Source organism: Malus sylvestris, chromosome 10 (assembly GCF_916048215.2).
Source record: "Malus sylvestris chromosome 10, drMalSylv7.2, whole genome shotgun sequence".
Taxonomy (NCBI): domain Eukaryota; kingdom Viridiplantae; phylum Streptophyta; class Magnoliopsida; order Rosales; family Rosaceae; genus Malus; species Malus sylvestris.
Genome location: NC_062269.1, coordinates 17,390,895 through 17,451,842, shown reverse-complemented (window position 1 = coordinate 17,451,842; position 60,948 = coordinate 17,390,895). Strand labels below are relative to the sequence as shown.

General features: G+C 38.2%; 4 protein-coding genes and 1 long non-coding RNA gene across 5 annotated transcripts; 3 read left to right on the top strand and 2 right to left on the bottom strand.

The window, feature by feature from the left end:
• Positions 1–471: 471 nt before the first annotated feature.
• On the bottom strand, positions 472–1,986 carry LOC126586895 (uncharacterized). Its single transcript, XR_007610925.1, has 3 exons — positions 1,366–1,986; positions 1,162–1,273; positions 472–919 (listed from the first exon to the last, which is right to left on the bottom strand). It is a non-coding gene; the product is annotated as an uncharacterized LOC126586895 (long non-coding RNA).
• Positions 1,987–2,639: 653 nt separating this feature from the next.
• LOC126586893 (receptor protein kinase-like protein At4g34220) lies at positions 2,640–6,211 on the top strand. Its single transcript, XM_050251857.1, has 3 exons — positions 2,640–4,064; positions 4,566–5,024; positions 5,466–6,211. Exons 1-3 carry the CDS (start codon positions 2,858–2,860, stop codon positions 6,146–6,148), a joined length of 2,349 nt encoding a protein of 782 aa, XP_050107814.1. The 5' UTR covers positions 2,640–2,857; the 3' UTR covers positions 6,149–6,211.
• Positions 6,212–13,440: 7,229 nt separating this feature from the next.
• On the top strand, positions 13,441–15,446 carry LOC126586894 (probable carbohydrate esterase At4g34215). Its single transcript, XM_050251858.1, has 2 exons — positions 13,441–14,162; positions 14,814–15,446. Exons 1-2 carry the CDS (start codon positions 13,620–13,622, stop codon positions 15,036–15,038), a joined length of 768 nt encoding a protein of 255 aa, XP_050107815.1. The 5' UTR covers positions 13,441–13,619; the 3' UTR covers positions 15,039–15,446.
• An 11,494-nt stretch (positions 15,447–26,940) lies between these two features.
• Positions 26,941–29,695, top strand: LOC126585925 (D-3-phosphoglycerate dehydrogenase 1, chloroplastic-like). Its single transcript, XM_050250501.1, has 5 exons — positions 26,941–27,643; positions 27,719–28,095; positions 28,188–28,298; positions 28,387–28,482; positions 28,811–29,695. Exons 1-5 carry the CDS (start codon positions 27,103–27,105, stop codon positions 29,480–29,482), a joined length of 1,797 nt encoding a protein of 598 aa, XP_050106458.1. The 5' UTR covers positions 26,941–27,102; the 3' UTR covers positions 29,483–29,695.
• Positions 29,696–29,706: 11 nt separating this feature from the next.
• On the bottom strand, positions 29,707–34,595 carry LOC126585926 (sodium/proton antiporter 1-like). Its single transcript, XM_050250502.1, has 10 exons — positions 34,112–34,595; positions 33,476–33,652; positions 33,209–33,337; positions 32,938–33,114; positions 32,512–32,618; positions 31,601–31,721; positions 30,999–31,060; positions 30,590–30,892; positions 30,087–30,381; positions 29,707–29,981 (listed from the first exon to the last, which is right to left on the bottom strand). Exons 1-10 carry the CDS (start codon positions 34,358–34,360, stop codon positions 29,862–29,864), a joined length of 1,740 nt encoding a protein of 579 aa, XP_050106459.1. The 5' UTR covers positions 34,361–34,595; the 3' UTR covers positions 29,707–29,861.
• Positions 34,596–60,948: the final 26,353 nt, after the last annotated feature.

The window sequence follows — 60,948 nt, the reverse complement described above, 5'->3', positions numbered from 1 at the left end:
TAAATCAACAATACTATAACAGAGTTATAACCCAATATATGCCAAGATATGATGTATCAAATGCCATAATAATATAATCATGTGATAATCAAGTATAGCTAAGTGCTCATCCATTTAAGCTGACACACGAGTTCGAACAAATAATTTCTGACACGAACAGGACTGAGTGTAATCAATATATTCTAGTATTACGATCACGTGAAGACTGGTGTAGAAGCACATCACATACAAGTTGGATTGCCTAATGCAATCTACCCAACAAGACTGGCACCTAACTTGGATCCAAGGCTAGCGAACGGTGCGATGTGAACATACTCGTGAATAACTGGCCCTGGCCCTGGGGCGAGTACTAACACCAAGGTGCAACAAGATGAGCATGTATACAAGTATGTATGAATGTCATGACATTAATATCTCAACCATATAGCAGCATTTATCACAATTCAATCACAATAATGATACTAGGTAATATAGGCGTAAAATGAAGTAAATACGCATTTATGGAAACTATAATATGTATAGGTATAAAAACAGACTGCCCACTCACAAGTATGTTGCTGGGTCATAGCCCTCGAGCTTAACTTGGCCTCATAAATCATCGGGATAAGTTTCCCCTATATGTGAAACAACTAAAATAAAACTAATTAAAGCACATAATGGAAACCTAAATAAAACCCCCATAGTTTGCTCAAACGTAGGGTTTAAATATATGAAATCGATCTACTCGACGTCACGGACACACACGTGTCGACCATATGCTGGCCAGAGGTCGGATGCACAGTCACACGCCGCCCAAAGGGGTTGTACAAACAGGTCATGCGCCTGCGAGTATAAGCGTACTCGCCTTCCTCGCGAATTTCTGCAGTTTTGCAGATTTTTGGGCCAACTTCCAGAGCTCGATTTTCAACCAAAAACACTTCTACAAAAGCCAAATTAAAGTTAGGAATGTGATGTATCGATCCCAATTCATAGAAAATTCAAATACGGTTCGTGCTATTCAGAAATTTGGCCTGAAAGTGGCCAAATGACCACGGTTGCAGATTTCCAGAAAACTGGAAATTTCTTCCTAACTTTTAGAGTTGATTTCGAACTCGCTACTTAATCGAACGTAGTGATTCAAAAGCCATTTTGAAGTTAGGAATGTAGAGAACAAGTTTGTACCTAATAGGAGTTCACTTGTGGTCAAGGTTGATCGGAAAAATGGGTTGAAAGTGACCAAATGGTCACGGTCTTGACTGGAATAAAAAACGTGCAGATTTTCTTCTCGAGTTTTCTGGGTAAAACCAAACGTTCAAAACACAAACAAAGGTTCAATATCAACCCATAGAATTGAAATGAAGGTTCTAAGGGTTTCTCGAGGCTTACCTAAGCCGTGAATGGCCTGAAAATCGTTATATCGAACTTGCCGAGTTGAACCTTCCGAGTTGGATGACCAAAACTTAGTCAACACGTGAACCAGGGGTATGGTTGAGTTCCTGGGATCGAGATGAGAATGATAGTGTAATTTGTTTGTCACGTTTACAGGTGTGAAGAGAGTTGATGAGCTTGTAGAGAAGAAGGGAGAGCTTGGCGAGGGAGAGAAGGAAGAGAGAGAGATGTCCTTTTTTTTTTCTTTCCTTTTTCTGATTGGTGACAGAAAGGAGGGAGAGCATGGGATGATTGGTTGCTAGAGTGTAGGGATAGATGGGATTGGTTGAATAAATAATGAAGGGGATGCACGGGTAGGATAAAAAGGGAATCCAAAGGATGGGATTTCAGATTTCCTACAGTAAAAGGAAATCGAAATCTATCCGAAGTAGATATTTTTACACTTTTAAATCTATACTGACTCGTATTAGCATGCACAATTTAAATGCGATACAAGGAAATAAATAATTTAAGGGAAATAAACGCGTCCACGTCACTTGCCAACAAGGGCATAATCGTCAACACATACTAGGGGATAAATTACATAGGAAAATTAGGGACGGGTAGTCACAATCCCTTTCCCCTTTGACATTCTCATTTTATACAAGTCATTCCCAGTTTCTTTTTCCATTTTCCTTTCTTATTTTCAAAAAAAAGGACCAATTGATAGTTTCACCATAGCAGTCCACCCTTTCAGGGCCCAAAAAGACTCGCGGATGCATTTCAACCTCCCCTGACCACCATTGTGTGATTCACCAGTGCCACGAATCAAACCCAAAATGTGCTATATGAAATGCAGACCTAGAATTCATCCTCAACTACTAGACAATCCGTGGTGGTTAAAAGTGCCAAGGCAGTCCAATTAGATCAAATTTCCATGTGAATACCCAAACATGATGGTAGAATTTAAAAGCTCATTTAGATGTGTTTTTAAAATAGCTAAAAGCGCTTTTGATGAAAATGTTTTTGGAACTAATTTTTAGTAAAAATGCAAGTAAATCCTGAAAAAAACACTTAAAATACTTCTTGTAAGAAGCACATAATTGGTGCTTCTTGTTGAAAGCACTTAAAAGTACATTTGGTATTCAAAAAGCGCTTTCAACAATTTTAAAAGCATATCCAAACGAGCCCAAACTCATGTGTAAAATACAGTATGGGCTCCATCTCACTTGCTTGTCTTCCGCCCTACATGAAACAAGATTCCCTCTTAGCTTTCCTCTCCTACCAAACTCTCCCTCAGAGTTGGCAGAAAGAAAGAAGAACAGAATCAAAACCATCTTTTCTCTTTTTCTCTAAACCCCAAACTTCTCGGTTTCCTTAATCCCTTTAAGATTTGTTGACCAAAACAACAACCTGCAGTTGGCCACCATCTCTCTCTCTCAACCCTTTTTCTACCTCCATAAACCATTAAACCCCGCATGCTCATCTTCACCCAGCTCAAGAAACAATCATGACCTGGTGGAGGGTTGCTTCCATTTTTCTTCCTCTTCGTCTTCTTCTTCTTCTTCTTCTTCCCTCAGCATTTGCTCTCAACTCAGATGGGGTTCTGCTGCTTTCCTTCAAGTACTCAATCATCAGCGACCCGCTCTCAGTCCTTGACAACTGGAACTACGAAGACGAAACCCCATGTTCCTGGATTGGCGTCACGTGCACCCATCTGGGAAACCCAGGTACCCCAGACATGTTCAGAGTCACCAGCTTAGTCCTCCCCAACAGCCACCTGGTGGGTTCAATCTCACCCGAGCTGGGTTCACTCCAACACCTCCAGAGACTCGATCTTTCCAACAATTTCTTCAATGGGTCTCTGCCTGTCACCCTCTTCAATGCCTCAGAGCTTCAGGTCCTCTCCCTCTCCAACAATTTCATCTCCGGCGACCTGCCGGATGAGTTCGTCTCGGGCCTCAAAAGCCTCCAGTTTCTCAACGTCTCCGGCAATGACTTGGCCGGAGACATCCCAGAAAATCTCACCTCTTTACAAAACCTCACCATAATTTCTCTGAGGAGTAATTACTTTACCGGAAATCTCCCAGCTGGGTTTAATTCCGTTGAGGTTTTAGATCTCTCCTCCAACCTCCTCAACGGGACTCTGCCTCTCGACTTCGGCGGCGAAAACCTGCGCTACTTGAACCTCTCCTACAACAAAATCTCTGGAAAAATTCCTGTTGGTTTCGTGAAAAGGGTTTCGGAGAACTCCACCATTGATCTCTCCTTCAACAATTTGACCGGACCGATTCCCGACTCGCCGGCTCTGCTCAGTCAGAAAACAAAGCAGTTTGCAGGAAACAGTGAGCTTTGTGGGAAGCCATTGAAGACCCTCTGTCCCATTCCTTCTACTCTGTCCACACCGCCGAATATGGCAACTAGTACCAGTTCTTCTCCGGCGATTGCTGCCATTCCCAGAACGTTTGATAACGGCCCAGAAACGAACATTTCTGGGGGAGCAAATGGGACTCGGAATCAATCGCAGACCGGGCTGAAACCCGGCACGATCGCCGGCATTGTGGTTGGAGACTTGGCCGGAATAGCTGTACTTGGATTAGTCATTCTCTATGTCTACCACGTTAGGAAGAGAAAAAGTCTCAACTCAAGAGGCAGTAGTGCCAAAGACCCGGAAATGAAACCAAAAGTTGTCACAAAACAAGACCCAGATAAAAAAGGTATGCACTAAGTTTTGGAATTGATTGCAGTGACATTTTAAAGATGTTGTACCTATATGATGACGTGAGTTCAAATCCTGTCGGTGGTTAATCTAACCTCTAATATAATAAAATTTATTCTTGACCAAAAAATAAAAAGTTTTGGAATTGATATTAGATTACAATTTTATTTAGTACATTTTATTATTTCTCTCAATATTGATATCTTGTCTATTTTCGTTAAAGCGTAATTCTCCTTTCATTTATGAAAGTTAAGCCTAGGAAAACAAAAACATGAGTAGAAAAAGCACTGCAAAAATCACTTCCCATCACATCAATGTTTACGATATTAGATTCGATTTAGTGCATTAATTTCATTCAAAGTTTTTATATCATTCTCTTGGTATCAATTTTTTGCACTTTTTTGTATTTTCAAACTCTTGATATTGTGTGTAGTTCTGTATTTTCATACTATCGATATTTCTGTGGACACCGATAATTAATACCTTTGACACAATGCAGCAAAATCCGCAGCATGGTCATGCATAACAATAAAAGGGGAAGAGAAATCAGAGGCAACAAGCTCAGACAGTGACCATGATGATAAAAATGGACCAGTAGGTGGTCTGCACAATCCGAACGGGGAGGCTCAGAAAAGCGGCGTCTTGGTGACGGTAGAAGGTGGGGACCAACCGGAGCTTGAGCTCGAGACACTGCTGAAAGCATCAGCTTATATATTGGGAGCCAGTGGCCCAAGCATTGTGTACAAGGCAGTGCTGGAGGACAAGACTGAGCTTGCTGTGAGGAGGATAGGAGAGTGTAGGGTTTTGAAGATGAGGGATTTCGAGAGCCTAGTGCGGGCCATTGCGAAGGTGAGGCATCCGAATCTGGTTAGGGTTCGTGGGTTTTACTGGGGAGACGATGAGAAGCTTGTTATCTATGACTATGTCTCCAATGGCAGCCTTGCCACCACCAACACCAGTAAGCTCTCTTTCCTCTCCCTTTTTGGCGTATGTTAGTTAAATTATGTGTGCTTAATAACTGCATGTGAACCATGGAAAATTGGAAAATCATTTTCCTGCTAGAAAAAGTTGAAACAGTAGAGCCCAGAGAATCCATGTCCACATTGGTACTTGACATTGACAAACCCTACTCCTCTGCGTCTGCTAGTCTGGCTTATAGCAAGATAGCGATGCTTCTTCCCCCAAAATAGTAAAACTAGAGGGACCATATTATCTAGATAACGCGGCAATTGCTCGCATGTTACATTCAAATTGAAAAGTCTTTCGTATTTGTAGTCAATAGTACAATTGTTCTATGTTTTCGGTGCGGAACTTTTGTGTTAATTAGTGTGTTCCTTATCCCTCATGAATTTCTTGTACTAGTGTGGTTGATCTCAAACATGTTTGAATTTTTTTGTAGGAAGATCAGGGTCATCGCCGTGTCATCTACCTCTCGAAACTCGGATGAAGATAGCAAGAGGGGTTGCAAGGGGGCTGGCGTACATCCATGAGAAGAAACATGTGCATGGAAATATCAAACCTAGCAACATTCTTTTAAATTCTGATATGGAACCTATAATTAGCGATTTCGGCCTTGATAAGCTGGTGTTAGGTAACACGATTGGTCAAAAAGCTAGTGGTTCAGCCCGGGGGTACTTTGGAAGCCTAAAATCCATGGCCACTCGCGAAGGTACACATGATGTGCTCCCAATTGGTGGCAGCCCCAGCGCAATGCCATCCGCGGGAGCGGGGAGCGCATCTTCGCCGTATCAAGCACCGGAGTCCCTAAAGAACTTGAAGCCAAACCCCAAGTGGGATGTGTATTCTTTTGGTATAGTTTTGCTTGAGCTTCTCACGGGAAGGATACCTTCGGAACGAGAATTGGTTGCCCAATGGACACCGGGTACGCGGACGGAGGAGAAAATTCGAATTTTAATAATGGTTGACTTGGCGATTAGGGCTGAGGTGGAGGGCAGGGAAGATGCCTTGCTGGCTTGTTTGAAATTAGGGTTTAGTTGTGCTAGTTTTAGCCCACAAAAAAGACCAACCATGAAAGAAGCCTTCCAAATCCTAGACAAAAGTAGTTCCACTTCTTCAAACTAATGTATGTTGAGGTCCCACAAAAGTGGCTTTGTTTATGTTAAGCATGCATTTGCTTTTATTTTATTTTTATTTTGTTGAGTTGAACGTTGCGTAAAAGCCATAAGAAATGTTCATATAGTTTAATAATTTATGCCACTTAGTATTACAATATAGTAGTATTATTCTTTATTTATAAGTGAAAGATCTTAGATTTGATTATCGTTAAAAGCAAATTTGAACCACATTATTACTAGATATTATGAGGCTTAGCCTATTCTCCACTTCTTAATGTAGATATTGTTTGTTAAAAAAAATATAACAATTAGGTTAGTCAAGAAGCTACAAGTTCACATAATTGTAAAGGCGTAGCTTGTGTCTATTTGCTGATAAGTGTTAGGTTTCCGTTGAAATATCGGTTTGTGTTGTAATCAAAACGGTTGAATGAGCAGGATTTTAAATTGATGGATGAGAGAACTGTTAAAATAATTTTTAGATATTGTTGAGGGATAATATTATGACTTTTTAATCATAATATTATTTCTTAATAATGTATTAAATTACCTTGACTTTTTCTTATGCGAGATGAGGTAAATGGAATGCAAACTATGTCTCTGATATGGAAGCAGTACAATTCATTTGCGATGTTTGCATGCGAGCGTGTGGATTGGATATGGCGTCTGACTAGAGTGGTCTTATCATGTGATATGGATAAGGCAAATGATTGGATGGGATAATATCATGCAATTTATGCAAAGGAGTTAAGAAGAATAAATTTGATTTAGAAATTTAGTATTTCGCACTACCCTTATACAAATGTAAATGGAGATAAAGATGAAATTACATAGTCAAAATAAAAAATTATTTAAAATTTTTTATTTAAAATTAAACACAAACAGTATCTGACTAAAACTGATCAGATGATGTACGTTAAACGGATATGATATGAGGATACTCACAAAGAGGACCATCCTCATCGTGTTTTCTTAAACTAATCAAGTTGTTTTCAATGGATTTGGATCCCATTTGGATCTAAATTATGGAGATCCTAGAGATTCTCACATCTTAACCGTTCATCGTGCATCGTGTGGTTAGAAATTATTTTGAATTTTAAATATAAAATTAAACACAAATAGTACCTAATGAAAACTGATTGCACGATATACAATGAACGACTAGGATGTGAAGTTCTCTAAAATCCTCACAAAGAGGATCCTCATCTGTTTCAGTCTCTACTGTCACTACACACTCTGTTTAATTACAAATTCCAAATCAGTGAGCTTAATAAACTTCACGTGAACCATTGAAAATTGGAAAATCTTTTTCCTGCTTGAAAAAGCTGAAACAGTAGAGCCCAGAGAATCCGTATACTTGGAGAAAATTTTCGTTGTGAAGAGAATACAAGTGGTATATTACGTGTTATTATATAAGTGGTGGAAAGTTTTGAATACATCGATATTTTTATACTTAGAAGAGGAATGGTTCGGCCAAGCCTTTAAGTTATTAATTTTTTAATATACATATTTTATCATTTGTATAATAAACACGTGATTTAGCACATTGTATTCTGATCAAATTAAAAAATCTCTCATGTACTTAATATTGACAAGCCATACTCCTCTGCCTTTGCTAGCTAGTCTGGCTTATAGCAAGACAGCGATGCTTCTTCCCCAAAAAAGTAAAATTAGAGGGACCACATTATCTAGATAATGCACCAATTACGCGCATATATTACGTAGACCTGGCTTCTCTGCCCTTTCAGTTCAAATACACTCTTATTCTCTTCTATTTTGTACGATCACGGTTAAGCTATAACAACATTTTATATTGATTTTTTTATAGAGATAATAAAACAAAAAATAATAGTGATATAAAATGTTAATGTAAATTAACCGTAAACGTACAAATAAGAAGAGATGGAAATGTATTGGGAATTGGGAGGACAAAGAAGCCAGATCCATATTACATTCACACCGAAAAGATTTTCGTATTTGTAGTACAATTGTTATATATTTTCGGTGCGGAACTTTTGCTTAATTAGTGTGGGGGTTTGAGTATGAGGTGATATCCGCATGGAAGTTTAGATGATGATGCATTCTGGAATTTCATTGGTGCATGAAAATTTGTACTACGAAGGTCCACGTGGACTTTTGTTTAGGCATTTAAAAAAGATAGGAAAACTAATGAAAAATGGCTTGAAAACTTTGAGTTTTAATGATAAGGACAAAATAAAGGGTAAAGTGAATAATACCAGGATTGACTTTTTAGTGTAAAAATATGGTTTTTCGTTAAAGTGAACAGTACCAGGTGCTTTTCGTTAAAGTTCCCTTTTAAAGATTAGGTATAATATTTGGAACCAGGATCCTCTCTTGAGCAGTTCCCTAGGGATCCCGCAACCTTGTCCGTTCATTTTATATCGTGCGGTTAATTTTCGTTAAGTACTATGCATATTTGAATTTTAAAATTTAAATTTTAAATAATTTCTTACCGCACGATATACAATGAACGGATATGATTGCGGGATCCCTAGGGAACTGCTCAGGAGAGGATCCTGGTCCCAATATTTGGAATAGATTGGTGCTGCAAAAATCAGAAAAGGGTATGACACTGCGCCAACAAATTCCGACTTTGGCTGATTAAGGCGGAGGAATGTTTACCAAGAGGATTTTTAGTAGGATTCTTTTCGCTTTTATTTTCATTATTTTTTTATTCTCTCCCTTTTATTCTCATTCTCTTCCCTATTAAAAAATTAACACAAAATTTTGATGTGGAAAGAAGGAGAGGGGAGAGAATCCTACTTCTTTTATCACGTTAGAGTGGAATTGGGATACTTTATTTCATGGCTGAGCAATTTGAGTTCTCTAAATGCAAGACGCTTTGCAATGTGAAAAAGACCTTCAACTCCACACACAAATGCCACTTTACACAAACCTCTCTCTCATACTTTCAGAAATAAACGGTATTGGAGCTATAGAATCAGGAGCAGCATCCTTAGTCTGGAGTAACAACATTGCTTCAAATTCAGCCCAACACTGCTTCAAATTCGACACAACACCACTTCATACTTGGCTATCTAAGTATCAGCAACTAAAGAGTCCTTGGTCTTCTCATTAAAAGAGGTCATCTTATCAACCTTCTTAGCGAAGTGGGGTGTTACTAGATTACTTGAGTGTTTGGCACATTGAAAGCCGGACCTTATGTGAACTTCACAATGACTAGCAACGTTGTCTTCAGGGTTTAGAACCCAAGGCCAAGACATACGTGTTCCTTATCGCTCAGATATAAGAGTCAGAAGCGCGCTCTACACCACCACCACATTAATTCTACCAAAAGTTGGCATGCTTGCATTCATCAGAAGAACGTAATTATCTTCTAGTTACTCGGTCTATGCCCCACGTAAGCTTGGTAGGTTTTAGAGTCAACAAATTCACAATGCAATTTGTAAACGTGGTACAAATAATTTTTCGTATATTGTTCTCTTCTCATTCTATATGAATGGATTTGACGGATTCCTGGTTTATTTTTTTATTTTTTTATGTTTACTTTTTAATTTAACTAGTATATGCCCACACACAAAGTGTGTATGAAATTTTTTATTTTTGTTTTTAAAATTGCAGGAGAGAGAGGAAGAGAGTGAGAAAGAAGGTGGGAGTGGGGGGAGAGGGAGAGAGGTTTAATTTATTTATTATTTTTTTAATTTTTTAAAATTAGTAAACAATAAAATTTTGTTTTGTAAATTTACGTTATTGCCCTTATTTAATTTTTTGTGATAGAAGACTAAATAGTATTTTCACTATTTTTTAACTGACAAACAAAGTTATATTAAGAGTTTTTATCACCAACGGTCCCTGAGATTGACCAAATTCATCATTTTGGTCCATAACTTTCGAAATCAATCAATGTTGTCCCTAACATTCACTACCGCACATTAATTTGGTCATTCCATTTATATTCCGTCAATTATTACGTTAGTTTGTATGTGGGACCCACAAATTCAATAAAATGGTGACATATTAATTACAGAAAAGAATGATTTTTATCACAAATGGTTCATGACATTGATCAAACTCCTCATTTTGGTTCATGAGTTTCAAAAATCAATAAATTTGGTCCTTGACTTTCACTACCGCACATCAATTTAGTCATTCCGTTAAAATTTCGTCAATGTTTTATGCAAGTGTGACAATATTGACACACCCCGACCGGAATCGAGGCATACTGGCCGTCACGTGAGGGTGACGTAGCCATGTGCACAGTGTGGAAGCAATTAAGATAAGAAATATACGACTAAATTAAAACTGAAAGCTACTAATGTGCACTATTAAACAGGAAGTGCTAGGAGTGAAATACAAGTGTAAATTCTCCTATTCAGAGCATAGAAAGTCTAGGTGCAGTCCAGTAGGACAAGTACTAATTATACAGTACCATAAGATGTCCTACAATTATTTTAATAGGTCAGAACCGTCGGAATCCTTGTACGCCACCAACAACAGTCTACCTAAAAACTGGAGGGGCGCAAAACAGAAAATGTGAGTGGGCAAAAACAAATGTTTTACAAAACCATTTCATTTCTCAACAGTTTTAACCTCTCGCTGTAAAACATGTATAAATTTTCCCAGAAGTAGAATATAAACATATGCATAAATATATATGAAAATATATCAATTCAAATCATGCTTCACATATTCATAATCATAAGTATGACATGCCAATATATAACAGAGTAAGTAATTCAAGAGAGAATAAATTCATGGAGATATATCATGTTAGCCAGAACCCCTATGGAAGTCTGTACGGCTGAATTCATAACTCAATAGTCAAATCTAGCCGGAGTCACTACGAGGACCTATACGGCACTCTACTGAACTCGAGTTGGAACCAATGAGAAGGTCTGTATGACAATATTGGGTGTAATATAATTATGCTCAATACTAATTTCTCATAATAGCTGGGCGATAAATTGTTAGTCACCTACGAGTCGGAACCACCTATGATGGTCTGTACGACAAAACTGTACACCTAAATTGGATCCAATGTGAGCATATGGTGCGGGAGGTGACATCAATAACAGGCCTGTGCCATATCTCTAGCTAAATCATAACCACTCTAGGTGCAGGTTTATGAGCTCAATGTTTCTCAATCACATATCACATCATCGATGATTCACATAACCAAACATAACTCACTTGGTACTTACCTGAGCGTCCACAGCACCACAATTATATATTATGCATCATATACTAGCAATTACAAAATATAAATCTATATGCATGACATTCAAGGCATATTTTCATTTAAATGCATTTTCTGAGAAAATATCAAGTATATAAGGGTATACTGAAAATCAAAAGCCCACTCACTAGTATGTCGAAGGGTCGTAGCCCCCGAGTCACCCTTGACTGTGCTCGTCCTCGGGATAAGTCTCACCTATATGCGAATTAACTGAATAAACGTTAATTTAAAGCACCTAACCAAAACTAACTAATAACTTCTCATACAATGCTCAAATGGGATGTTTGAATATACCAACGTGATTTACACAACTCCACGAACATCCCCATATTTTTAGAAAAATTTTCCGACCACCCACGTGCAGGCCAAGGCACAGCCAGATGCGCCGCCCACGTGCAGGCATGTGCTTGGCACACTGACAGTGGCAGTAACGGCGTTAGGGAATATTCCGTTAAAATCTGGAATATTCCGTCTAAAAATTAACGGCGTTACCTTACACCATTAGCATATTCCGTTCAAACTGACGGAATATGCTCCTTCTTCCCCGACGAGTCACTTGATGCCGGAAACTGTTCGCCGATTTCTGGAAAAACTTCTAACCCTAATTTCTACCTCATTTCAACACCAAACTTTATGAAATTTGAATCATTTTAAAGACGAATCAAACCATACCTGAGTCGAGCCCTGAAATCGCCAGAAACCCGTCGGAAAAAGCTTTTATATTCCGGCCAAACTTAAAACTCGTCGCTCTTGTTATTCTGACGTCCAAAATTTTCCAATGAACCACTCCTAGCCTCGTAAGGACCTCCGTAAGCTACCTATAAGCTTGAAATCCCCCAAAACATGAGATTTTACGTTTGCATGAATAGTACCTCAAATCGGAGGTTATGGTTTCTCAGGCTTTTCAAGGTTTCAAGTACTAAAAATGACATATTCGAACTCAGGGACATGCAAGGAATTTGAATCTTACCTTCTTGACGTCGATCCATGCTTGAAGTGTGAGTTTGGCGTTCGTTCGTACGTGAGGGAAGGAGAGAGAGAGAGTGAGTCCGAGGGAGAGAGCACGGGAGAGAAGAGAGAATGAGAGTTTGTGTGTGTGTGTGGTCCACGTGGGTCACCAACCAAAACCACAAAAATTCCTTTCTAATTTCTTCCAAAAATTAGGGAAAAAATGCAAGTTTGAATCCCCATCTACATGCATAACACACCACAACGTTCACATCCAAGGGTAAAATATTCAATTCACGTCATCGATAATTTACTTCTGGACGAGCTGTGACAATATGGTCCCATTAATTCAATCATATGGCGCAACATGGATTAACTATAATTTTTTTTAAAGATTTAAAACTAAAAGTAAAATAAGAAATTAAAAACTAAAACTAAAAGAAAAAAAAAGGCATCATCGTTTTCATCTAGGTATGCTAAAAAAGAAAAGGAAGGCATCATGACACCATTAAAGCTCTTGACCTCCCAAAACTCACTCCTCATTATCTTTAGTTAGTTATGATCGTATCAAATTTGAATTGAATTTGGATTCGATTTTATCGAATTTAGATTGAATTTTATTTCCCAATTAGAATTGTGGGATGCAAGAGAAATGCCAGCATGGAATACGTCACTCTAAAAAAATAGTTTCTTATAGTTAATTCACTTGACGCCATATGATTGGAATGGTGAGACCACATCAGCACACTAACAAAAAAATATTGACGAAATTTTAATAGAAATGACTCAATTGATGTGTGATAGTGAAAGTTAAGAACCACATTTATCGATTTTTGAAACTCAAGGACCAGAATGAGGAGTTTGATCAATGTCAGAGACTATTTGTGGTAAAAATCCTTCTTTAGTGTAATCCAGGTGTCACAATTTTATTGGATTTGTTTGTCCCACATACAAACTAATAGAATAATTGACGGAATCTAAACGGAATGACCAAATTGATGTGTGATAGTGAATGTTAGAGACGTTATTGATTGATTTTAAAAGTGAAAAACCAAAATAATGAGTTTGATCAACATTAAGAACCATTTGTGATAAAAATCCTTCTGTTAATGCGTAATATGTAGTTTAGATACTTGTACAATGTTCCTGCTTATTGAACTACCAAGTATTCAATTCAATGGATGTTTTCTTTCGTGTTTTTTAATTCATAGATAAACCCCCTTTATTTACTACCTTGACATTTTGGACCAACTCCAAGACAAATACGGTTCATCTGCCCTCAGATTACAACGAACCAAACACCGACCGAGCCAGGATGGACTCCCTAACCCCCGACGCCAAACAGATCTTCATCTTATCCGGCCAGAGCAACATGGCCGGCCGCGGCGGCGTCTTCAGGGACCACCACCACCACAATCGCCAGCAATGGGACGGCGTCGTTCCGTCGGAGTGCCAGCCCCACCCTTCCATCCACCGCCTCGACGCGCATCTTCGGTGGGTGCCCGCGCGTGAGCCGCTACACGCCGACATTGACGCCAAGAAGGTTTGCGGCGTGGGCCCGGGGATGGCGTTCGCGAACAAGGTGAGGGAGTGTGCGGGGGAGGTGGGGCTCGTGCCGTGCGCGGTGGGCGGGACGGCGATCAAGGAGTGGGCGCGTGGGGAGCACTTGTACGAGAGTATGGTGAAGCGGGCGAGGGAGAGCGTGAAAGGCGGGGGTGAGATGAAAGGGTTGTTGTGGTACCAAGGGGAGAGTGACACGTCGACGCAGCATGATGCGGATGCGTACGAGGGGAACATGGTGAAGCTAATTGAGAATGTGCGCCAGGATCTTGATTTGCCTTGGCTTCCAATTATCCAGGTTGGAGAGCTTGTAAATTATTCTTCAGTCTTTTGCATTGATGGCCATTTTATAAGCATATCATTTAGTTACTAACCATTGTATTTCAAACGCAATAGTTTTGATTTTGTCCGTAATTCCAACGAAATTAGCACATGAGCATCTGATTTATATTTCATTCCATCCCCTCTGCCAAAAGTTGATGTGGTTCCTCAAAATTCTATGCCAAATAATTATTTTAGTTTTTTTTTCATTTAATTTTGAGCTACCCTTCCCTAGCCTTGCATTAAATGCTTGGTATAAGTGTATCTATTTATATTTCCTTTAGCATTTACTATGATTTGAAAAATTAATATATTAAAATATAAAATAACATATTAGATCATCAAATTGAAATTTGGTGTTCATTATTTGACCTCTCCTTTGAATATGCTACAAACTCACATGGTAAATTATTATTTTCTACGCTAATGGGAGGGGTTGGGCTTAGCCTCACACTATGCTAATAATAATGTGGTTCAAATTTGAACTTTGGCGAGAATCGAATCTAAACCTCTCACTAACCAGTGAAGAGGAATACTATTAGACCTTAATACTAAGTAGTATATATTGCGATTGATACGTTTTTTATTTTAGAGACGGTTAAAAATGATATTAATACTTTGTTTACAGGTAGCTATTGTGTCCGGAGACAACAAGTATATGGAGAAAGTGAGGGAGGCCCAATTGGGAATGGAAATCCCAAACGTCGTGTGCGTGGATGCCAAGGGGTTGGAGCTCAAAGATGATCATCTGCATCTCACCACCAAATCCCAGGTTCAGTTGGGTCACATGTTGGCTGATGCATACCTCCAGCATTTTGGACCCTCAGAACCCAATTCTCATGCTTCCCTTTGAAGTACACTATCTAATTTCACGGCGTTACTTCTTTTAAGGTGCGTTTGGACCAGGAACTTTGAACCTAATTATTGATACGGTGTTTGTTGGTGTATGACTAATGACTACGTCTTTGGTGGGATTGTGTTTTCATTTGGTCGTATGGTTTGGGGACGAGGCATTTCAATGAACTGAATGCCGCTTTTGGGATTTGATCCAATGGGCCTAACATGCCTTGCCCTAATGCACTAGATCTTTGTGTTGATGAAAAATAAACCCTAATCACGTTACGATGTGTTGACTTTTTATCTCTCTTTTTCACGTGGTTGAAACCGAGGTGGGGTAATCTCTAATTAATTGATGACGGGTTTTTGGACTCTGTTAATTTGATTGAAACCTTTTATATGTTGATTCTGTTTATTAAGTTAATTTTATTGTCGCTGACTTCAAAGTTTGATCCCCCTCATGAAGTCTACATAGAAAATTATATATTATGATTAAGACAGACTATTTGAGTATATTATGTTAAGTTGCTAATCATATATGATTTTTACCTCTTAATTTTATAATTAGACAACATAGGGTTAGGTTACACCATACTATAGCAGATTTTCGTGTTTTACCACCTTATAAATAGAGTAATCTCCGATTTTCATGCAATGTAATAACGCTATTTATATATGATTTGTAAGCAAAAGGAGTAACAAATGGATTGAGTAAAAGGACCTAAGATATAGTTTCAATGACGTCATCCATGCAATAGATGTTGAGCTAGGATTTGGATCCCATCCGGATCTTCTTAGGGATACTTTGTACGGTCAGAAATCATTTTGAATTTTTTTTATTAAAATTAAACACAAACAGGATCTAACGAAAGTTGGCCGTACAATGTACAATGAATGGATAGGATGTGAGGAAAGAAGATCCGGAGAGGATCCTCCGTTGAGCTATTACCGTCACCCGTGTTAACGCTCAAAATTTGTAGGTTAACAAATTAAAATATTGAACCCTTGGTGGGTTTGGGATATGGGCTGAAATGAAATGAACACAAAGATGTAAGTGGTTCACCCCTTAAAATTGGGCTACTTCCACTATTTTACTTGGATTTAATTGATTACAAGACTAAAATAGCGCTTGGCTAATACATGAACTCTTTCTCTCTTTTTTTAATCAGACCCCCATACAGATGGTCCTCACCCTTTTATATATGCCCTCAATGAACCTCCCAGCCTTGGGTCTCCCCAACTTGGCATTTAATATGTCACCTATGTAGACTAGGCCTCTGACACCCTTTGACCTATCAAGCCAACATTCGGCAATGAAATGACATGTGTAAAGCCAAAATGGTGCACTATGTCAAAATGATGCATGCCGAGCATCCCGCTCGCCCTTGGTTATCCAACCCTGCTTGTATGAGCGTCGTTCCGACTATCTTTACGTTTCATCTTAGGACAAGTTTCCAATACAGCCGTCAGTCTGCTCATGTGCCTCCCACCGGTCGAAAACTCTTTATATGTCTTGGTCGAGTTGAGCTTACAGGAAATTGGCTTCAGCACTCGGGAGCGCTCTCTTCTAAGCCCCTAAGGCTTTGGGCTTCTTGATCTTTTTAGGGCTTCTCATGACTTCTTTTTAGGTCTGCACAATTAAATGGGCCTAAAAAATCCAACATTAACAACCCGTCCCATAGGTCGTTTAAATTACTACAATCAGTATATTAGTGACCATTTGAATGGTTTTGTTAGGCACATGTTTAATTTAGAGGGTTGCAAACTAGGACGTTGATCTCGCATCCGAGAAAGTGCGAAAAAGTAGTTCAAGAACTTGGATATAATAATAAAATCCGAAAGGGGCTAAATTTGGTGCATCTAGTCATCCTTTTTCTTCAATCTAATATACCACCGCTGGCATGCCTTACCAAATTTCTGAACTAATTATATGCTGCTGTTTCTTTTGTTTTCATTAAATCATATATTGCTTCAAGTTTTGGAGGCAAGGATGACTATCCCAATTGAAATTATTAAATTCATTTGGCCGGTTCATTTAGAGATCACAATGTAGAAAGCGAAAGGCTAAAAAGCGTGAAAGGAAGTCTATCGATGGAATTAGACCTGTAAACGGGTCGGGTTTATTGGGTTTGGGTCGGGTTCAATCCGACCCGTTAAGTTAACGGGTCACCCGAACCCAACCCGTTAAGCTAACGGGTCACCCGAACCCGACCCGTTAAGCTAACGGGTCACCCGTTTCACCCGTTTCACCCGTTAACAATTATTATTATTATTTTTTTTGCATAAAGTTTATTTTTTGTTATTAAGACTTTACTAAAATTACTAAAATATCCTCAACTAACGGGTGCTAACGGGTGTTAATGGGTCCTAACGGGTCTAACGGATTGACCCAAAGTGACCCGTTATTTAACGGGTTGTTAACGGGTTCACCCGTTAGCGACCTGACCCGTTAAGCATCCACCCAAATACAAATATTAAAGGGTTGGGTCGGGTCGGGTTAACGGGTTGGGTCCAAAATGCCAGGCCTAGGTGGAACCACATTAATCAAACGTACGATGGTTTTGTGAAGAGGATGAGGATGAACGTCCGATTGAATGAGGATGAACCTCCGATTGAGAACTTGTTACAAACAGCTGAATTCATGACCTTGAAAAAGTGCTTCTTCTTCCGAAATTTGGAGGACCTACCCAACGAGATGTCGTCGGAGACACCGCCTCTAGGTTGTGCTTTTGATGACGGCTTGTTCATCATCCGCTAACACTCGTTTTATCCGTTACTGTTTGAACCCGATTTTATCCTATCGGTCCGTTGTATTGAAGTCGTTGGATGACTTCGGAGAGGAAAGAAACTTTGTTGTAAATTGAAATTACTATTATAGTAATTACTTTGGAAATATCTTTGGCGTTTATAGAGTTGACTTGTGCATGGTATTCTATTAAAATTAATTATTAGTCGATCCAATTGGTTTGGGATAAAGGAAGATAAGGACTGAATTCGTATTCCATAGCCGAAAACCATGCATGCAGGTTGTATTTTGGATAATAGAGGGATTTGTTGATCATCATCATAATGGGATAAAGCTACAAGTGGGATTTGATAAACATGATTGGTGATGAGTATCACCAAGTAGTAATCCTGATGTTGCACACATTCCAAGTGGTGCACGTGGGTTTGGAGATAAAAGGACTGGATTCATGCATGTACGTAGGGGATTAGGAGACCATTTTCCATGCAATTCATGCATGTAGAATCGTAGATGATCTGGTGAATGGGTGATAAGATATGGCACGTGGTGCTAGGAATTTGAAGTTGGCAACAATTCTAAATACGAGCCTTATCAGAAGACTAGTGTATCTGGTCTGGATACAAGGAAAATGCAGTTGCCAACTATTCCAGGATATCAAGATGATGACAAAGGCTTATGTGATAGCTATCTTAGAGGAGTGATTTGCTTTAGGCTGGAATTGCATGGGTTAGCTACTTCACTGCTGTAAATATGAGGCACTGTGCAACGTGCAAGAGCCCCTCCAAATCAACATATAACTGCCTTGCGCAAACAACTTCTCAAAGACCTTGAGATTCTTATTTTTTTTCTTTTTCCCGCCAACACACTTTCAGTTTGGATAAATAGCACCGTGGAGGCAACCAGAAACATCTTCGTCATTAGTTTGGATAAACAGCATTAGAGCCATAGAACCAGCCGAGGAGGAGCACCTTCAGTTTGGATAAATAACACTGCTTCGAGACCGACTGGTTATATATCCAAGTCTCGATCAACAAGGATTTCCAAGTCCTTGTTGGAAGAAGTCATCTCATTAGCCTTCTCGGCGAAGTGAGGTGTTACCGGGTTACTACATTGAAAGCCGAATTTGATATTGAACTTCGCAGAACTAGCAGCTTTATCTTCAGGCGTCTAGAACCCAAAGGCTGAGATGTGTTCCTTCCTCAGCCGCAACCGCGAGATTAAGAAGTCAACAGTATGCCCAACGCCACATCAACATTCATTTTACTCCCCGGCTAAGCTCGGCGGACAAGTTGGCACGCCCCGCATTTAACTGAAGAATGTAGTTAGCTTATTAATTACTCGACCTGCGCGCCACGTAGGCTAAGTAATTTTTAGGATCAACAGTTACATAAGGCAAGTACATTGCATATAAACACTTCATGAACAAGGAAGATGAAGAGAATCTCAAGTGGATTCAAATATTCAACAAATATGACGTGTACTACAAGGGAGCCTTACATTGATTTCTTTTAAGTTTTAATTGAAGCAAAAATGAATTTTTATTCAAACACCTACTCTTTCACTCACCAAGACAACAACATACCAACCTAAGAATCATGTAACATGCACCATATGTCCCCACCAATGCACAGTTTGATTTTTGTTATAAAAGCGGTGTGAATGCCCACTGAAAAGGTAGTATGGACGAAGATTTTGGAAGATAATTAATGTTTACTATTCACTTGATGACTTTGGTTCCCATTAATATATTAAAATAACTCATGTGATGCGTTTGTTAGGTCTTGACTTTTGCCTATAAAAGATTGAAGAATACAGGAAAGTAGTGAGGTGAGAAACATACGAAGGAAAGGAAAAGAGAAAAGAAGGAAGAGATACAAAAAAGGGAAAGAAAGAAGAGAGATGCAACAAAAAATACCAGTGAGCCAGGCTAGAGAGAAAAGAGAAACTAGTGAGAGTTGTTTATGTTCTAGTACTACATCACGTGAAGTTGGCGCTAAGCGCATCACATACGAGTCCAATCATCTAACCTAGGGACAAGCTGGCAACTCTGGATCCAAAGCGAACTCAAAAAGTGCATGTGAACATACACGTGAAGCTGGTCCTTGGCCAGGACAGTACAAATAACTAAGAGACATTGTGCAAATATGTAATAATGAGCAGATAATATGCAAGGATGTCATGCCACAAGTTTAATACTCACAAATAATATTATAAACGTAAAGTGTACAAAATGTCTATTTGTAAAGCTAAACATGGCATGTCACATCATAGTACATTAAAGCAGTCGTCAGGGAAAACCACATATACATATATTTACATAAAAATGAAAAGACCCACTCACAGTTATTTGCGAGGTCGTAGCCGTTCTATCTAGGAAATGCAGGGTTGCCAATAGTAATCGCACATAAACATAATATAGAGACTCATTAGTAAAACTCAATTAAAACATTTGAATTTGGAAAACGGAGTGCGAAAATGGAACCAACGTGCCGAAACACCTTAGAAGGGGTCTTGGGAAAATTAAAAAAAAAAAAATCAACGCTAGACAACTGTGACGGTCAAGGGTTAAAGTTAACGGAATATTACATAAGTAACAAAAATAGATGCAACATCAAAAGGTCATAACGACCAAGAAGGACCAAGCAAGAACTAAACGAACTGAATAATTCAAATAGAGAATGGGGGTAGACTTGCCACCCGCGAGAAAGCACTCCCATAATTCAAGAAAATAGGGCGATGTGCACTTTGAATGTCACTTGTGTGGCGATCAGTCGAGTCGGTGTATAACCTCTTCAACTCGTATGGTAGTTTAATTCAATCCGATAGGCAGGAAATTAGACTTTCCCCCATATCAATGTTCACAACGTCTCGCTACCATGATAGCTTTAGAGATATCCAATCACCAAATGTAAAGACTCAATTAATAGGGTGTTCGTCAAAGGATTGAAGAACTGCAGATCTTTGCATCTTTTGTATTTGGTCGGTTTTCTCAAATTGTATGTCCGTCTAAGAATGACACACAATGATGTAGGGTAGACGAGCACCTAAGGTTGACATGAATGCCTTCCAATACTTGGAAGTGAAACTGGGATCACGGTCAGAAATGATCCTAATCGGGATGCCAAAGAATTTGACAAATTCTAAAATGAGGGATTCTACCAAGTGGTCTAGAGGGAAGTCTTCGTGGACCTGTAGAAGATGCGTTGACTTAGTGAGTCAGTCGACAATCACTAAAACATCATTATAGTATTCATGTGTACAAGGTGACTCGTACAAAAAGTCCATAGTGATATCCTTCAATTTCCATTCGGATACAAAAAGTGACTGCAACAACTCGAACAATTTCTTTCTTTCTACATTGACTTGCTGAAAGATCAGATTTTTGCTTACTGACGACACAATCTCCATTTTCATCTCAAGTAAAAAATATACAGGTTGAACTTGGAAATTAGCTAAGGAGGTATCTTGATGATTTGTAAGTAACGTCACATCAGCACTCATGAGTTCTAACTGAAATGGGATATTTAGGTTAAGGTGCATTTAGTTAAAAGGTTCTTCTAGCGAAGGTGTCAGCTACTAAGTTTGTACGACCGAGTTAGAAACTTATTCACATTCAACGTCTCAAACTAAATTGACTCTTCTTGGTCAACTTGTGAGGAAAAACAATATAGCCAAAAAATCGTTAACAACTCGCCAAAAGTAATTGAAAAGACCAAGGAAATCTCGTATTTCACAAAACTTTGTGAGAATTTTCAATTTTCTACAACTGCAATCTTTTTAGGAATGACAAGAATGACATCTATTGAGATTATGTGTCTCAAGAGAAACTTAATCTAAACAGAAATGGCAATTGTTAAATTCATTGTAAAGCTAATTCTCTCTGAAATCGATCAGGACTGATTGTCGATGTTTAGAAAGTTTGACTTTGTTGTTGGAGTAAACAAGGATGTTATCGATAATCCTATCATGAATTTGTCGGGATATGGGCGGAATGCCCGATCTGTCAGGTTTATGAACGATATTGGAGCGTTCGTCAACCCTCATGACATCACAAAGAATTCATAATGTCCATGTCAAGTCTTGAGTCTTGGACCTTTGTGATCTTCAGCTAATCGTAACCAGACTTCAGATTAAACTCGAAGAAAGCTTGGGCTTTATAGAGTTGGTCGGAAAGACCATAAATTCGAGACATGGATCAACGATTTTTAATTGTCACAAATTGAATTCCTGGTAAACAGTGTGCAATCTTAAGGTTTGGTATTTCATCTTTATGAATGGGATAAGAGGTCTCTATGGTGAAGGTTTAAGGAAAACAAGTGTTATACCTGGAAGTACATCGAAAGAGTACTCCACCTCTCAATTTGGTGGTATCCTATGTAGATCTTGGAAACTGACGTCAAGAATGTACATCCTCAAATCGTACCATACTGCCTTTTTTCTCTATAACACCTGCTAATAGACCTCACAACTTTTCTCAATATTTGTTTCACCTTTGTGGTGAGGATTAACTCATGCTTTAGTTTCTGATGTTTGACACCACAGGGACAATTGGTCATCGGAAAATGACAACTTTCAGTAAGTGCTCCACCTGGGTATGTTTGTGATGTAGTCAATCCATTCTTAAGATCACGTGAAGTCCACAATTTCTAACAAAGTAAGATTAACCAGTGTCATTGGATTGGTAATGAGAACGGTGCATTCACTGCATTAGGGATTAACTGGTGTCATTGGATTGGTAAAGGGAATGATGCATTCACTACATCAGGGCTATATGTAAAAACTTTGTCTCATGACGAGTAAACAAGAGTGATATGACTGAATGGTGGTGCTCAGATCAATCAAGACCCTAGCGAAAGTGTCCTAATAATGTACTCATGATTAGGTCGGGATCGTTTTGGTCATTTAGGAGGGTGATATGGTTGACATTGCCATGGGTTTACTGTTCTCCTACATGGAGGGTGATTTGATTCCTTTGGCCCTAATTGCCTCTATTAGCGTTTTTGATGGTTTTGCTGTTACCTAACACTTATCTAGTATTTTAATACTATTTGCCTCTATGAGAATGTGAACCAGCATCCTGGAAATGAGGTATGATACCCTTATATTGCATTGTGTTTTCAATATAAAGAAATCATACCGCTTGGATACTAGTTGACAGTTCCTAGATACCTGACGTTGCCATTCTGGTGGCAAATAGTGTAACCTAGGTTGGCTACTACCTACGACATGTTCGGATGAGTAAGTACGGTTTCTAGGAAGGCTGCTCCTGTAAAATCATTTTGTCATTTCTAGGGATACTAACTATAACTTATGGTATTGCTAACCATAGGTATAACAATTTGTACTCCCATGCCCATACACACCTTAGTGACGGATACTACATTGGAAGTGATTTTGGAAACTATTATTTGTGAAGCTGCCCTAAGCTCAGGAATGAGAATTGTGTTAACCAACTTTAGAATGGGGTTTACTGGAATTCGATTTTTCTTTTGAAGGTCCAGGATTACAACTACTACATTTGAAAGATTAGTGCTGTTAGGGACCAAAAGTGACTATCCCACAGATACTCTTCTGTTGAGTGCTAGCACTTTTAACACTAACATTGTCATTCCAGATATTTTTGGAAACTTCGAGGCGAAGTAAAACCTCAAGGAAATAACTAAGAGACACCGTGCGAACATCTAATAATGAGTAGATAAGATGCAAGGATGTCATGCCACAAATTTATGCTCACAAATAATATTATAAACATAAAGTATACGAAAGGTCTATTTGTAAAGTTAAACATGGCATCTCACAACATAGTATATGAAAGCAATGTTGGAGAAAACCACATATACATATAACGTGAAAACGAAAAGACCCACTCATAGTTACTTGCGAGGTTGTAGCCATTTGAACTAGGAAAGGCGGGGTCGCCAATAGTAATCGCACCTAAACATAAAATATAGACCCATTAGTGAAATTCAATTAAATAGTTGGAATTTGAAAAAAAAAAGAGTGTGGAAAAGGAACCAGTGCATCGAAATACCGTAGGAGGGTCCCGGGTGAATTTTGAAAAAAAAGTCAACACCGGTCAATTTTAACTGTCAAGGTTAAAGTTAACGGAATATTACAGAAGCAGCAAAAATAGCTGCACCATCACAAGGCCATAACCACTAAGAAGGACCAAGCAAGAACCAAACAAACTAAATAATTCAAACAGAAAATGGGGGTGGACATGCCACCTGCAAGAAAGCACTCCCATAATTCAAGCGAAGAGTGTGATGTGCACTTTGATGCCACCAAACACCAACGCATGTCACCAAAGACAAGCCGTGAAGACACCCATTGAGTCGAGAACCAGAAGGCGGTGGTTGATGAATCATAATGAAAATCAACTTTGGTTAGGTGGAGGACAACATAACAAAGTGGTGAAAGGGGATATGTAAGATTGAGAAATGGAGGAATAAATAGGATGTTGGTTGGGGGAAGGAAACAAGGGAAAAGTTGTAGATCTTGGGCTAAATAGGAGTGAAGAGATGGGACAGAAATGGAACAAAGTGAAGGAAGGGGCATGAAGTGAAATCTAAGATAAGCTTACAGAATAAATTGAGACAAAACTCAAGGAAAACTGAGACAAACTAAGAAGAAAATTGAAATACGAGAGAGAAAAAAAAAGGAAAAAGAGAAGGACGGAAAGAGGAAAAAAATAAGGTTGCCACCCGCACCAAAGCCAAAGGCTAGGTCCAGTGTCTAGGACTATTTCTTGTGTTTGTGTTTGTAGAGAGAGTTGCTCAAGAAAATAATATTTTTTTATCTTAAAAATGTGGAAATAAAATTTATGTCTCCAAAAATGCTAACGGACTATCTCAAAGTGAGACTCTTCATGTACTCTCTTCATCTTATAGTTTAACATCAATTTCCTTACTAACATTATAAAACATTGCTCCAAAAATATGAGATGACAGAGAATCCATGAAAATTGAAAAATCTCATAGTTTCTTTACTATTTCTATTGAGAGACTTCCCTTAGCATTATCCTTTATCTTGTGTCCTTTTAAACAATAAATATGGTTGTCAAGTCCTACTAAGAAGGAATTGGATCCCATCCGGTTTGTGGAGATTCTAGAGATCCTCAATTTTAGCTAATTATCGTGTATCGTGAGGTCATGAATCATTTGACTTTTTTATTTAAAATTAAACACAAATAGTATCTGACGAAAACTGACCGTACAATGTACGTTGAACGGTTAGAATGTGAGGACCCTAAGGCCATCTCCAACTGAAGGAGGGCCAGATGGCTCGTTTTAGCCCTATGGACCTCCAACAAATTAATATTTTAATAAACAGTGTAGGACCATATTTCTTACCATTTTCAACCGAGGACCAAAGGGCCATATAGCTCGTTTTAGCTCTGTCACAAACAACCATCTCCTCTGTCACAAACAACCATCTCCAACCGAAGGGCCATAGGGCCAAACATAATTTATTATTTAAATTTAAAAACTACAACTAAAATTAAAAAAGAAAACTTAAATTTAAAAACTACAACAACTTAAATTTAAAGTCCAAAATCAACATCATCTTCATCATCCGCCATTGTAGGAGTATAGTCGGAGGTAAACAACTGCCGTTAGGCCATAATTTCCCCCTTTTTTTTTCTTTTTAATTTTTTTTAATTTTTTTATATTATCAAAATAGGCCATACTCATTGGAGTGTAATCTGAAGTGTTCATTTGCATATTCCTATCATCCATCTCTTCTTGTATTTGTTTAGCCTGTTCTTCATGCCTTTATGTGGCAAAGACATTTTGCTTCGCCATTAATCGCAATGAGGCTGCCACTTCCTGTTGAGTGGTGTAATCATCCGTTGCCTTGCCTTTTTCCTTCAATCGAAGTCGGATTTTCTACCCTTGTTTCTTGAATGGTAGGAGATCCATCTTCATCCACATCTACAATTGAGGATGCAATTCCGAACATCGACGTAGGAGCAACTCTATGTTAAGGTGGATCTTCAAATAACACTCACCCTTTACAAATTTCCCAATAACCGTGATGCTGAAAGGGTTTCGAGCTGCCCTCCAAATACAATTCCTCCACTTGATGTACCTATAAAATATAATTACACAAATTAAAGGAAATTAATTTATGAAATTAAATGTAATATAATTAAATATAATTACAAAAAGTAAAGGAAATTAATTTATGAAATTAAATATAATATAATTAAATATTTAAAATAAATTGTGAAAACACTTACTTCATCGTAGTAATTGGTGCCGCTTTCATGTTCACTTGCGGCTGCTAACAGTGCTTGATGCCATTTATTCAAACTTGGATGAAGAAGTTTCTTCCATCTTGAAGAACAACTCTCATGGTTTCGGGTATTCGGTGGAGTAGTGCCTTCAAAGAACTCATAATATTTTTTTGACAAACGAGTCCGAATACCTTCACTTGTTTGAGAACTCCCCCTCACACTATCTTCCGAGACCCATCTATTTGCCTTGCAAAGAGCTTCATCTTCTTTTCAGGTCCAAGCCCTATCTTTCATTGCAGATGAGGCCATTTGACAATTATTGAAAAAATTGAAGGAAAAATTATTGGAAGAGGTAAGAAATTATGAGAATTGAAATCGTGAAAATTATGTGAGAAATGGGGTAGGAATGACTTCAATATTTATAGGAAAAAAAATGAGAATTTATAAAAAAATTTTGGACAAAAAAAAAATCAAATCCAACGGTAACTGACGTCAACTAGCCGTTGCTAGTTGGCATCACGCTGACGTCAGCTAGCCATTGTGTTTAAATTCTGGCCTGGTTCGGGGCTGGCTGGTTGGCTGGTTTGAGCCGGTCGGTTAGCCCTTTGGCCATTTTTTGTTCAGTGGGGCTCACGAGCCATTTGGCCTGACCCTCGGTTTGAGATATTTTAGGGTTATTTTATGCTCTCTGACATTCTAGATCCTTGGGTTGAAGATGAACATCCCGTAAAATGGATCCGAAGAATATCCTCTTCCTACCAAGAAATTAAAATGTGGCCGGGGTTGGTATTTCACCAAAAGCCAACCCTCCCCTACTCTGGCTCCCTACACGCTCTCCCACTCATCCCGACTTTCCCGCTCGATAAACTAGCGCGTGAAAGTCCCCGCCTGTCTGTAACGACAAAGCTCCGAAACCCTGTGTCTGAGGGCTAACCCCTCTCTTTCTCTCTCTCTCTCAATCTCACTCTCTCTCCTCCCCACCCCACTTGACACACCTCTACGTACAAAAACACCCAGATCAGAAAAAAACATACATACAAACACCACCGCCGCCGCCAGCACCACCTGTAGCATCACCGCCAGCACCGCCCAAATATGGCCACGTCAGCATCGCAAACCCTCCGCTCCCCATTTTTACGGAACCCCGCCCTCTCTCTCTCCTCCAAGCCCTCCCTCTCCGCCTTCTCAGTTACTCCCGCCTCGCGCCGCCGGGCCCCTCCGCGGCTGGTCGTGGTGCTGTCTGCTGCGAACCTCGACGCCAAGCCCACCGTTCTCGTCTCCGAGAAGCTCGGAGAGCCCGGAATCAACCTCCTCAAGCAGTTCGCCAATGTCGACTGCTCCTACAATCTCAGTCCCGAGGAGCTCTGCACCAAGATCTCGCTCTGCGACGCGTTGATCGTGCGGAGCGGGACCAAGGTCACCCGCGAGGTGTTCGAGTCCTCCGGCGGGAGGTTGAAGGTTGTGGGAAGAGCCGGCGTCGGCATCGACAACGTGGATCTAGCTGCGGCGACTGAGTTCGGGTGCTTGGTGGTGAACGCCCCCACGGCCAACACTGTTGCGGCCGCCGAGCACGGGATTGCTCTCTTGACCGCCATGGCTCGCAACGTCGCTCAGGCCGACGCGTCTGTGAAAGCTGGTGAGTTATTCTGTTAGTTGTAATTCATTGGGGCTTTTCGTCGAACAGTTGTGATTCAATTTCGTTGTGTTGCAGGGAAATGGGAGAGGAACAAGTATGTGGGTGTTTCCCTTGTTGGGAAGACCTTAGCCGTGATGGGGTTCGGGAAAGTTGGATCTGAAGTGGCTCGGCGTGCCAAGGGGCTCGGTATGCACGTGATTGCCCACGACCCATATGCTCCGGCGGATCGTGCCCGTGCCATTGGTGTGGAGCTTGTGAGCTTCGATGAGGCTTTGGCCACCTCCGATTTCATATCTTTGCACATGCCTCTTACTCCCGCCACCGCGAAGGTTCTCAATGATGACACTTTTGCCAAGATGAAGAAGGGGGTACGAATTGTGAACGTCGCTCGTGGTGGTGTCATTGATGAGGATGCACTCGTCAGGGCGCTCGATGCCGGAATCGTTGCTCAGGTTAGGTTCTTACCCTTTACATATTCAAATACCATATGCATTTTAGCATTGTGCTGAAAGTTAATAATGTCATTGATTTTTTTCGTCTGTAGGCTGCTCTCGATGTGTTCACGGTGGAGCCACCGCCACAGGGCAACAAGTTGGTGTTGCACGAGAGAGTTACCGCCACTCCTCACCTCGGTGCGAGTACCATGGAAGCACAGGTAGCGTTTTGCTGGTTTGCGTCAATATCTTATTTCCTAGTTTTTGTTTTCACCTGGGTGTCTTATGATTTTTGAATTTGATGTACAGGAAGGCGTGGCTGTTGAAATTGCTGAAGCCGTCGTTGGAGCCTTGAAAGGAGAGCTTGCTGCTACCGCAGTCAATGCACCAATGGTTCCTGCTGAGGTATCATCGCAATTGCCCAATATACTCGTCTCTTTCATTTTCTAAGAAGTCTCTGGATAGATTGTTTACTGTCTGCTCTGGAAATGTTACAATTGAACTGGATCTGCAAAGCTACTTGTTATGTTTTGAGTGTTATAAATTTTTCAAGTTTCACGTACCAAATCTAAAATGTTCACAACGCGTTAGTGCATATAATATCAAGATTGAATTCTTCTGGCAACAACAACAACAACAACAAAGCCTTTTCCCACTAAGTGGGGTCGGCTAAGATTGAATTCTTCTGGCGCTTGCAATAATTTACAATTTCTCTTACCATTCTCGATTGTAGGTTTTGACAGAACTGAAGCCATATGTTGTACTTGCTGAGAAGCTAGGGAGACTGGCAGTCCAGTTAGTGGCGGGAGGTAGTGGCGTGAAAACTGTCAAGGTCTCGTATGCTTCAGCTAGGGCTCCTGATGACCTTGACACTAGGTTGCTCCGAGCCATGATTACGAAGGGTCTCATTGAGCCCATATCCAGTGTTTTCGTGAATCTGGTTAATGCAGATTTCACTGCCAAACAGAGAGGACTTAGGATAACAGAAGAGCGAACCATTCTTGATGGTTCGCCTGAGAATCCACTTGACTCAATCCAAGTTCAGATTGCCAACGTGGAATCCAAATTTGCCAGTGCGATATCAGAGAGCGGAGAGATCAAGGTGGAGGGTAGGGTTAAGGATGGGGTTCCTCACTTGACCAAGGTTGGGTCATTCGAAGTTGATGTGAGCTTGGAAGGTAGCATCATCCTCTGCAGACAGGTTGATCAGCCAGGTATGATAGGACAGGTTGGGAGCATTTTGGGAGAGGAGAATGTGAATGTCAGTTTCATGAGCGTCGGAAGGATTGCCCCGCGAAAGCAGGCTGTGATGGCAATCGGGGTGGATGACCAACCCAGCAAGCAATCTTTGAAAAGGATTGGGGATGTTCAAGCCATTGAAGAGTTCGTTTTCCTCAAGTTGTAGACTGCCTTTTCCTTTTGTTTTGCTTCTCGTTAGGTGGCGTGGCTACATCTTACCTGCCCGATTTTGGAAATCCGTATGATTTGTGGTAGATTTAGGTGAGAACGAAGAATAATTCAGTTTGCGACGATTATGTGTGTACCCTGTATTGCTTTCATACCACATTTGAGTTGGGATTGTTTATTTCTTTGCAAGGAAATAGTGTCTTCCCTAAAAGCTCATACAAATCTCGTTGAACCATTGCCGCACGAATTTTTTTTTTATATAAATTGTAAGTGAGAGAATCATCTCTCTATTGCTCATTCACCGTTCACAGTCACTAGCAATCTAATGTGAATAACACTCATGTCGAAGTATGGACTGCATCATCAGAAGTTCCAATTCATGAACCAGAAATGAAAGGAACCTGAGCTACTGTCGTCGGTAGGGAGATGTGGAGGTTTTGAACTGCTAAATAGGCAGCGATACCAGCGGCATAACCGGCAAAAGCAAAACCACTCACCTGCAGAGGACGGACAACGAATTTTTTCGTGACCACCAAAAGGAGGATGAAACTTCAAAGATGTTATGTTTAAACGGTATTTGAAACCAGTTGACTCGTTGATACCTTCCGCAAGTACCAGAAGAAGTCCACCTTTTCCATCCCCATAAAAGCAACCCCAGCTGCAGAGCCAATAACTAACATGGAGCCACCAGTACCAGCACAATATGCAACCAGCTGCCAAAACTCAGAATCCTTGGGAAAGGAAGTGAGGTCGTACATTCCCATAGTTGCAGCGACCAGTGGAACATTGTCTATAATTGCCGATACTACTCCTATTGAACTTGCAATCAGTTCAATATTGGGAATGTGAGAATCCAGGTAATTAGCTAATTCCCGAAGAATTCCTGCTGCCTCCAGGCTAGAGTACAAGAGAAGTTAAAATGCAGAAAGTGAGATTTATGCCATCTGTAGCCACTTTTGCATAGTCTGTAGAAAGCCAAGAGGTAGGATGCCAAGCCATGCGATATATATGATTGACTCAAAACTTTGCTACTGCTGCTAATTATATGATAATGATTTTTGCAATTGCAAGAAAAAGAAGTCGAGTACAGTTTCAGTGTATTCACCTGCTAACCGACAATAGGATGCCAAGGAAGAACAGTGCTCCTTGAGTGTCAATCCTTGACAAAGCCTGTGGCACTTTTAACTTCTGTCTTTCCGATTCACCATAATGTATAGCATCAGTCAGAATCCAAAGGACTCCGAGTCCCAGAAGCATACCCATGTAAGGAGGCAACCCGGTTAGGGCCTTGAACACTGGAACAAAAACCAAAGCTCCAATACCTACAGAGAAAACAAGCTGTCCCCGAGGTGCCATCTGTTCAGATGCCATGACAATGGACGCGTCTGGTCCTTTCCCGCTTACTTCACTGAATGGAAGAAAAACTCATATCATTCATCTACGATTCACTGAGTTTAATACAAACTTTCACGTCTCAATTCCCTGTCTTTGGTTTAACAACACAAAAGAAGTACCTAGTCAGGGACATTAGCGCCAGAGGAACAGCAAGAGAAACGGATGCAGGTATAAACAAGGTCTGAAGCAAGAAAAACGTATTCATTTTAGGTCAGAGTATTGATAAAATAATTACTTCAAGGATGATCATTCTACATAATCAAGTGCCAGATATCCAGATGGTAAAACTTAGCACTCAGGAACAGAAACTCTAAATGAAAAAGTGGTTTACAAAACTTCTCCATACAAAATAGTATGCTTATATCCATTCTCATTACATGCCTCTAAAGAATTCAGGTGAACAAAATATCATAACATTTCAATAACAAAATCAAGTATATATTGTCATACTGAAGATCGGTGGAAGGCAAATAAAAAACCATTATAACTATCATCCTTGCAGTACAACCTTTCCAAATTTAAGATAGGACCAACATACAGCATAAGCTAAACCATGATTGGTTGCATAAAACTCCAGTTTTGCTTTGGAAAATACAATAACACGCATCAGGCATAAAGCCCTAGTAAATAGATAATAGGACAACATGAAAATAAAAAAATAAAAAAGAAAAAGAAAAGAAATTTGATATATGAATACTTATGTCAGAGTGAAGAGAAAGACCTTCATTGTCTCCAATGTGGATATCTGACCGTGTATCCACAGCATAGTAGTGGTAACATCACCAATGGGAGTCCACGCACCACCAGCATTTGCTGCTATGACAACAACAGCTCCTAAAAGCCTGTCAATAAAATACAATTCGGTGAATGAAGCAGAAATTAAGCATCTGTTTGGGCTCCATTATTGTACAGTGCACAGGAAATATAGTACAACTTTATACATGGCCAAATGAGGTAGGAACTATGAACACGCTAAAGTGGTGCTTAAAGAGACTATATTCGGAAACAAACACAGTTTTAGTTATTATCCTATTTCTAATTGGCTTCCTAAGTAACATACACAGAAAGTGGTATAATAAGTTTCTTTTAAATGCTAATCACAAGTTGTTAAAGATATAATAGAACTGATAGTTTTAGAATGAGCAGGATGATAGTAATTCTGGGCTAGAATAACAAGTGGCGAGATTGCAGGTAAGGGAATAAATAGGGCAATTATTTTCTACTAGTTTCCTTATGCATCGGTGCAAGAGATGTACTCCTTTGACAGGGTCAAGGTATAGCCTCTTCCAATGTGTATAACTAGTTATTTGCAGGATCTCATCTCCTTTATGTTGCTTCGGAAATCTGGGAAGCAATGTCTTCATTCAAAGAAATATTTCAAACAAAAACCTCAACAGATATATGATTCAGCTTAATATGATTTTTCTTGGACTGTACTCTAATGACCTTGAAACATTGACCATTCATATCTAGTATTCTCCTACACATCACCAGGAAAGATTAAATGCTAAAAGTTGGAACTATTAAAAGAAAAAATCACATTTGCCTAAATGCCCAAAAGTAACTTAACGTTGGATGATATTATAGCTGAAACAGTATTAAGCAATCTTCAAATAGATGGTCAGAACATACTTGCGAAATTCTGACTGAGGAACTAGCTTTCGCAATAAAGAAACCATGACAATGGTGGACGTCAGGTTGTCAAGAATTGAACTAAGGAAAAAAGTCACAAAACCCACCTGAAAATTCAACATTTACTCATTATATGCAATTTGATTGACACAAAGTAATGTAAACAGTAAAAGGACAACCCTGTCACAAAAAGTGAAGTTTAATTTGGGATTTGGCCATAGTTTCTATTGAACACTCTTATCTGTTTGGATGTTAGCAGACATACAAATCTCTTATACCACAGCCAATCCAGCGAAATATGGTATGTTCCAAGAAGTTGTTGATTGAATAATCAAGAATGAGTCAGCTAGAGCAAGTCCAATATCTCAAATGTGCATTAGAAAATAATAATAGACATTCGCATGACAGAAGAAGCAAAGAACTCACCACCCAAAGGAGCGTCCTTGGCTTTCGAGTGGTTATATTGTCAGTAACCAGCTTAAATCCTTGATGTGAATCAACTATCTCTACAATTGTCATTGCACCAAGCAAGAAAAACACTATTTCACTGACTTCAGCAGATGCATGTTGTAATTCTGAGACAGCTATATCAGTTGAAGGAGCCTACAAAAGTATCAAAATTAGGTTTGGGAGAAGGAAATATGTACAAGATATTGCAAATGCGGTTGCACTTTCAAGTAGTAAATATAAATCTTACCCCAATACTTCTTACTACCCACAAGCTCACAGCCATTAACAAACCTACTCCACTTTTGTTGAAGGCCAGAGATTCTTCAAAAATTATGCCCACATATCCTATTCCAAACAGCAATGCCATGGCAACGTCCTGTATCACAAGTTCTGTATTATCAACTTAGTGTTGTAAAGCATCTTTTTTAAATGTGTACAATTATATGCTGAAAAAGCACTTAGGAAATCATGGGAAAGGCACATTCAAACAATCACGCTGCAAATAAAATGTTACCTGATTAGCAGCAACCCAGGAATGGTTAATTGCCACTGCCCCTGTTCCAGCTGCAGCAAATACTGCAATAGCTTTCAGCAAATCAGTTTTTGGCCGGTAACTGGCTTCAAATTCTTGTGAGCTCGTTTCGTCAACTGAACATAAAGGATCACATGATCCAGAACTTGGGTTCAACTCCTGATATCATGCTAAAAGGTGATTCAGAAATTGAGAAAACCAACACCAAACAAGAGCAAGATGCCATACTAGAGGCCCTCAAAACTTTTGAGTTTCGACAATTTAGTTTACAAAGCAGCAAGTAATTGGCAATCCAAGAGAAACCCGTCTTATCCTATTAGGCAATTCCATACCCATGAACTAATTATATGTGCAGGTGCCACTGATACATTTCAATTCTAACCTCAGAGGGATTAATTAAACTATATGCAGTAAGGAGATTCAAAATATCAACAAATTATCAAAGGGGCTTTCAAAGTTACCAATTTTCACAAATTTATCCGAGTATGTTGAACTTTTCACGAATTACCCAATTAAAATTTACACATACTTTGCCAAAATGAACCAACCAAATTGCAAAACAAGCAAAACTAACAACTGGGTACTGTTAAAAAAGGAAGCTTTTCGCCAAAGAAGAACCTGCAACTCTCTATCGGAGCTGGATTTAATTTTCTGCTGCTGAGCTGAAGGAGAAGAAGATGAAGAACTCGAATCTCGTGCTTTGTCCTCAGCTCTGGCCAGCAAGCCATTGCCGAGCAATCTGGAACCTCGAATTCCACGCAGAGAAGGAAATAAGCTGCGGGTCTTAGAGACAAAGGGGAGGGAGCGCTTCTTGAAATGGTGGTGGTGGGATGGAGGCAAGTGGGCCCCAATCGAGAGGGAAGCCATTGGAGCCGCCGGCGAGCTAGGGTTGCAGAAGATGAAGACGATGAGGGTAGTGGGTAGTGGGTTCGGATCACTGAGGCAGTCTGCAGAGGTTCTTGTTTGTGAGTGTTAGGGCCAGTTGCATGGAAATGGAAAGGTACTTAGAGCAGCTCCAGCGGGATAAGTTGCTCAAGGGACAGTGGGCGGAACAGGGCTTGATTGCTCGAGGGAGGAAGCCCAGCGTTGGCTGGCGAGGGAGCCCGAGCAGGCCCGAGGGAGAGGCCCGTGGATTCGTGCCGGCCCGAGCGCCTGAGGTGGGTTTGACGCCTTTTTTATAAAAAATTTCGGTCTGGGCGATGCCTCCGGCCTCATCTCCACCTCCATCCGCTTCGCCCTCGACTGCCCCCTCAACTATGCTCGATCCTACCTCGCCGAACTTCTCCCCCTCTGCGTCCGCCGCATCGTCTACCTTGACTTCGACCTCATCCTCGTCGACGACATTGCCAAGCTCTCTGCCACTCCCCTCCTGGCCGCCCCGGAGTATTGCAACGCCAACTTCACCTCCTACTTCACCTCTGCCTTCTGGTCCGACCCCTCCCTCTCCCTCACATTCGCTGACCGCCACGCCTACTACTTTAACATTGGTGTGCTGCTCTGCTGTGTGTCGGAAGTGCAGAAAAAAAAAATGGTAGAAGTTTCTAGGAAGACATTTCAAAAGGAAGAGATAAATTAATAATATAATATTAATTTATACAAAATAAATAATATAATATTAATTATAAATAAAAATAAAAAAAATATTTTATTACCTATTGATGGAGATGCAAAAGGCGATTGATGCGATGAAAGTTAAGCACTCAAATTAAACCCTCTTGTTGTCAAATTGTAGTATAAATGCAAGTAAGGATCGTTCTAAACCGGGCATTAGGAGGGCTTGCTAAAACCTCTAAACTGACTTAAAAACATATAAACAAAGTTAAAAACACTAAACTAGACTCAAAGAACTTAAAACAAACTCAAAGGACTCAAAACAAGCTAAAAACGCTCAAATCTGCCTAAAAACACAAACCGGGCAGATTTGGACTCTAACACACTTTTGGGACACCTAAAAACACAAATCAAAACAGATTTTGACTAATAAAACACTTTAAAGTAAAGGGGGTTTTGGTTTTGACGAATTTGAAAACAAAACAAGTAAATTAAAGAACTAATGAAATTTGCACGAATTTGAGTAAATTGAATGGATGGAAGGCTAGCTAGGAGGTTCTTCTCCACACATGACATACTTGCACATAAACCAATTTTCAGTTGTTCTTTCGATAAATCATGAAACTCAACACCCCAGGTTAATTAAGTCCGCTTAAATTAACCTTCAAGTTCTCCTTAAGTTATTGAATTGGATGGGAAAGCGCATACAACAATTCAAGCATTCTTCAAAAGTCCTTTACGTGAACAGCACAATAAAGATACAATCAAAGATCATTAAGCATTATGAAAACTATAAGTATTGATGAGGCATTCGTTACTATGATGAGCATGAAACTCCTGCCAAGAATTCATTTAACGCGATCGTTTATAAGCGACCTCCACTACTTGTGAATATAAGTTTGTAACTATTAGGTGAAACTCCCTTATACTCTAGCATCATATTCATGCATGCAAACTAAGTGTGCGCTCTTAATAAACATACACGAATAAGTTATCAATCAAGCAGTTAAACAAATTGAATTCACAACTTATGAAATCACAACTGAAGGTAATCAAATCATATTGCAAGCATGAACATGGTTTCGAATTCCCCCTAACTAAAGGGGGTTTGGCTCCTCATACTCATAAAGCAAAGATAAACAAATTTAGATATTGAAAACAAAGAATGAAAACACCTAAAAACGCTCCAACAATCCAACTTGAATGGCAAGCAGGTCCAAGGGTCCTCATTCTTCTCTTTGTTGCGGCACAAGGTGTGGTATTATGGATGAGTGGTAAATTATGGTGGTGGATGGATATAGGTGAGTTATGGTGATGGGTGGATGGGTGGATTGTGTTCTCTCGGCCAAGGAATGAAAGTGTAAGTGTATGGAGTTGTGAGATGTGAATGTAGTGTCTTTTGATAGATCTTTTCTCCACCAAATTATGGTGAAGGGTGGATGTATTTATAGGCTAGGGAGAGGAGTGTTTGGTAATGAGTAGTGTTTGATAATGAGTGGATGTAATGGGTGTAGTGGGTGAGTGTACTGGGTGTAGTGGATGAGTGTTTGGTAATGAGTGGATGTAATGGGTGTAGTGGATGGATGTTTGGAGAATGGATGTGTTGGGTGAAATGAGTGTGCTAAAATGGTTATTTATAGGGAGAGGATGATGCGCAAACTTCAAATTTCGTCCATTCCTTTTGCTCCAAGCATATGCCATCCATTCCATGCCCAAAATGCTCCAAAATGCACTTCTTTGCCACATTAACCCTTTGGACCTACAAACACACGAAAATAGCTTAAAATACTAAAATAACTACGAACTAACAACATAAATGCCAAGAAACAAGCTAACTAAGTCGCATAAATATGCTCCTATCAAATTCCCCCACACTTAGCTTTTGCTAGTCCTCAAGCAAAACAAAACAAACAAAACAAAACAAAACAAAACCTAGACCTTCCAACAATTGCCTCAGGGATTTTTAATGAAGCATGACATGTTAAAAATCATCATTCCCACATATTTTGGTCATCCTTACACTTGAGCACATACTTATAGTCACCACTTACTAGTTCACAATTAACCAATTAAAACGATGTTTTGAATGTAGTAACATGCCTTAGAGAATTTACTCAATTCCTTACAAGATACTCTCTATTTTCACACACATTTTCTGACTACACACCCTACACTAGTTATATGTGAGAAGATTGATGTAAACATGAAAACGAACACTCACATATATGTATAACAAAGAGGGCAATTTTCTAGAGTTATTCAGCATGTTTAGATATGATCTCATGAATGGAATGCTACTACTTAGATGCAAGAACCAGTGACACCATATGCTCAAACCAATTCCAAACTCCACATATTGAAACGCATAACACTCAAGATAAAGTTAAGGGTTGTAACGGGGTTTAAGGGTAATGGCTAACAAAGAAAGGATAAGGATAACAAACGTTATGAAAGCAATAGCAAGCAAAGTAATGAAATAGACACTTGGAATTCACTTAATAATGCAGAAATTAACTTTTAAACACAAAGGGAAGATTCAAGCAACACTTAGGGCTGAATTCAATGTTTTGGACCCTTTCTTCAACAAACAACACTTTAGAGCTCTTTTTTCACATATTTTTCAACTCTTTTTCACTCTTTTCACAACTTTTCTTCTTTTCATTCTATTTTCCACGAATGTTTCTTTTTTTCCTTTTCTTTTCTACCCGTGCCTTATTAAGGACTTTGGCACACACACACAACAAGAATCACTTCCCCCACATTTGTTTTCTGCAATACATTAATAAAAAGGAATTCATTTTGAGTCATGCTTTACTATGCTTCAAGAACAAGGGTATGGATGGTTCTAATCTAGGCTAGGTGAGGACAGCGTGGGTTAACAAAGAACATAGGCTACACAAGGCTCAACGGGGTTAAACTTAAACATATAATGAAGTAGGATACACGACAGTTTGGCTTTGGTGGTGGTCACTACACAACTTCATCTTGAATATGTGTTATGCAAATCAATAGCATGCTTTGAATGAAATGGGCATGAGTTCTAGCATTTGGAACTAAATGATGAAACGCCTTCTAAGTAGTAACCAAGCAAAGAATAATGAGATCATGCAACGACTTTAGAAAACAAGAATGCACAGATTATTAACTTTCCAAATAAACGTTTTAGGCTCAAGTCTCACAAGGTTGTAACGTTAATTTGAGTTCCTTCTTTCAAGCATGTTACAAAACTAATTTTTCTTTTATGATTGCATGTGAATTCATAAATTTAAACCACAACCAAGCATACACCAAAGAGTAAATCAAATTGTCATCCATGTTTATAACTTTCTTTAACAGTCCTGTAATTAAAAACCAAATCCTCATCATTATGTTGGAAGGTACCCTAAGACACAAATAAACATACAAAAACAACTCTTTTTGGGTTTTTCAAAACAATTTTTCAAAATTTTATGAGATTTTTGGATTTTTATGTCAAAACACACTGAAACACTCCAAAACAGCTTAAAAATACTTAAAACAGCAAGGAACAACACTAGAAGTAATGGGTGATAAACTCCTATGAATTTCATGCAAAACAATGGTTACCCCTACACTTAAATCAAACATTGTCCTCAATGTTTCAAGCATAAACTCACACAAAAACAAGCAAATAAACAAACAACGAATAAACATGACAAGTATAGCAAAGTAAAAAAAAAAACAGACAGAGTAGAGTTTAAGAACGCAAATTTGGTTTTGGAGATAGATGATCTTGTTGACTTTCCATATCTTTGATTTTGAACTGGTTTGGAATTCTGAGCAAGGAATATCAGAGTTCCTTGGTTTCAAATCAGACTCCTTATGCTGGGTTGATTTGATTGTGCAGTCTGCATTCTTCTCTGCTTGTTTCTTCTGCACGGCAGACAGGCACGAGGTAGAGGTGTTGGTCTGTTTCTTTCTTCAATCTTTCCAAGTGCCCACCTCTTGCTTTCTTTCTCCTTGTCCCTAGCTGAGGATGAATTGGCAAATTGTCTCCACATGCTTCGAGGTATCATTTTCACTTCCCTTATCTGTTCCCCAGGCAGATGTGGTAGACGAAGAGGAAACATAAAATGATGAAGATGAGTACTCGAGAGCAAGGCTAGGTAAGCAATCAGGAAGGGGTTCCAGGCAATCGGTTCCAGATCGAAAGATTGATACCAAGTGCTGGCTGATTGCTCTCTTTCTCCTTGTCCCAAAACAACGACAAGGAGAAGGACAATGAGAAAGCATGATATGAGATACTCTTGCTTTCAACCTTCATGATATGAAATACTTTTGCTTTGGATGAGTTGTTTGCAGAGGTACCCCAAGGAATAAGGAACACTGAGTGACTCGAGAGGGTTTGTTGGAAAGGCATTCTCAGAGAAGAAGAATGGTTATGTATGTTTGCCTTGCAATGGAGGGTGAGGGGTGACATTTATAGGAATTAATAACCGGTACTATTCTTTCACTCTTGTCAGCAACCGTTGGATGATTTAATAGTAAACTTCACGTGCTTTCTACTTCACAAGAGATCTTCGATAGATTGCCCATAATTTCCACAAGGCTGAGTGTGCATGTGACAGGCGCTGACACGTCTGGAAAAACAAGTGCCTTTTCAATATCTGGAATCGGCGCTTCGACAAACTACCCGTGATTTCTGCAAAGCTGACTCTGCATGTGACAGATGTTGACATGTCTGGAAAAGCGCTTCAACAAACTGCCTGTGATTTCCGCAAAGCTGACTCTACATGTGACAGATGCTGACACGTCTGGAAAAGCAGATGCCTCTCCGATATCTGGAATCGGCGCTTCGACAAACTGCCCGTGATTTCCGCAAAGCTGACTCTGCATGTGACAGATGCTGACATGTCTGGAAAAGCAGATGCCTCTCCGATTTCTGAGCTTGCCTCTTCGATCTCTGAAATCCCGTCGAGTGTAGAGGTTGCATGTGACAAGTGCGGACAAATCTGGAAAAGAAGATTGGTCGTGGTTTCTGAGCAAGCCCAGCTTTTGAGAAAGCTAGCGCCTCTTTGATTTTTGAGTTTGCCTCTTCGATTTCTGAGCTCGCCTCTTCGATCTCTGAAATCCCATCGAGTGCTGATTTTTATAGAGGTACGCAGGACGTTCAAAGCACACTTGAATTTCTGCTTGTAAAAACTCACTTCTTGCATTTCTACGATATTGACTTGTCCAACCTCTTCTTTCTTTAACACCTCTGAAAATGTCTGGCCCCTCCGACCGTCATTTTGACTTGAACCTTGGTGAAGAGGCAGTCCCACCTTCTCCAGACAACATATGGTGCCCATCCTTCATATCCCCTACTGGTCCCCTTACCGTTGGGGATTCGGTGATGAAGAATGATATGACAGCTGCGGTGGTGGCCAGGAACCTTGTCACTCATAAAGATAACAAACTACTTACCAAACGGTATGATGAGTTGGTTGTTAAGGATTCTCTGGCTCTCAGTGTGCAGTGCGCAGGTTCCATGTCTAATATGGCCCAACGCCTATTTGCCCGAACCCGTCAAGTTGAATCATTGGCGGCTAAAGTGATGAGTCTCAAGCAGGAGATTAGAGGGCTTAAGCATGAGAATAAACAGTTGCACAGGCTCGCACATAATTATGCTACAAACATGAAGAGGAAGATTGACCAGATGCAGGAATCTGATGGTCAGATTTTACTTGATCATTAGAGGTTTGTGGGTTTGTTCCAACAGCATTTGCCTTTGTCTTCTGGGGCTGTACCGCGTCATGAAGCTCCAAATGATCAACCTCCAATGCCTCCTCCTTCTGGGGCTCCGCCGACTGCTGAGGCTCCACCAACTACTAAGACTTCTCCTAAGCAGCCTTTATGAAGGCTCCCTCTTGTATTTATCTGCTTAATGTTCCTTTCCTTTTTTATGAATGTAAAAATACCTTGCATAACTGTCAGTGTTTCAAAAATAAACCCACACAAAAAACAATTAAACAAGCAACAGATAAAAATGACAATCATGGCAAAATAAAACTACAGAAAAGGGAAGGTTTTTAGAAACGCAAAACTAATTGTAGAGTAATTCAAAAATCTTCCTTATTTGAATACATGGGTTGCCTTCCAAGAAGCGTTTGCTTTAACGTCTTCCAGCCAGACGATACCTCCATTTAAGCTTGTACAGGGCCCACGGCATGGAGGGGTACATTCTCCACGACATGCTCCTCAAAGTGCTCACACATTAAATCCTTGAACGGAACGGGATAGTAGTCATTCCTGATTTTGGTGTGTTGCTTCCAACAATCGATGTACCCTTCCCTACTACCTTGCATTCGATTAGGTACCTGCACCATAAAAGGTAATAACCTATTAGTTGAAATGGGAATTGAAATTGGGTTAGGTGACGTACCAATGTGCTGCAATGAAGTGGCAGCACTATCAACAAATGTACAAGGATTGCTCTCGGTCAGAATTGGAGTTTTGAGAGGTGTGGTCGTGCATTCCTTGTTGTTCACTCCAATTTCCTCCTCGATGATGGTTCGAGGTACTTTCTTTTTTATTAGTGTTGAACGTTTCTGCCCCATATTTTCAATCACATCAATGGCACAACAAAAACGAACATAGTATTCTCAACAGATTCAGGAATATTAAAGCTGATCATATCACCACCAAATGCCATAGTTACTGATCATTTGGTTACATCAATCTTGGTTTGAGCCGTTTTCATGAATGGCCATCCAAGGAGGATGTACAATGTAGGGGAGTGGTTCGACTCGTCCATTTCAAGCACGTAGAAATCCCCTGGAAAGATTAAGTGATTGACCTGCACTAAAACATCTTCCAAAACTCCCTTTGGATAGGCATTAGAACGATCGGCCAATTGTATAATCACACCATCATTTTTCAATTCGCCTAAGTGCATAGATGCATAGATTGAATAAGGCATGATATTTATAGATGCACCTAAGTCTAACATGGCCGATTCAAAACGAGTATTACCAATTACACAAGGAATGGTAAAACTTCCCGGATCCTTGCATTTAGTGGGCAGTTTACGTTGTAAAACAGCTGAGACATTTTCACTTACCTTGACAACCTCCTTGCTCGAAATTCTCTTCCTAGTTGTGCAAAGTTCTTTTAAAAACTTGGCATACCTTGGAACTTGCTTAATTGCATCCAAAAGTGGTATATTAACTTGAACTTTTCTAAACATTTCCAAAATATCCTTTTCAGCCTCCTCCTTCTCTGATTGCATAAACCTACGAGGAAAGGGTACATTTGGAGGAACAACGTTAGAATTAATCAAAATTGGAACTTCCTTACCTTTGTTGGCTGAATTGGATGGTTTAGGAGCTTTTGGGGCCTGCGGCAAAGGTGTTTCCACCCTTTTCATAGGGGTGCTTTGCTCCTCCTCTTCAATTATCAACTCTTCAACCTCATTGGAACGTGAATTAGATGGTTGGGGATAAGATCCAACTTGTTTTCCACTTCGCAAACTTATGGATTTTGCAGATTCGAATCCTCCTTTCGGGTTGACAACGATTGAACTAGGCAACTTACCTTGCTCTCTGAACTGTCCTACAAACTCCGCAATCTGCCCAATTTGCTTCTCCATTTGGTCCACCCTTTTTTCTTGGTTTTGCATTGCTTTGGCTTGATTTTCTTGCTCCTGAGACAAATTGGTGAGTAACTTAAGAAGTGTCTCATTATCTAAAGATGCACCTGAGGTATTTTGGGTAGGTTGTTGTGGGGCTTGTGTTGGTGTGTATTGCTTGGTATAGAAGCCCGGAGGTTGCTGCCTAAAACCTCCTTGTTGTTGGGGTTGTTGTGGCTCCCTCTACCTGAAATTTGGATGGTCTCTCCAACCTGGATTGTACGTATTAGAATATGGATCATTCCTTGTCTGGTTTTGGCCTTGAAATCCAATTGCATTGGCACTTTCCCATCCACCATTTTCAATTAATTGCGGGCACTTTTCAGAGGCATGTCCTTGGATAGAACACACACCACATACACTTGGTTCTTTCATCCTCATTCCTTCGGCCATCTGAGACACAATGGAAGTAAGATTAGCTAATTGTGATTGAATGTCGGATGTGGAACTTACCTAATTCACTTACTGCCGTGGGGTGTCCCTTTGACCAACGCCTTCATATTGTTGAGCATTCAATGCTTGGTTAGCAATTAAGGTCTTGGTAGCCATGGGTGTTTTGTCCACCAAAGCTCCTCCCGCTGAGGTGTTTAGCATTTGGCGTTCAATTGGTAGAAGCCCTTCGTAGAAATATTGAAGAAGAAGCTCCTCCTTCATCTGGTGCTGTGGACATGAAGCAACAAGGGTTTTAAAACGCTTATAGTAAGTGGGAAAGGATTCACCTTGGTTTTGCTGAATGCCACTAATCCTTTTGCGTAGTAGAATGACTCGAGAGGTTGGGAAAAACTTCTCCAAAAATGCCCGTTTCATACTCTCCCATGATGTGACAGTTCCGGGGGCTAGCTCATACAACTAATCTTTAGCCTTTTCTAAGAGAGAAAAAGGAAAAGCCTTCATTTTCAGAATGCTCCCATCAACGTTCACAGGGGTCATGCTCGAGCAAACAACTTCAAACTCCTTCAAGTGTTTATTAGGATCTTCCAAGGACATCCCGTGGAACTTAGGAATGTGATGCAACAAACTTGATTTCAATTCGAACTCGTCCGTCTTCCCTAGGATGGCCATGGGGTATTGGATGCATAGGGGGCGGCATTGTCTAATCCCGAAGCAGAAAGCTCTTTGATTGTTCGATTGTCCGCTGCCATGTTGGGATCTTCCTCTACAACCTGTGCCGTGGGCTCCTCTTGCTCTTCTACTTTGTCTTCTCTAAGATCTATTGTAGGTTGAGATGGTTGGGGTTCTTGTTGATTCGTTGCTCGTCTCAAAGTTCGTTCAAAATTGTCGTCAATGTCACGATGTGCTTATGAATAGGTTGAGAACTTCGAGTCATAAACCACCTAAAACAAGAAAACAAGTAAAGTCATCAACTAGGAACAAAAACACAAGAAAATAAACAAAAAGAAATAACAAGGGATTAGCAAAATTGCTAATCCCCGGCAACGGCGCCAAAATTTGATGCGATGAAAGTTAAGCACTCAAATTAAACCCTCTTGTTGTCAAATTGTAGTATAAATGCAAGTAGGGATCGCTCTAAATCGGGGATTAGGAGGGCTTGCTAAAACCTCTAAACTGACTTAAAAACATATAAACAAAGTTAAAAACACTAAACTAGACTCAAAGAACTTAAAACAAACTCAAAGGACTCAAAACAAGCTAAAAAAGCTCAAATCTGCCTAAAAACACAAACCGGGCAGATTTGGACTCTAACACACTTTTGGGACACCTAAAAACATAAATCAAAATAGATTTTGACTAATAAAACACTTTAAAGTAAAGGGGGTTTTGGTTTTGACGAATTTGAAAACAAAACAAGTAAATTAAAGAACTAATGAAATCTGCACGAATTTGAGTAAATTGAATGGATGGAAGGCTAGCTAGGAGGTTCTTCTCCACACATGACATACTTGCACATAAACCAATTTTCAGTTGTTCTTTCGATAAATCATGAAACTTAACACCCCAGGTTAATTAAGTCCGCTTAAATTAACCTTCAAGTTCTCCTTAAGTTATTGAATTGGATGGGAAAACGCATACAACAATTCAAGCATTCTTCAAAAGTCCTTTACGTGAACAGCACAATAAAGATACAATCAAAGATCATGAAGCATTATGAAAACTATAAGTATTGATGAGGCATTCGTTACTATGATGAGCATGAAACTCCTGCCAAGAATTCATTTAACGCGATCGTTTATAAGCGACCTCCACTACTTGTGAATATAAGTTTGTAACTATTAGGTGAAACTCCTTTATACTCTAGCATCATATTCATGCATGCAAACTAAGTGTGCGCTCTTAATAAACATACACGAATAAGTTATCAATCAAGCAGTTAAACAAATTGAATTCACAACTTATGAAATCACAACTGAAGGTAATCAAATCATATTGCAAGCATGAACATGGTTTCGAATTCCCCATAACTAAAGGGGGTTTAGCTCCTCATACTCATAAAGCAAAGATAAACAAATTTAGATATTGAAAACAAAGAATGAAAACACCTAAAAACGCTCCAACAATCCAACTTGAATGGCAAGCACGTCCAAGGGTCCTCATTCTTCTCTTTGTTGCGGGACAAGGTGTGGTTTTATGGATGAGTGGTAAATTATGGTGGTGGATGGATATAGGTGAGTTATGGTGAAGGGTGGATGGGTGGATTGTGTTCTCTCGGCCAAGGAATGAAAGTGTAAGTGTATGGAGTTGTGAGATGTGAATGTAGTGTCTTTTGATGGATCTTTTCTCCACCAAATTATGGTGAAGGTGTTGGAAATGTGCCCTAAAACCAATCATATGATGATACTTTACGGACATTTCAAATGTTAAACTAATCTAGTTTAACATATAAAGGGCAAAGATTATTGTTTGAGCCGTCTCATATAAATGTTATATGCTTAAACGATAAAGTCCAAGGAATATGTGATTGGGAGAATGCAATCTAATGAAGTTAGATTAATGAGACCATTCTTTCGTAGACACATCCTAAATGTTCCTGATCATAGGATTACCAATTGGGCATTGACAGTCCGTTAAGATCAGTACGTACTGTGTCTTCTCTCAGGGAGAGTGACTAGTCTCGAGTCATTGGTGTGTGTGACATCAAGACAAGTACGTAGGTGCTCAATAAGAGAATGAGTTCACTGAACGTGATCAACGAAGAGTTCTTATATTCCATGTCACATGAGAACTCATGGTTGGGATAATGCAAAGTAGTCCTTTGACCTGAGGCATCACAGTTGTCTTGTGGTTAAGTCCTTAATCTTTGATTATGTCTAATTCACCCCCTCGGGGTGTCACGGCATCGTTGGGGTTAAGCCACTTAGTCATGGAGACAAGTGAATGCGCAACAAGGGATCTCTAACCTTCAAACAGTTGAGGGAGAATACTCTATGATATGATTTGGAATCTCTGGCCAGAGTATGAATGAGATTGTGGAATGTGTTCCAAATCACATTCAAGGAAATCATATAAGCAAACGATTCACATTGGATAGTAGACATGAACAAATAAACTATCATACCAAACAATGTGGTCAAGAGTATTAGATTAGAGAAAGACCGTATTGCATTTGTAATCCCGAACTGAATAGGTTCTCTATCCTCTTCTGATTAGCTTGGGTAACCATGACATGCTGCTAGGCGTCAACCATGGTTTGTGGAAGCCCTATACGTGTATAACCACTAAAGGGAGAATTGAAAATTGTTTCAATTCACAATCGATGTAAAATTGTTTTAATCGCCCACTGCCTCGCTAAAAGGAACCTAATGGATCGCACACCATAAAAGGTAGAGATTGAAGATTAAACGGAAATGAGTAAGAATGATTAAATGGTTTAATCATTTATTTATGGCAAGGATTAATTAATATGTTAATTAATCAAACGAATTAGTTCGTTAAAGACTTCGGGATAGTTTTGGACCTTAAGGCCCAATGGGCTTCGAACGTCAAGCCCATTAACTTAAGTTGTATGACAATTTAATGAATAAAGATTCATTAAAGCCCAAAAGCCCATAAATCCCTATATGGCCGGCCATGAAGATGAATTAGGGTTGTTTGGTTATTTAGGTCACTTAAAGAAGTGACTATATAAATGACTTTATAACAAAATATTCATAATGTGATTAAGGGTTTATTTTGGGTGAAAATGGGTGAGAATTGTCTCTCCATTTTCTCTCTAAAGAGGCCAACACCTTGGAGGGTACATCTAGCAATCCTACTACTCCAAGGTCACTCATTTCTTCTACAATCAAACCTTGGTGAAGAGACTTAGAGGTTCTCAATTTTGGGAACTTGGAGAACCTATTCTTCCATCCAAATCCATGGATCTAAGAAGCAAGGAATGAAGGCCCTATCTCTTTGGGTGATTAGCCTTTGCTTATGCAAAGAGGAATCTACAAAGGTATTAATTTCAACTCACTTTGTTTTGAGTTGATTATTGGTTCACCAATCTACTAGGCTTTGAATTTCATGGGTAATGTTTTGTTTTTGAATGCATACAAGCATGATTCCGCCTTTAATTTGTTAATTGCATGCTATAGATGTTATTCAAATGAACATGTTTTTCAAAATAAATCCTTCAAGTGGTATCAAGAGCCTAGGTCTAGTAGTTGGTGAATCCTTTTGGGTTTTGTAGTTCATAAGTTTATGATTTAAAAGTTGTAATTGTTACAAGCTTTATTCTTGCTTCTTTGAATGTAAATTTTGTTTGAAAATTTGCCATCTCAAATGTTGTAGATGTAGTTCATATGAGGATGAATATTGGAGCTAAAATTTGGTGCCATGATTTTTGGGATTTTCGGCCAAATCCAAAGGGTGATTTTTTGGGTTCATGTTTGTCTTGTTAAAAATGTTTTAAGGTGACTTTTGGAACCCCTAAGTACCCTAGGATGTTAACACCATTTTGAATGGTGAAAATTTGAGTTTTATGGCTTGAAAACATTCATGGAGCTCTTATGGGTTTTCATGGATGTTCTTCATTGTTCTTGATGTTCTTGCCAAGAACAAAAAGGTTTTGTGTTTTGATTCAAAGTTTTGAATATTTCATAAAGTTTATGTTATATGTTTTTCAAATGATTTATCATGTATTTAAAGTGTTAAATATTTGAATAAATGATGATGGAAACATCAATCATCAAAACATATATTAATTTTATGAAAGTATTTAAAGTGTTAAATATTTGAATAAATGATGATGGAAACATCAATCATCAAAACATATATTAATTTTATGAAAGTATTTAAAGTGTTAAATATTTGTATAAATGATGATGGAAACATCAATCAACAAAACATATATTATTTTTATGAAAGGTGAAAGCACTACTTGATTGTTTTTTGACAAAACTAATAAATCAAAACACCCATCACTCATTTTTATCCCTAAAAATCGGCCACCCTAATAAAATAGGGTATTTTTGGGGCTTTTATGCAATTACATAAAGTTTTGATACTTTTGTGTATTTGTACTTTGACCCGAAAGTTTACGTTTTGACGTTAAGGCCTAAAAACGCTAAAGGACAAATTGTTTTGCTCCTTTAATGAAGTTTTTGAATTTATTTAAATTTTGGGTTCTAGTTGTATTTACATGAAGTAGTGACTTTTGTGTTTTTACAAAGTGACCCCAAAAGTTTATGTTTTCGCAATATGGCCCAAAAAGTTGTGGTTATTGCATGATGGCCCAAATAGGATGAGAACAAAATTGTTTTGTCTCTTTAAATGAGAATTGGATTTTCATTTTGTTTAGCTCCACTTAAATCAATTTTATGGATACAAAAACCAAATGAAAATGTTGCATTCAATTAATTAGTTAAAGCGTTAATTAATTAAAGGATGATTATGAACCTAAGCCTAATATAATTGAGCTATGTGAAAGGCGTTTCAAATTTGTTTGAACCATGGGAATGTGTAGATTAGATTTTGGTTGTAATTTGATTTGATCAAATGTTGTAAAAGGGCATAAGTCCTTCTTTACTTTAAGGTAATTTGTTTTATGCAAATGTTGTAATGAGCATAAGCTCATCCTTTACTTTGAAGTATTTCTTTCTTGCTTTATATGATATGCATGAAAATGAAGTAATTGGGTCCAACGCCCCTAAGACAACACGCCTTAATGTGATTAAACGCGTAACTAAAATCAATCTCCATCCCTAGACCGAGATTCAACACAAGGCTCGTGTTGAATCTAAACAAAGGTTCATAGTCATCCTAAGGCCCTAAGGCAACTATATAGTCCATCAAATGAATGCAAACCTTATGTTAGTAGTAACATATACTCTTGCTTTAAAAACCGTTTTAAAAGCATAGTGGGAGTATTATGTACAACTAAAACAATCATATGGACCAATAGTTGTAATAGGACCAAAATTGTTTTAATAGAGATTAAAATGTATATTGATATGTGATGAGACCTAAAACCCTCAACCAAACCAATATTAAGTTGATAAGCGGAGAGTGCTTAGAACACTCTTTCGTGGCCTTCCACCGTGGTAGGCTCCGATCGTTTGTGACTCGTACACCGGCTTCACCCTATAATGGGGGAGTACAAAGTGCGTGCTTACACTCAGGAGGAGTTCTATATACATACATGATGAAGTGAGGTAGGCAACGAGTTTAGCCAACATGATATAATTCTGAGGCTATGCTTGAACACCTACACGAACTAGGCATGGTGGGAATGACTTAACTAAGTACAATGACGCCAACATGATATAATTCTGAGGCATCATTTTCTAGAAGCCAAACTAGATGGGTACTTGCAAGAGGTTGTTGCAAATGAGTAAGCGTACTCTCTCATTATTATTAACGCTAGCCAACATGATATAATTCTGAGGTGGGCTTGGTAGTAGTGAGTCTCCCATAACCTACTAAGAGTTTCATCCAAAACTCTCGAATTCCAATGAGGGATATGGAATTTGCCAAAAATAGTGGGTGGTGCTATTTTGATTTAAAGACCCGAATCAAATGGCTTAAAATCAATCAATCTATATTCGTTATGTATTTGTTTACCAATATATTTGCAAACGCTATCCAACACTTGACAAATAAAAGCCGAACGTTTAGTTTACGGACTTGGTACTACAAAACCATAGATTGTCTTTAATGGCTTGTAAATGTACCTAAGTAGTCTCATCCTTACAATCTTCCTATTGATAATGTATCATTAGAAGAATATGTTAGAAAAGGTCTATCATAGAGAGGACAACACTTTTAATGTCATAATTCTTCCATTACAAATTGTTGTATGAAGAAATAAGAGTTGCTTTGAACAACCCTTAGTCAATACAAACACTTAGTGCTTGTTTCTTTGTTACATGAACAAGGAACTTGAGAAGAAAGCACAAAGGCATGGACACTTTATGTGCCATGATTCTTCACTTACAATTTGTTGTGTGAAGAAATAAGAGTTGCCTTGTACAACTCTTGAAAGTTTGTAATTATGTTTAGAACATAATGGTTGGTTGACAAAAATAGTCCATTAACATGGACTTATGATGATTTTGAATCATTGAGTGTTGAAGTGTTAAACCACTTAACGAGATGGAAACTAGGCAAGGACTTCACCTTTGTTTCCCTATCCTAATGATTCACTAAGTTTATGGTAAACTATGTAGTGAACAATAACCACATACTCTCCAAATTGTTTGATGTGTATAACACAATTGAAAAAGGTTTCAAGAGAGATAGTGGGAGTTTAGGGACCATGACTAATGTAGTCAAAGGTGAAAGTCAAATAAAGAAGATAAATAACTCCAAGGGAACAAACTTTCTTTATGAAAGGATGGACATTGGAAGGGGTATTTGCAAGAAATGTCTTGCATGTGTCAAAGAACACACCTTTCGAAGGTGTTGTAAATTGTTCTTGAAAAGTTCAAAACAGTTGGTTCTTCTACTTGAATGTATGATTCCGTATTAGTAACTATGTTTTACAAATCGTTGTAAAAGTGTGACTAATAAGAAGTAGAAGATATATGAGAGAAGAAAAGGTACTTCACATACGGAACGTGAATAAGATATAGATCTCTGCGAAAGCAGATAGTACTTACTTCCTCATATGAACTACCAAAGAAATTGGATTATAGTAATCTAATTGATTGTCTCTATAGTAGAGATGATATGGTAGTGTTAACTGTTTAGAATATAATGATGCTTAAAACCCAAAAGGTTGCAAGGTAGTGACTAATCCCAACTAAATTGTGATACCTCTAAAACATAAGTTACGAGTTGGTGAAACAAGGATGCTTTGGATCGTTAGATCCGGATCCAATACCTTCTTGTTAAAATTGTATAGAGGCGAAATGTTCGAATCTTTATTCTTTTGGAAAGAAGAAAGAATCACAAAAGTTGTTGAGGTTAATTCACTTAGATGTTAGTGGCACTTGTCCTCAACATAATACTACTCATGTTATATGACATTCACCGAAGATCACTCTCGGTTGGACTATAGTTTATTTTGAATAAACACAAGTCCGAATACTTTGCAAAAAGTTTCAAAGAATTCAAGAAATATAAATAGATGAGTAAGATATCTAAAGTATTTACCTCTTTAGATTTGATCCAAGGAAAGTTAACACTTTAGATGAGTTTCCTTGAATGATATCAAGGAAAATAGCATCATAAGATAATGTATTTCTCTATTAGGAGAAGAACGAACTAAAATAAGATTTAGTTCGTTAGATGTTATCTATTACCCATATATAGGATATATACTTCTAAAACAATATGATTGTCAATTAGAAGATCTTCCAAAATTTTCATAACTCCATAAGATGTAGTTGGAAAGAAAGACAAATCTTAAGCATGTTAAGATTTGAGGTTGTGTGCTAATAAGCAATATTTGTTTGATAACAATCTTGTAGGATATCCTTAAAATAACTTTTGGATATCGCTTCTATAAACCAACTAACAAATGTTGTTTTGTTGGGTAGTTCATTGTAATTCTACAATGTGATTTGCCTAAAAGCAAATGAACGAGAGATAGAACTCAAAGAATGGGTTCTTTGAGAGACAAGACAGTAATCAACAAATATAACAACCAAGTTCCTATACCACAAGCTCCAAGGTAGTCGATAAGAATGAAAAACCTTATGACTACATTGAGTGCATATACGATATATACTCAAGGAAATGGTAAAGTACCATTTGACTCGAAATAATGAAACCTTCATAGCTAATTGGTAGCTTAAGGTAACTACAATCAAAGAGAATGGTTGACTTTGAAGAAACCATCTTTGAGATAGGCTTGGTTTCAATTAATTCGAAGATTGCTAGCTACAACTAAAATGGTGATTCAATGTTTTGACATAATATGGGTTTCCGAAACCATTATTAAGATAGTCTTGATAATATATGTCCAAAACTATAAATCACAAGACATGTAAGTTGTAGAGATCCATCCATCATGGATCTTAGCAAGTTAGTGGGAGCTATTTGCATTTTATGAGGAAAAAGGATCAAATCGTTTGATTTCTCATCAAGATGTAAATGAATCTTTTGTTTACGAGTTTTACAAAAGATTAGTGGGAGTTAATCATGTTCCTAAAATTTAAGTATATATGATATATTAATTTTCGAAATGAAAAGAATACTTCTTCGTTAAAGTTATGACTTTAATACATTATATGAAGATAGAATGTATATGGGAGATATAGTCTATATACATGGGATGGAAATCTATAATGATATATTTCATGATATAATTGGATTATATCAATCCCTAATAATAGACAATGGATGCTAGGAAGTTTCTCATATGATGATAAACTTCAATAAGAAGGACGATTCTAGTGAGACTAGCAAGTTGCCCTTCTCAAAGGGAACGTACCCTTTGACTCCCATAGAAATAATGCGTAAATTGAATCCTTTATGCATAAGCAGAAAGGTGATTTATGTATTTCATATTGTATGAAAAACATTGATATGAGTTGTACCTAGAACGGTACAAGACGATATCAATACAAGCCCAGGATCAGAACCATGGCAACTGTCAAGTGAGTCCTTAAGTATTTAAGAAATACTAAAGGATAAATTCCTCAAAGATCGAGGAAGAATTAGAGTAACGTAATGGAACCGTAAATGTATTAGATTATGAATCTAATCCATCATTGGATGTTTCTTCATTATGAATGAAGAGATAAACAAATATCTCTTTATTATGACTAAAGAGATATTTGGATGGAAACATTAAAGTAATGACTTTAGTGTGTTCCATTATGAATGCAAGATATATTGCCATATAGAAGTTTACAACAATGTTGTTTGGATGGGAAAGTTCATTTACGAACTCTCTATTCGATTCCAACCAGAAAGTGTATGACACTAAAGGGGCGATAGCTCAAGCCTGGGAATCAAGGTCTCATCAAGATCCGAACACAAATGAGAGACCGAACCACATGATTGAGAATCATGTATAATGGTGACGTCGTTATTCTCAAGGTTGCTTCTGTGGATAACACATATAGATATCCATTGACTAGGCCTACTACTCAGCCATTTATGAAATGACTACAGAAGAGGTATCATCACTGATGACCAATGCTGATTGGCTCTAGTGCAAGTGGGAGATTGTTGGAAATGTGCCCTAAAACCAATCATATGATGATACTTTACGGACATTTCAAATGTTAAACTAATCTAGTTTAACATATAAAGGGCAAAGATTATTGTTTGAGCCGTCTCATATAAATGTTATATGCTTAAACGATAAAGTCCAAGGAATATGTGATTGGGAGAATGCAATCTAATGAAGTTAGATTAATGAGACCATTCTTTCGTAGACACATCCTAAATGTTCCTGATCATAGGATTACCAATTGGGCATTGACAGTCCGTTAAGATCAGTACGTACTGTGTCTTCTCTCAGGGAGAGTGACTAGTCTCGAGTCATTGGTGTGTGTGACATCAAGACAAGTACGTAGGTGCTCAATAAGAGAATGAGTTCACTGAACGTGATCAACGAAGAGTTCTTATATTCCATGTCACATGAGAACTCATGGTTGGGATAATGCAAAGTAGTCCTTTGACCTGAGGCATCCCAGTTGTCTTGTGGTTAAGTCCTTAATCTTTGATTATGTCTAATTCACCCCCTCGGGGTGTCACGGCATCGTTGGGGTTAAGCCACTTAGTCATGGAGACAAGTGAATGCGCAACAAGGGATCTCTAACCTTCAAACAGTTGAGGGAGAATACTCTATGATATGATTTGGAATCTCTGGCCAGAGTATGAATGAGATTGTGGAATGTGTTCCAAATCACATTCAAGGAAATCATATAAGCAAACGATTCACATTGGATAGTAGACATGAACAAATAAACTATCATACCAAACAATGTGGTCAAGAGTATTAGATTAGAGAAAGACCGTATTGCATTTGTAATCCCGAACTGAATAGGTTCTCTATCCTCTTCTGATTAGCTTGGGTAACCATGACATGCTGCTAGGCGTCAACCATGGTTTGTGGAAGCCCTATACGTGTATAACCACTAAAGGGAGAATTGAAAATTGTTTCAATTCACAATCGATGTAAAATTGTTTTAATCGCCCACTGCCTCGCTAAAAGGAACCTAATGGATCGCACACCATAAAAGGTAGAGATTGAAGATTAAACGGAAATGAGTAAGAATGATTAAATGGTTTAATCATTTATTTATGGCAAGGATTAATTAATATGTTAATTAATCAAACGAATTAGTTCGTTAAAGACTTCGGGATAGTTTTGGACCTTAAGGCCCAATGGGCTTCGAACGTCAAGCCCATTAACTTAAGTTGTATGACAATTTAATGAATAAAGATTCATTAAAGCCCAAAAGCCCATAAATCCCTATATGGCCGGCCATGAAGATGAATTAGGGTTGTTTGGTTATTTAGGTCACTTAAAGAAGTTACTATATAAATGACTTTATAACAAAATATTCATAATGTGATTAAGGGTTTATTTTGGGTGAAAATGGGTGAGAATTGTCTCTCCATTTTCTCTCTAAAGAGGCCAACACCTTGGAGGGTACATCTAGCAATCCTACTACTCCAAGGTCACTCATTTCTTCTACAATCAAACCTTGGTGAAGAGACTTAGAGGTTCTCAATTTTGGGAACTTGGAGAACCTATTCTTCCATCCAAATCCATGGATCTAAGAAGCAAGGAATGAAGGCCCTATCTCTTTGGGTGATTAGCCTTTGCTTATGCAAAGAGGAATCTACAAAGGTATTAATTTCAACTCACTTTGTTTTGAGTTGATTATTGGTTCACCAATCTACTAGGCTTTGAATTTCATGGGTAATGTTTTGTTTTTGAATGCATACAAGCATGATTCCGCCTTTAATTTGTTAATTGCATGCTATAGATGTTATTCAAATGAACATGTTTTTCAAAATAAATCCTTCAGAAGGGTGGATGTATTTATAGGCTAGGGAGAGGAGTGTTTGGTAATGAGTAGTGTTTGATAATGAGTGGATGTAATGGGTGTAGTAGGTGAGTGTAATGGGTGTAGTGGATGAGTGTTTGGTAATGAGTGGATGTAATGGGTGTAGTGGATGGATGTTTGGAGAATGGATGTGTTGGGTGAAATGAGTGTGCTAAAATGGTTATTTATAGGGAGTGGATGATGCACAAACTTCAAATTTCGTCCATTCCTTTTGCTCCAAGCATATGCCATCCATTCCATGCCCAAAATGCTCCAAAATGTACTTCTTTGCCACATTAACCCTTTGGACCTACAAACACACAAAAATAGCTTAAAATACTAAAATAACTACGAACTAACAACATAAATGCCAATAAACAAGCTAACTAAGTTGCATAAATATGCTCCTATCAGCGATTACTGTTCATTAAGGGCAGTTATTGTTCATTGGGTGGATAGCATAGTGTATTGCCTGGGGGGGCCTTTCCCACGGTGGAACTGCTCTTACAGAGGCGTGGATGGAGTGGAAATGGGAGTGGAAGTAGTGTTTCTTGGTGGGTTTGTAATGTTATTACCGGAAACTGGAAAAAGTTTGGAACTACTCGGGTATGGTTTGGCATTGAGGTGCTTAAGAAAAAAGCTGCTTATTTTCAAAGTTTTTATGTTGAAGGTGTTTGGTAAACTAAAAAATAGGGGATTATTTTGGAAGCTGCTGTGATTGACAGCTGAAATCATCAGAAAAGCTAAAGCAGCTAAAATGTTGCTTTGGAAAACTGGCTTTTTTTTTCAAAGCACGTTGAGCTATAGTGCATCTTTAATGAAACTTTCTAAAGTCCAATAACACCCTCGAACCAGAAACGGCTTTGCCGATCTCCATCCTTCACCGATCTCCATCGTCCTTCGAACCAGAAACAACTCCATCTGCCATCTTCTCTAATCACCAAACCATAAACGGCTTTGCCGATCTCCATCGTCCCTTGAACCCAACCCCTTCTTTGCTTCAAATTGATTTCTCTCTCTCCTACGAGACTCGATGGATTTGTCTCCATCATCCGACGCATGAACCCACAACTTCAATCGACTCAATCTTGTTCCCCTGCACAAGAAATGGAAACACAGAAACCCATTAGACTACCACAGCCAAAACCGATAATTGCAAAAAAAAAAAAAGACGCATAAAACTCTCATTTTTCCTCTGCTACTTCAAGAATCTACAGACAAAAAGAACAACAACAATTCAATTTTTCCTTTTTCAAAGTTTACAACTTTGAATTTGTTTCAAATCAGAAAAAAGAAAACGAGGAGGAGGTGGAAGAGATAACCTTGAGTCGTTGCTTGCGGAAGGAAGAGAGGCTGGATTGGAGACAACAAGAAGCTTGTCGTTGTCGTCAGTCAATCCCTCTGAAACCCTTTCATTGCCCCTACAGAACTACGAGATTGTTTTGTTGAGGACGTCATCAATTTGCTACAGCGGTTGTTGACGTATGAAGGACGAGATCGATTAATCTGATAGCCAAAAGGATGAGATTAACGAAAGCCCGCAAAGGATTAGAGGGGCGAAGCGAAGCGATCTTGCTCCGATGGCAGTTGCTATGTCGGCTAGATAAAGAAGGAGGAAATTAAAATAAAAAAGATGAAGAAGGAGCAGAGAAAAAAAAAACAAAGACAGAAAATTAGGGAGTGGGGGAGAGTTGGGAGACTTCTACATAGATTATTAACAAATGAAGATGGATAAAAGAAAGATAGGAGACTTCTAGAGAGACTATTAATAAATAAAAGACATAGATTATTAATAAATGAAGATGGATAAAAGAAAGATAGGGTTGGTTTATTATTTTACATTTTACATTATACTCATTTTATACCTTTTTTGGTCATTTCACACAGTTATAGCTGTTTTACATAAAATTTTACCAAACACTATCATACTACTTTTTTTTTTTTTTCCAAAAGCACTTTTACAAAAAAGTTTACCAAACACTCTGCTGCTTTATTTCACAGCTGTTTATTCTCACAGCACAGCAGAAGCAGTTTTTTTCCAAAGCACATCAATACCAAACCAACTCTCGATCGTCTTGATTTTCACCTCTTTCATTTCTCTAAGTACTGGCTTGGTACTAATGTGCTTTTATAAAAAGTGGGTATAAAAAAAAGCTGAGCTAAAAAAGGTGTTTGATAAACACTTAAAAACAACTTATTTTCATAGTTTTGGGTGAAAAAAGCTGAAAACGTGAAGTAGCATAAATGTTGGATTATATGTTGAACGTTGGATTATGATTTCTTGTTAATCGTTGGATTATATGTTTAAGATAAAGTTTATAAATATTTTTCTTTTAAAAATAAAGTATATTTAGTAATTCACCTTTATTTGTTAAGAAAATTAAATTTATGACACATTTACTATTATACCATTTTTTGTCATTTCACATAGTCACAGCTGTTTTACATAAAAGTTTACCAAACACTATAATACTGTTTTTTTTTTTTTTTTTTTACAAAAACACTTTTACAAAAAAGTTTACCAAACACTCAACTGCTTTTTTTCACAGCTGCTTATTCTCATAGCACAGTAGAAGCATTTTTTTCTTCAAAGCACTGTAATACCAAACCAGCCCTAAATCTCTGCACTCTGTAATTATTTTTTAATGGATAATGCTAGAGAGAGTAAATTTGTAGATAAAATATTATAAACTAAATGATATGAAAGTTGATGATTAGATTATTACTTGACTGTTGATAAACATGTTCATTTCTATTGATGACACATCATTTAGTTTGCAATCATTTTTTAATTTTTTTGGACAAAAAACAGTTTTTTTTTATTAATTTTTTTAAGGATGAACTGTGAATTTAGTCATTGAATTATCATCTAAGTGAAAATTGGGTCTCTAAACAAGTTTTTTTTTTTTTTTTTTGGAAAAATCAGTCATTAAATTCTAAAAATCTGTCAATTACATCGCTAATATTAGATTCGAAGTTACTATATTCAATTTTTCGTCAATTTAAGTCATGTTACTTGCTTGTGATACACATTAGAAAGTAGATTGGTAATTTTCATAAAGAAACAATGTATGGAGTTAACTTTGGAGGGTAAATTAGATGTTAAATTTGCAACCTTTATGAAAGGTTAAATGCTTATATGCGAGAAAATGACTGTATTACACTCTAAAGAAAAATTGAATAAAATATCTATAAATATAATAGTAGGGATGAAATTAGCAATTTTTAATAAAATTAGGGGCTTATTTTACTGAAAAGAATAATTCAGGAACCTAATTTTTACTAGGTAATAGTTTAGAGACTAAATTGGCACTTCAATTTTTTTTTAATAATTCTTCATTTAAAAATAGTTACTAAATGTTGTAATGTAATATGCGGATCGCCCACATGAATAGTTCTTTACGATTTATATGAAGAAAAATACGATGGATTACTATTTATTTGAAGAAATTTTGTAAAGTGAATAGTGTTGCTGCATTACTTTGTCGAATGAAAACCTCTGTAAAAGGAGGTTCATTCGTTCATTGTAAACACACAATTCAATGTCAAAGAGAGAGAGAGAAGAGAAAAGGAACGAAGAGAGATGTAGAAGAAATTACCAGTGAGTTGGGTTGGAGAGAAAGAAAATAGTGAGAGTTATCATTATACTCCTATTATTTTAGATAATGAAAGAAAGTACTACTGCTGCCTCGAGGACGTAAACACACTTGCCAAACTTCGTAAATATTGTATTTTATTTACTTTATGTTCTACTGCACACATATCCTCGATTGCATAACACGTTATCAGCACGAGAAGCTCTCGTGTCTATGGAAAACATAATGCCATAAATTTGGTGAAGCACTACCTACCTCTCACCTCGATGAGCTGGATATCTTCATACTTTTGTACAACTAATTTTCTTAAAGCAAATATACATTTGATTATATAACTATTATTATTAGCAATGAATGATGGTATGTGAAAAGAAAATAATTGATTCAAAGGTAGGTGGCATGGGTCTACAAAAAATTCAATGGCTTAAGACTTGTACAAAAATCTTACCAAATCTCCTTTATTCAAAATTCAGAAGGTGGAAATTATGGTGCCATGAATCTGATGAAAAAGAAAAGAAAAATTGGACGTACTAAAGTGTTGACAAAATAGGAAGAATAATCGTCCATCATACACATTAATATATATGTGAATGGCACAACATTGTTGTCCTTCTTATAATAACAATTATTATCTTTAAGTTTTGATATTTATGTGAATGGAGCTGAATTAAAGCCTTGTCACAATCATTACTTATTTAAAGCAATTTATTTATAGTGGTTGGAATTACCTCCCTCTACTTTAATTTACTTATTGCACTATATTTTGTTATGATGAGTATATACAGGACCCGAAGTTCCTTGATCAAACTAGGACGTGAAGTTTCTTGATCCCCATCATATAAAATGATTTGGCCTGAAGTTCCATCATATAAAAAGATTGGACCTGAAGTTCCTTGATCATCATCATATAAAAAGATTTGACCTGAAGTTCATTGTTTAAAATTAAAACCTGAAGTTTTTTAATCAACTGAGAGATCATCGTTTCCTCAACTAAATTAATATGACTACCATTAAGCGCCTTAGTCCATATACTGATAAATAAGGGCCAGAAGTTCCTTGATTTATGTAAATAAGGACCATAAGTTCCTTAATCTATGTACATATTAAATAAGGGCATGAATTCCAAAAATATGAACCTAAATGTTCTAATGATGTCGATATCGAGAATAATTTCGAGTACATATGTATAATGTTTTGACTTGGAATTCAAAATATAAATAATGTTAAGAGAGTTCTAACATTTTTGCTTAGACATGAGTTTATATGGTATGAGTTAATACTTGTTTTTACATATGGAAATAGATTGATTTTGCAACGATCAAGGAAGCAAGGATTCATTGTTGCAAGTTCATATATCTCATAAATACATATCTCCATAAAGCAAGTTATGAATGCATTTGGTTAATACTTGTGGTCCATTAAAATTTGGAGGGCATGTGATCCACCTTCAGAAGCAAACAGTCTAGCTATCATGCATGGTATCAGATTGCATCAACTTTGTAATCAGTTAGATTGAAGAATCCAAAATCAAAGGGAGATACTCATCATGAGAGCATCCAAAAAAGATCAAGGTTTGAACGAGGGAACCAAAATTGACATATGGTCATCCAAGATGGAGAGTTGTAATGTAATATGTGGATGGCCCACATAAATAGTTCTTTACTATTCATCTGAAGAAAAATAAGATGGATTACTATTTATACACTATTCATTTGAAGAAATTTTGTAAAGTGAATAGTGTTCCTGCATTACTCTATTGGATGAAAACCTCTATAAAGGGAGGTTCATTCATTCATTATAGCACACACGATTCAATATTGAGGAAAGAGAGAATAGAAGAGGAAAGAAAGAAATTACCAGTGAGGTGGGCTAGAGAGTGAAGAGAAAATTGTGAGAGTTATCATTGAACCTCGTAAATATTGTGTCTTATTTATTTTACGCTCCGCTGCACACATTTCTCAATTTCACAACACTAAATTCTATTTTTTATTTATTTTAATTTCTCCTTTTTTTTTGTCAAACAATAGATCTATTAGATTAAATTTTAGTTTAGGGAGGCAATGGGAAATTGACAGAAATGATCCATTTTGTTAATTAAGCAATCTTTGAATCAAATAAATCTTTTAGGGATGAAGATGAAAGGGAAATTGACATAAATGACCCATTTGTTAATCTTGTGATCAAGATAAGACAAATTGGTCATGCTCACTCCATGCACACCATGCATAAAAGCAAAGGGACAAAGATACCTACATATAAATTATAAAAACTCACAGTTCATTGTGTCATTTT

Coding starts and splice junctions, on each gene's coding strand:
- LOC126585926 (XM_050250502.1), bottom strand. CDS start 34,360: ATGGCTTCCCTCTCGATTGGGGCCCACTTGCCTCCATCCCACCACCAC. Junction 33,115..33,208: donor GGGTAGTAAGAAGTATTGGG/GTAAGATTTATA, acceptor ATACTTTTGTAG/GCTCCTTCAACTGATATAGC. Junction 31,722..32,511: donor CCTCAGTCAGAATTTCGCAA/GTATGTTCTGAC, acceptor TTTTATTGACAG/GCTTTTAGGAGCTGTTGTTG.
- LOC126586893 (XM_050251857.1), top strand. CDS start 2,858: ATGACCTGGTGGAGGGTTGCTTCCATTTTTCTTCCTCTTCGTCTTCTT. Junction 4,065..4,565: donor ACAAGACCCAGATAAAAAAG/GTATGCACTAAG, acceptor GACACAATGCAG/CAAAATCCGCAGCATGGTCA. Junction 5,025..5,465: donor CCTTGCCACCACCAACACCA/GTAAGCTCTCTT, acceptor ATTTTTTTGTAG/GAAGATCAGGGTCATCGCCG.
- LOC126586894 (XM_050251858.1), top strand. CDS start 13,620: ATGGACTCCCTAACCCCCGACGCCAAACAGATCTTCATCTTATCCGGC. Junction 14,163..14,813: donor CTTGGCTTCCAATTATCCAG/GTTGGAGAGCTT, acceptor CTTTGTTTACAG/GTAGCTATTGTGTCCGGAGA.
- LOC126585925 (XM_050250501.1), top strand. CDS start 27,103: ATGGCCACGTCAGCATCGCAAACCCTCCGCTCCCCATTTTTACGGAAC. Junction 28,096..28,187: donor ATGCCGGAATCGTTGCTCAG/GTTAGGTTCTTA, acceptor TTTCGTCTGTAG/GCTGCTCTCGATGTGTTCAC. Junction 28,299..28,386: donor CGAGTACCATGGAAGCACAG/GTAGCGTTTTGC, acceptor TTTGATGTACAG/GAAGGCGTGGCTGTTGAAAT.